This window comes from Triticum aestivum, chromosome 1B, assembly GCF_018294505.1.
Source record: "Triticum aestivum cultivar Chinese Spring chromosome 1B, IWGSC CS RefSeq v2.1, whole genome shotgun sequence".
Lineage (NCBI taxonomy): Eukaryota > Viridiplantae > Streptophyta > Magnoliopsida > Poales > Poaceae > Triticum > Triticum aestivum.
Window position 1 is genome coordinate 593,263,397 of NC_057795.1, and position 71,541 is coordinate 593,334,937.

General features: G+C 45.7%; 3 protein-coding genes and 1 long non-coding RNA gene across 4 annotated transcripts; 3 read left to right on the top strand and 1 right to left on the bottom strand.

Annotated features, from left to right (window-relative positions):
• Positions 1-24,062: 24,062 nt before the first annotated feature.
• On the bottom strand, positions 24,063-31,683 carry LOC123080152 (dual specificity protein phosphatase PHS1-like). Its single transcript, XM_044503046.1, has 7 exons — positions 31,538-31,683; positions 27,408-28,245; positions 27,100-27,222; positions 26,589-26,682; positions 24,674-24,756; positions 24,495-24,584; positions 24,063-24,409 (listed from the first exon to the last, which is right to left on the bottom strand). The coding sequence occupies exons 1-7, from the start codon at positions 31,681-31,683 to the stop codon at positions 24,278-24,280; spliced, it is 1,506 nt and encodes a 501-aa protein (XP_044358981.1). The 3' UTR covers positions 24,063-24,277.
• Positions 31,684-32,864: 1,181 nt separating this feature from the next.
• Positions 32,865-40,107, top strand: LOC123140856 (mitochondrial-processing peptidase subunit alpha). Its single transcript, XM_044560130.1, has 13 exons — positions 32,865-33,068; positions 35,850-36,071; positions 36,149-36,445; positions 36,526-36,693; positions 36,775-36,942; positions 37,032-37,112; positions 37,504-37,570; positions 37,670-37,767; positions 38,593-38,665; positions 38,759-38,829; positions 38,917-38,966; positions 39,639-39,751; positions 39,834-40,107. Exons 1-13 carry the CDS (start codon positions 33,030-33,032, stop codon positions 39,884-39,886), a joined length of 1,500 nt encoding a protein of 499 aa, XP_044416065.1. The 5' UTR covers positions 32,865-33,029; the 3' UTR covers positions 39,887-40,107.
• A 1,204-nt stretch (positions 40,108-41,311) lies between these two features.
• On the top strand, positions 41,312-46,666 carry LOC123140845 (ATP-dependent 6-phosphofructokinase 6). Its single transcript, XM_044560121.1, has 14 exons — positions 41,312-41,787; positions 42,623-42,669; positions 42,782-42,821; positions 42,904-42,966; positions 43,052-43,189; positions 43,762-43,920; positions 43,991-44,044; positions 44,236-44,304; positions 44,432-44,561; positions 44,843-44,883; positions 45,080-45,304; positions 45,458-45,503; positions 45,610-45,761; positions 46,190-46,666. Exons 1-14 carry the CDS (start codon positions 41,473-41,475, stop codon positions 46,409-46,411), a joined length of 1,701 nt encoding a protein of 566 aa, XP_044416056.1. The 5' UTR covers positions 41,312-41,472; the 3' UTR covers positions 46,412-46,666.
• A 193-nt stretch (positions 46,667-46,859) lies between these two features.
• LOC123140866 (uncharacterized) lies at positions 46,860-51,280 on the top strand. The gene is made up of 3 exons (XR_006470088.1): positions 46,860-47,502; positions 47,806-49,085; positions 49,530-51,280. It is a non-coding gene; the product is annotated as an uncharacterized lncRNA (long non-coding RNA).
• Positions 51,281-71,541: the final 20,261 nt, after the last annotated feature.

The window sequence follows — 71,541 nt, forward strand, 5'->3', positions numbered from 1 at the left end:
TCAGAGGCCATGCTATCAACCTGCTTCACATATTTGATGTGCCTCAAAACTTCAAGGTCATGAGCCTCATAGTGGAAACTATAAAGAGGACAGTTGCTGACCAAAAGGGAAGTTGTGGGTATGCCCCACAGATCCAGGAGCTAATCAACTCCAAGATGGGCACTGGCACATACCTCTTGGACAAGGATCACATGCTCATCTACCCAGATTTTGAGGACAACACAGTGGTTATGGATGAAAATGAACCATCTTCTATGCAAGCACAAGCAAAGAAGGAGAAGGCAAGGGTTGAAAAGGCTACAAAGATTCCAACCATTGATGAGGCATCTCAGTACTTCCTGAAGAGCAAGCAAGATCAGCTTGGCTACTTGATTGCCTCCACTCTGAGGATTGAGAAGGGATTAGCCACCCTGACTCAAAATCGGGAGAGCCTGGAGAGGATCATGGAGTAGAAGTTCTATGACTTGGATGTGAAGGTCACTGGGATATAGTCAGTTGTTGAGCAACTTCAGGATGACCAGAGGAAGGGCAAGACTACCACTGATGCGTTTGCTAGAGTGCCCAGAGCACAGAGATCTGCTGCAGTGCCTGTTCCAGACACAAGAGCAACTTCATCTGCATCAGCTACAGCTTCAGTGCCACCAGCTCCAGCACCTACTCCACCAGCTCCATCTTCATCAACAGATGCATTCGTCCTTGGCGCTATGTCTACACCACCAGCTGAAGACCAAGCCTGAGAGTCGATATAGTACTATGCATTTTCTATGAACTTTTTGGTAACTTGTTGCCAAAGGGGGAGAAAAATGTATAGATCATAGGCTTTGAGGGAGAGCATTGCTTCTTATTCTCTCTTGTTTTGGTGGTTGAACTTTGTTTGCTTGTTTGATATACTTTATGCCTGTGTGATACTTGGATGATCATGTGTTTGATCATATGCTACATTAATGCTTGTTGGATGACATTATCCTTTTATCTCTATATGATCATTCACTTTGCTTGGTGATGAGTGCATGTATTTAATTATTATCATTTTGAGCGCTCCACCAATATGTATGTGACATGGAAGAGTAACTCATGATCCTAACTCATTGTGCATTTGCAGTCCAAAGCAAATCTTAAACTATGCACAAATTTAGGGGGAGCTCTCACATTTCACATACTTCTCAAAGCGACAATGTTTTTCAATCTTATTATCATTTGTCGAAGCTTTGATCTATATGTTGTCATCAATTACCAAAGGGGGGGGAGATTGAAAATGCAACTATCCCTAGGTGGCTTTGGTAATTCCTAACAACATATAGCTCATTGAGCTAATGCTATCTCTAGATAAATATTTCAGGAAAGCTCAATGAATGGCATGGCATGGATGAGAAAAGTGGACCCCTCAAAATGCAAAGGACAAAAGAATTGGCTCAATCTCAAAGCTCAAGACTCTACATTTTATATTTTAGTGATCCAAGATCACATTGAGTCTATAGGAAAAGCCAATACTATCAAGGAGGGATGAGGTGTTGCTTAATGAGGTTTCTTACTCAAAGTGCTTAGTGATATGCTCCAAAGCCCTAAACTAATTTCTCACATCCACATATGACCTAAACCAAAAGTCAAACTCGGCCCCACCAATTCTTTCTATCCGGCGCCACCGAGTTCACATGTCATAGCCACTACCACAAACCCTAGGCAAATCGGTCTCACCGATATGGATCTCAGTCTCACCGAGATGGGATTGTAATCTCTCTGTTTCCCTTAGTAACGTTTCGGTACCACCAAGATGAGAGATCGGTCCCACCGAGATTGCAATGTAAACTCTCTATTTCCCTTTCGTAACATTTCGGTCTCACCGAAATGAGCGAACCGGTCCCACTGAGTTTACCTGACCAACTCTCTGGTTAGCTTATTACCAAAATCGGTCCCACCGAGTTTGTGTAATTGGTCTCACCAAGATTACGTTATGCCCTAACCCTAACCATATCGGTCCTACCGAGTTGCATGTCGGTCCCACCGAAAATCCTAACGGTCACTAGATTTGTTGAATCGGTCCGACCGAGTTTCTCAATTCGGTCCCACCGAGATTGGAAAGTTGTGTGTAACGGTTAAATTTTGTGTGGAGGCTATATATACCCCTCCACCTCCTCTTCATTCCTGGAGAGAGCCATCAGAACGAACCTACACTTCCAACTTACATTTTCTGAGAGAGAACCACCTACACTTGTGTTGAGACCAAGATATTCCATTCCTACCATATGAATCTTGATCTCTAGCCCTCCCCAAGTTGCTTTCCACTCAAATCTTCTTTCCACCAAATCCAAATCCTGTGAGATAGAGTTGAGTGTTGGGGAGACTATCATTTGAAGCACAAGAGAAAGGAGTTCATCATCAACACACCATTTGTTACTTCTTTGAGAGTGGTGTCTCCTAGATTGGCTAGGTGTCACTTGGGAGCCTCCGACAAGATTGTGGAGTTGAACCAAGGAGTTTGTAAGGGCAAGGAGATCACCTACTTCGTGAAGATCTATCGCTAGTGAGGCAAGTCCTTCGTGGGCGACGGCCATGGTGGGATAGACAAGGTTGCTTCTTCGTGGACCCTTCTTGGGTGGAGCCCTCCGTGGACTCGCGCAGCCGTTACCCTTCGTGGGTTGAAGTCTCCATCAACGTGGATGTACGATAGCACCACCTATCGGAACCACGACAAAAACATCCGTGTCTCCAATTGCGTTTGAATTCTCCAAACCCTTCCCTTTACATTCTTGCAAGTTGCATGCTTTACTTTCCGCTACTCGTATACTCTTTGCATGCTTGCTTGAATTGTGTTAAGATTGCTTGACTTGTGCTAAGTTAGCTAAAATATGCCAAAGACTAAAATTGGGAAAAGGATAAGTTTTTATTTGGTCAAGTAGTCTAATCACCCCCCCCCCTCTAGACATACTTCCGATCCTACATTAGGGTTAGGGCATAATGTAATCTCGGTGAGACCGATTACACAAACTCGGTGGTACCGATTTTGGTAATAAGCTAACCAGAGAGTTGGTCGGCTAAACTCGGTGGGACCGATTCGCTCATTCGGTGAGACTGAAATGCTATGAAAGGAAAACAGGGAGTTTACATTGCAATCTCGGTGGGACCGATCGCTCGTCTCGGTGGTACCGAAACGTTATGAAGGGAAACAGAGAGATTACAATCCCATCTCGGTGAGACCGAGATCCCTATCGGTGAGACCGATTTGCCTAGGGTTTGTGGCAGTGGCCATGACATCTGAACTCGGTGGCACTGGATGGAAAGAATCGATGGGGCCGAGTTTGAATTTTTGGTTTAGGTCATATGTGGAGGTGAGAAAGTAGTTGAGGGCTTTGGAGCATATCTCTAAGCATTTTGAGCAAGAACCTCATTAAGCAACACCTCATCCCTCCTTGATAGTATTGGCTTTTCCTATAGACTCAATGTGATCTTGGATCACTAAAATAGAAAATGTAGAGTCTTGAGCTTTGAGCTTGAGCCAATCCTTTTGTCCTTAGCATTTTTAGGGGTCTACTTTTCTCATCCATGGCATGCCAGACATTGAGCTTTCCTAAAATATTTATCTTGAAATAACATTAGCTCAATGAGCTATATGTTGTTAGGGATTACCAAAACCACCTAGGGATAGTTGCACTTTCACTTACATATTCAGGATAATTTAAAATGCCAAATGCGGCAAGGCCGAGAACGCTCACGACCTACATATGCATTCAATTATAATAAAATATAAGCTAAAAGGTTGAGCTGGCAGCCTTCTGACGATGGTCTTCTCGGACTCCATGATCAGCATAGCACCCTTACTCCGAGTGTCCCGACCCGCCTCCGCCTACAGAGCTGCTGGCGCTGGGAGGCTCTTGGGGCTGCTGGGCCTCTTCCAGAAGAGATTGACAGCGTGCAATCGCACGCATGACAACTCCGCGGAACTGCTCCATTTCCATGTCTTTGGCCTGGTAGAAAATTCCGTCGATCACCTGCATCCTCAAGATATCACGTTGGCGATGTTCTACTTCGTCGAGCACGTCAACTTCGCCAAGGATGCGCTTGAGCCTGGCCACCACATCATCGGGATCGAGGTTGACACGGTCGCCGTGGGCAATGATGAAGCAGTAGGTGCCTTTATCTTGACTGAATCGCAGAGGTCCTCTGCCCATTCCTTGCGGGGCATCAGGCTCTCGATGAGCACTGGTGATGCCGGCTCTTCGGGTGGGTCATTGATCATGCCGCCGAGCAGCTCTGGATCTTTTGCATGGTGGATGGCAAACTTCTCATCACACCTCCTCTGCAATATGTCGATTGTGCTCCCAAGGACTGTGACACTGATATCGCTACTGATGGGCCATGGTGCCTGCACCGGCCGATGAAGCTCTTGCTCCCCGACCTGCTCTGGCTTGTTCTCCTCGCCGAAGATGTAACGCAGGTAGGCGTCAACATCGAAGCTTTGGTCGTTGCCTGGCATGCTTGGAATAACTAATGGTAGATGGGTGAGGACTAGATCTTCGCAGAGTGTCGCGGCTGCCGCCTGGGTTATATGCAGCAAGCCGTTAGCTGGTGGTGGGAAACCGGTGAGGGAATAGGCGTGGAATTTACAATTCATCCATGTGGAGTGCGGGAAGCATTCGCTGGAGCGTGGGAAGCATTCGCTGGAGCGCGGGAAGACTAAGTGGAGCACACACACAACCCGAATACCGTATCCGGTGCCACGTGTTATTTATCACACAAGTGTTAGCATAAGCAAACGTATGTGTAACTTACTAATCATCGCACACGAGTACTCACAGACGCATCGTGTGCGATACGCCTAGCCACCGCAAGCAACTAGTTTGCATTTTTTAAAGTTTTTTGTACACACAGAATCGCACACGAACTAACTGTATTAACCGTCTGTGTTGTAATTTCTCATCGCAAACAGTTCATCTGAGTCGGCTGTTTGCCACGTATCACACACATCTTGTTAAATTGAACCATTTCTGTTGCGTTCTCTAATCGAAAACAGTTCATCTGAGTGAACCATATGCCCTATATCACACACACACCTTGATCTGGCTAACTGTTTATGTTGCACTCCCTAATAGCAAACAGTTCATCGGAGCGAACTATATGCCGTATATCGCACACACATTGATATGGTTGCCCGTTTCTGTTGTTGTGCCTCGTCGCAAACAGTTCGAACGGGTTAACCGTGTGGCCTGAATCGCACACGCAACTAAAATCTGAACCGTGTTTGATGCATCCTCCATCGCAAACGTTTTGCACCTTTTTGACGGTTTTTTTACACCACCGTTTGCGATTATGGCATCGCACACAGTTTCGTCAAAGGGTCTCTGATCGTAGTGTCGCATTAGCAGCATCCTGCAGTAGTGTGGGCTCATCATCGCTTCCTCATAGTTCGTAGGTTTGTCATGGTCTAGTAACATGATTTCTAGTACAAGATTACCGTACCACCCTGATGCGGAACGTGCTCTGGTTGACCTACGAGGTTTGGTAGTAACTTGATCTAAAGCTTCATGATCATCATCATTAGCTTTCTCACTAATTGGTGTAGGCATCACTGGAACTGATTTTTGTGATAAACTACTTTCCAATTTGAGAGAAGGTACAACTACCTCATCAAGTTCTACTTTCCTCCCACTCACTTCTTTTGAGAGAAACTCCTTCTCTAGAAAGGATCCGTTCTTAGCAACAAATATCTTGCCTTTGGATCTGTGATAAAAGGTGTACCCAACAGTTTCTTTTGGGTATCCTATGAAGACGCATTTCTCCGATTTGGGTTCGAGCTTATCAGGTTGAAGCATCGCAACCCCAAACTTTAAGAAATGACAGCTTAGGTTTCTTGCCAAACCACAGTTCATACGGTGTCGTCTCAATGGATTTAGATGGTGCCCTATTTAAAGTGAATGTAGCTGTCTCTAATGCATAACCCCAAAATGATAGTAGTAAATCGGTAAGAGACATCATAGATCACACCATATCTAATAAAGTACGGTTACGATGTTCGGACACACCATTACGCTGTGGTGTTCCAGGTGGCGTGAGTTGTGAAACTATTACACATTGTTTTAAACGAAGGCCAAACTCGTAACTCAAATATTTTCCTCTACGATCAGATCATAGAAACTTTATTTTCTTGTTACGACGATTCTCCACTTCACTCTGAAATTCTTTGAACTTTTCAAATGTTTCAGACTTGTGTTTCATTAAGTAGACATACACATATCTGCTAAAATCATCCGTGAAGGTCATAAAATAATGATACCCGCCGCGAGCCTCAACACTCATCAGACAGCATACATCGGTATGTATTATTTCCAATAAGTCATTGGCTCGCTCCATTGTTCCGAAGAACGGAATTTTAGTCATCTTGCCCATGAGGCATAGTTCGCAAGTATCAAATGATTCATAATCAAGTGATTCCAAAAATCCATCCATATGGAGTTTCTTCATGCACTTTACACTAATATGACCTAAACGGCGGTGCCACAAATATGTTGCACTATCATTATCAATTTTGCATCTTTTGGCATCAATATTATGAATATGTGTATCACACGATTGAGATTCAATAAACCATTCATATTGGGTGTATGACCATTGAAGGTTTTATTCATGTAAACAGAATAACAATTATTCTCTGACTTAAATGAATAACCGTATTGCAATAAACATGATCTCATCATATTCATGCTCAAGGCAAACACCAAATAATATTTATTTAGGTTCAACACTAATCCCGAAGGTAGAGGGAGTGTGCGATGGTGATCATATCAACCTTGGAATCACTTCTAACACACATCATCACTTCGCCGATAACTAGTCTTTGTTCATTTTGTAACTCCTGTTTTTAGTTACTAATCTTAGCAACTGAACCGGTGATACGTCTCCAACATATCTATAATTTATGAAGTACTCATGCTATTATATTATCCATCGTATATGTTTTATATGCATTTATATGCTATTTTATATGATTTTTGGGACTAACCTATTGACCTAGAGCCCAGTGCCAGTTTCTGCTTTTTCCTTGTTTTGAGTTTTACAGAAAAGGAATAACAAACGGAGTCCAATTGACGTGCCAATTTTTGATGATTTTTTATGGACCAAAAGAAGCCCCTGGAGTACAAGAGTTGGGCCAAAAGAGTCCCGGGCTGTCCACGAGGGTGGGGGGCGCGCCCACCCCCTGGGCGTGGGCCCCTATCTCGTGGACGATTCGGAGACCCCCCTGATGTGGGACCGACGCCAAAAATTCCTATAAATACAGAAACCTCCAGAAAATAACCTAGATCGGAAGTTCCACTGCCGCAAGCCTCTGTAGCCACGAGAAATCAATCTAGACCCTCTCTGGCACCCTGCTGGAGGGGGCCATCATCACCGGAGGCCATGGAGGAGGATCCCGGAGGGGCCATCATCGCCATGAAGGCCAAGGACCAAAGGAAGAACCCCTCCCCATCCAGGGGGGAGACCATGGAGGAGGAAGCACAAGGGGGAGAACCTCTCCTCCTCTCTCTCGATGGCGCCGGAGTGCCATCGGGAGGGGAATCATCACCGCGGTGATCGTCTTCATCAACATCACCATCATCATCGCCACCCTCATCTCTTTTACGTGGTCCACTCTCCCGCACCCCGCTATAATCCCTACTTGAACATGGTGCTTTATGCCACATATTATGATCCAATGATGTGTTGCCATCCTATGATGTTTTGAGTAGATATCCTTTGTCTTTGGGTTGATTGATGATATAGATTGGTATGAGTTGTATGTTTTATTTTGGTGTTGTCCTATTGTGCCCTCCGTGTCGCGCAAGCATGAGGGATTCCCGTTGTAGGGTGTTGCAATACGTTTATGATTCGCTTATAGTGGGTTGCTTGAGTGACAGAAGCATAAACCCGAGTAAGGGGGTTGTTGCGTATGTGATAAAGGGGACTTGATGCTTTAATGCTATGGTTGGGTTTTACCTTAATGATCTTTAGTAGTTGCGGATGCTTGCTAGAGTTACAATCATAAGTGCATATGATCCAAGAAGAGAAAGTATGTTAGCTTATGCCTCTCCCTCATATGAAATTGCAATAGTGATTACCGGTCTTGTTAACGATTGCCTAGGATAATTCTGCACACCGACCCATCATTATTCCACACTCGCTATTTATAATATTTAGTAATATATTCTAATTTTATGATAACAGCACCTACTTTTATGTTTTAGCTCTCCGATATCATGCAAAGTTATCCTCTTCATACCCACAACGTAGTTTTATTTCTCGTTTCTAGTTGGAAGCAAATGTTTGGTGTACGTAGAGTCGTATCAGTGGTAGATAGGACTTGAGAGAATATTGATCTTACCTTTAGCTCCTTGTGGGTTCAACACTCCATACTTATCACTTCCACCATTGGAAATTGCTACAATGATTCCCTGCACTTGGGGATTATCAACCGTTATCAAATACCCAGGGGTTACTATGAACACTAGTAAAATACGCATCAATAACATGTATCACATATACCTTTGTTCACTTTGCCATACTTCTTATCCGCCAAGTTTTTGGGGTAGTTCCGCTTCAAGTGACCATTTCCTTTGTAGTACAAGCACTTAGTTTCAGGCTTGGGTTCAGCTTTGGGCTTCTTCATAGGAGTGGCAACTTGCTTGCCATTCTTCTTGAAGTTCCCTTTCTTTCCCTTTGCCCTTTTTCTTGAAACTAGTGGTCTTGTTAACCATCAAAACTTGATGCTCTTTCTTGATTTCTACCTTCGTCGATTTCAAAATCGCGAAGAGCTTAGGATTCATTTCCGTTATCCCTTGCATATTATAGTTCATCACGAAGTTCCAGTATCTTGGTGATAGTGAGTAGAGAACTATGTCAATCACTATCTTATCTAGAAGATTAACTCCCACTTGATTCAAGCGATTGCAGTACTCAGACATTCTGAGCACATGCTCACTGGTTGAGCAATTCTCCTCCATCTTGTAAGCAAAGTACTTGTCAGAGGTCTCAACCTCTCGAAACGGGCATGAGACTGAAATACTAATTTCATCTCTTGGAACATCTCATATGCTCTGTGGCGTTGAAAACGTTTTTGAAGTCCCGGTTCTAAGCCGTAAAGCATGGTGCACTAAAATATCAAGTAGTCATCATACCGAGCTTTGTCAAATATTCATAACGTCTGCATCTGCTCCTGCAATAGGTTTGTCACCTAGCGGTGCATCAAGGACATAATTCTTCTGTGCAGCAATGAGGATAATCCTCATATCACAGACCAAGTCTGCATCATTGCTACTATCATCTTTCAACTAATTTAACTCTAGGAACATATCAAAAAATAAATGGGGAGCTACATCACAAGCTATTGATCACAACATAGATATGCAAATACTACCAGGACTAAGTTCATGATAAATTAAGTTCAATTAATCATATTACTTAAGAACTCCCACTTAGATAAACATCCCTCGAGTCATATAAATGATCACGTGATCCAAATCAACTAAACCATGTCCGATCATCACGTGAGATGGGGTAGTTTTCAATGGTGAACATCTCTATGTTGATCATATCTACTATATGATTCACGTTCGACCTTTCGGTCTCGGTGTTCCGAGGCCATATCTGCATATGATAGGCTCATCAAGTTTAACCCGAGTATTCTACGCGTGCAAAACTGTCTTGCACCCGTTGTATGTGAACGTAGAGCTTATCACACCTGATCATCACGTGGTGTCTCAGCACGATGAACTATAGCAACGGTGCATACTCAGGGAGAGCACTTATACCTTGAAATTTAGTGAGGGATCATCTTATAATGCTACCGCCATACTAAGCAAAATAAGATGCATAAAAGATAAACATCATATGCAATCAAAATATGTGACATGATATGGCCATCATCGCCTTTGATCTCCATCTCCAAAGCACCGTCATGATCTCCATCATCACCGGCTTGACACCTTGATCTCCATCGTAGCATCGTTGTCGTCTCGCCAACTATTGCTTCTACGACTATCGCTACCGCTTAATGATAAAGTAAAGCAATTGCATGGCGATGGCATTTTATACAATAAAGCGACAACCATAAGGCTCCTGCCAGTTGCCGATAACTTTTACAAAACATGATCATCTCATACAATAACTTATATCACATCATGTCTTGACCATATCACATCACAACAAGCCCTGCAAAAACAAGTTAGATGTCCTCTACTTTGTTGTTGCAAGTTTTACGTGGCTGCTACGGGCTTCTAGCAAGAATCGTTCTTACCTATGCATCAAAACCACAACGATTTCTCGTCAAGTGTGTTGTTTTAACCTTCAACAAGGGTCGGTCGTAGTCAAACTCGATTCAACTAAAGTTGGAGAAACAGACACACGCCAGCCACCTATGTGCAAAGCACGCCGGTAGATCCAGTCTCATGAACGTGATCATGTAATGTCGGTCCGGGCCGCTTCATCCAACAATACCGTCGAATCAAAGTAAGACGTTGGTGGTAAGTAGTATGACTATTATCGCCCACAACTCTTTGTGTTCTACTCGTGCATATCATCTACGCATAGACCTGGCTCGTATGCCACTGTTGGGGAACGTAGCATGCAATTTCAAAAAAAATCCTACGATCACACAAGATCTATCTAGGAGATGCACAGCAACGAGAGGGGGATAGTGTGTCCACGTACCCTCGTAGACCGAAAGCGGAAGCTTATGTTAACGCGGTTGATGTAGTCGAACGTCTTCACGATCCAATCGATCCAAGTACCGAATGTATGGCACCTCCGTCTTCAGCACACGTTCAGCTCGATGATGTCCCTCGAACTCTTGATCCAGTAGAGGGTCGAGGGAGAGTTCCATCAGCACGACGGTGTGGCGATGGTGTTGATGATGTGATCCTCGCAGGGCTTTGCCTAAGCACTACGACGCTATGATCGGAGGCGTAAACTGTGGAGGGGGGCACCGCACACGGCTGAGAGAAATCTTGGTGTGTCTTTGGGGTGCCCCCCGCCCCCGTATATAAAGGAGGGGGAGAGAGGCCGGTGGCCAGGAGGGGTGCACCATGGGGGGAGTCCTACTTGGACTCCTAGTCCAAGTATGATTCGCCCCCCCCCCCTTTTTCCTTTCTTCCATCAGAGGGGAAAGGAAAGAGAGGGAAAGGGGGGCGCTGCCCCCTCCCCCTAGTCCAATTCGGACTGCCATGGGGGGGAGTGGCCACCCCTTGCGGCCCTCCTCTCTCTCCACTAAGGCCCACTAAGGCCCATATTGTTGGAAATATGCCCTAGAGGCAATAATAAATAAGTTATTATTATATTTCCTTGTCCATGATAATCGTTTATTATCCATGCTATAATTGTATTGATAGGAAACTCAGATACATGTGTGGGTACATAGACAACACCATGTCCCTAGTAAGCCTCTAGTTGACTAGCTCGTTGATCAACAGATGGTTACGGTTTCCTGACCATGGACATTGGATGTCGTTGATAACGGGATCACATCATTAGAAGAATGATGTGATGGACAAGACCCAATCCTAAGCCTAGCACAAAGATCGTAGTTCGTATGCTAAAGCTTTTCTAATGTCAAGTATCATTTCCTTAGACCATGAGATTGTGCAACTCCCGAATACCGTAGGAATGCTTTGGGTGTACCAAACGTCACAACGTAACTGGGTGGCTATAAAGGTGCACTACATGTATCTCCGAAAGTGTCTGTTGGGTTGGCACGAATCGAGACTGGGATTTGTCACTCCGTGTAAACGGAGAGGTATCTCTGGGCCCACTCGGTAGGACATCATCATAATGTGCACAATGTGACCAAGGGGTTGATCACGGGATGATGTGTTACGAAACAAGTAAAGAGACTTGCCGGTAACGAGATTGAACAAGGTATCGGCATACCGACGATCGAATCTCGGGCAAGTACAATACCGCTAGACAAAGGGAATTGTATACGGGATCAATTGAGTCCTTGACATCGTGGTTCATCCGATGAGATCATCGTGGAACATGTGGGAGCCAACATGGGTATCCAGATCCCGCTGTTGGTTATTGACCGGAGAACGTCTCGGTCATGTCTGCATGGTTCCCGAACCCGTAGGGTCTACACACTTAAGGTTCGATGACGCTAGGGTTATAAAGGAAGTTTGTATGTGGTTACCGAATGTTGTTCGGAGTCCCGGATGAGATCCCGGATGTCACGAGGAGTTCCGGAATGGTCCGGAGGTAAAGATTTATATATGGAAAGTTGTTGTTCGGGTTCCGGAAAAAGTTCGGGTTTTTCCGGTATTGTACCGGGAAGCTTCCAGAAGGTTCCGGAGGATTCCAGAGGGGTCCGGAGGTCCGGAAATTGTTCCACCACGTCCAATACAGCAGCATGGGCTGTAGGGGGTGCCCTAGCCTTAATGGGCCAGGGGCACCAGCCCCCCAAGGCCCATGCGCATGGGAGGGGGAAAACCCTAAGGGGGAGGGCCTCCACTTGACTTGGGAGGCACTCCTCCCCCCCTTGGCCGCCGCCCCCTCCTCAGATTGGATCTGAGGGGGCCGGCCCCCCTCTCCCTTGCCCCTATATATATGTGGGGGGTGGGAGGGCAGCCACACCACAAGTTCTGGCGCAGCCCTCCCCCTCTCCCAAGTACTCCTCCTCTCTCGCGGTGCTTGGCGAAGCCCTGCAGGATTGCCACGCTCCTCCACCACCACCACGCCGTTGTGCTGCTGCTGGATGGAGTCTTCCTCAACCTCTCCCTCTCTCCTTGCTGGATCAAGGCATGGGAGACGTCACCGGGCTGTACGTGTGTTGAACGCGGAGGTGCTGTCCGTTCGGCACTAGGATCTCCGGTGATTTGGATCACGACGAGTACGACTCCTTCAACCCCGTTCTCTTGAACGCTTCCGCTTAGCGATCTACAAGGGTATGTAGATGCACCCTCCTTCCCCTCGTTGCTGGTTTCTCCATAGATATATCTTGGTGACACGTAGGAAAATTTTGAATTTCTGCTACGTTCCCCAAAAGTGGCATCATGAGCTAGGTCTATTGCGTAGATTCTTTGCACGAGTAGAACACAAAGTAGTTGTGGGCATTGATTTTGTTCAATATCCTTACCGTTACTAGTCCAATCTTGTTTCGACGGTATTGTGGGATGAAGCGGCCCGGACCGACCTTACACGTACACTTACGTGAGACAGGTTCCACCGACTGACATGCACTTGGTGCATAAGGTGGCTAGCGGGTGCCAGTCTCTCCCACTTTAGTCGGAACGGATTCGATGAAAAGGGTCCTTATGAAGGGTAAATAGAAATTGACATATCACGTTGTGGTTTTTGCGTAGGTAAGAAACGTTCTTGCTAGAAACCTATAGCAGCCACGTAAAACATGCAAACAACAATTAGAGGACGTCTAACTTGTTTTTGCAGGGTATGCTATGTGATGTGATATGGCCAAGAAGAATGTGATGTATGAGATTGATCGTGTTCTTGTAATAGGATTCACGACTTGCATGTCGATGAGTATGACAACCGGCAAGAGCCATAGGAGTTGTCTTTATTTATTGTATTACCTGCGTGTCATTGAACAACGCCATGTAATTACTTTACTTTATTGCTAACCGGTAGCCATAGTAGTAGAAGTAATAAGTTGGAGAGACAACTTCATGGAGACACGATGATGGAGATCATGGTGTCATGCCGGTGACGATGATGATCATGCAGCCCCGAAGATGGAGATCAAAAGGAGCAATATGGTATTGGCCATATCATGTCACTATTTGATTGCATGTGATGTTTATCATGTTTATGCATCTTATTTGCTTAGAACGATGGTAGTAAATAAGATGATCCCTCATTAAAATTTCAAGAAAGTGTTCCCCCTAACTGTGCACCGTTGCGAAAGTTCGTCGTTTCTAAGCACCACGTGATGATCGGGTGTGATGGATTCTTACGTTCACATACAACGGGGTGTAAGCCAGATTTACACACGCAAAACACTTAGGTTAACTTGACGAGCCTAGCATGTACAGACATGGCCTCGGAACACAAGAGACCGAAAGGTCGAGCATGAGTCGTATAGTAGATACGATCAACATGAAGATGTTCATCGATGATGACTAGTCCGTCTCACGTGATGATCGGACACGGCCTAGTTGACTCGGATCATGTAATCACTTAGATGACTAGAGGGATGTCTATCTGAGTGGGAGTTCATAAGATGAACTTAATTATCCTGAACATAGTCAAAAGATCTTTGCAAATTATGTCGTAAGCTCGCGCTTTAGTTCCACTGTTTAGATATGTTCCTAGAGAAAATATAGTTGAAAGTTGATAGTAGCGATTATGCGGACAGTAGAAAGCTTATGTCCTTAATGCACCGCTCAGTGTGCTGAACCCCAAACGTTGTTTGTAGATGTTGCGAACATCAGACATACACGTTTTGATAACTACGTGATAGTTCAGTTAAATGGTTTAGAGTAGAGGCACCAAAGATGTTTTCAAAACGTCGCGGAACATATGAGATGTTTCGAGGGCTGAAATTGGGATTTCAGGCTCGTGCCCACGTCAAGAGGTATGAGACCTCCGACGATTTTCTTAGCCTGCAAACTAAGGGAGAAAAGCTCAATCGTTGAGCTTGTGATCAGATTGTCTGAGTGCAACAATCACTTGAATCGAGTGGGAGTTGATCTTCCAGATGAGATAGTGATGTTTCTCCAAAGTCATTGCCACCAAGCTGCTAGAGCTTCGTGATGAACTATAACATATCAGGGATAGATATGATGATCCTTGAGGTATTCACGATGTTTGACACCGCGAAAGTAGAAATCAAGAAGGAGCATCAATTGTTGATGGTTGGTGAAACCACTAGTTTCAAGAAGGGCAAGGGCAAGAAGGGATACTTCATGAAACGGCAAATCAGCTGCTGCTCCAGTGAAGAAACCCAAGGTTGAACCCAAACCCGAGACTAAGTGCTTCTGTGATAAGGGGAATAGTCACTAGAGCGGAATTACCCTAGATACTTGGTAGATGAGAAGGCTGGCAAGGTCGATAGAAGTATATTGGATATACGTTATGTTAATGTGTACTTTACTAGTACTCCTAGTAGCACCAGGGTATTAGATACCGGTTCGGTTGCTAAGTGTTAGTAACTCGAAATAAAAGAGCTACGGAATAAACGGAGACTAGCTAAAGGTGAGCTGACGATATGTGTTGGAAGTGTTTCCAAGTTTGATGTGATCAAACATCGCACGCTCCCTCTACCATCAAGATTAGTATTAAACCAGAATAATTGTCATTTGGTGTTTGCGTTGAGCATAGACATGATTGGATTATGTCTATCGCAATACGGTTATTCATTGAAGGAGAATAATGGTTACTCTATTTATTTGAATAATACCTTCAATGATCTTGCACCTAAAGGAATGGTTTATTGAATCTCGATCGTAGTGATACACATTTTCATGCAAAAAAAAATAAGATAGTAATGATAGTACCACTTACTTGTGGCACTGCCATGTAAGTCATATTGGTATAAAACGCATGAAGAAGCTCCATGTTGATGGATCTTTGGACTCACTCATTTTTGAAAAGTTTGAGACATGCGAACCATGTCTATTGGTGTATACGCATGAAGAAACTCCATGCAGATGGATCATTTGGACTCACATGATTTTGAATCACTTGAGATATGCAAATCATACCACATGGGCAAGATGACTGAAAAGCCTCGTTTTCAGTAAGATGGAACAAGATAGCAACTTGTTGGAAGTAACATATTTTGATGTGTGCAGTCCAATGAGTGCTGAGGCATGCAGTGAATATCGTTATGTTCTTACTTCACAGATGATTCGAGTAGATGTTGAGTATATTTACTTGATGAAACACAAGTCTGAATTATTGAATGGTTCAAGTAATTTCAGAGTGAAGTTGAAGATCATTTTGACAAGAGGATAAAATGTCTATGATATGATCATAGAGATCTGAGTCACGAGCTTTGGCACGCAATTAAGACACTGTGGAAATTGTTTCACAATTAATACCGCCTGGAACACCATAGTGTGATGGTGTGTCCGAACATCATAGTTGCACCCTATTGGATATGGTGCGTACCATGATGTCTCTTATCGAATTACCACTATCGTTCATGGGTTAGGCATTAGAGACAACCGCATTCACTTTAAAATAGGGCACCATGTAATTCCGTTGAGACGACACCGTTTGAACTATGGTTTGTTGAAACCTAAGTTGTCATTTCTTAAAAGTTTGGGGTTACGACGCTTATGTGAAAAAGTTTTAGGTTGATAAGCTTGAACCCAAAGCGGATAAAATGCATCTTCATAGGACACCCAAAAAGTTGGGTATACCTCCTAATTCAGATCCAAAAGCAATAGGGATTGTTTCTTGAATCGGATCCTTTCTCGAGGAAAAGTTTCTCTCATAAGAATTGAGTGGGAGGATGGTGGAGACTTGATGAGGTTATTGAACCGTCACTTCAACCAGTGTGTAGCAGGGCACAGGAAGTTGTTCCTGTGGCACCTACATCAATTGAAGTGGAAGCTTATGATAGTGATCATGAAGCTTCAGATCAAGTCACTACCAAACCCCGTAGGACGACAAGGACGCGTACTGCTTCGGAGTGGTACGGTGATCCTGTCTTGAAGGACATGTTGCTAGACAACAATGAACCTACGAGCTATGGAGAAGCGATGGTGGGCCCATATTCCGACAAATGGTTAGAAGCCATGAAATCCGAGATAGGATCCATGTATCATAACAAAGCATGGACTTTGGTGGACCTGCCCGATGATCGGCAAGCCATTGAGATAAATGGATCTTTAAGAAGAAGACGGACGTGGACGGTAATGTCACCGTCTATGAAGCTTGACTTGTGGCAAAGAGTTTTTCAAAAGTTCAAGGAGTTGACTACGATGAGATTTTCTCATCCGTAGCGATGCTTAAGTCCGTCGGAATCATGTTAGCATTAGCTGCATTTATGAAATCTGGCAGATGGATGTCAAAATGAGTTTCCTTACCAGTTTTCGTAAGGAAAGGTTGTATGTGATACAATCAGAAAGGTTTTGTCAATCCTAAGGATGCTAAAGCTATGCTAGCTCCAGCGATCCTTCTAAGGACTGGAGTAAGCATCTCGGAGTTGGAATGTACGCTTTGATGAGATGATCAAAGATTTTGGATTTATACAAAGTTTATGAGAAACTTGTATTTCCAAAGAAGTGAGTGGGAGCACTATAGAATTTCTGATAAGTATATGTTGTAAACATATTGTTAATCAGAAATGATGTAGAATTTCTAGAAAGCATATAGGGTTATTTGAAAAGTCCTTTTCAATAAGAAACCTAGATCAAGCTAATTGAACATTGAGCATCAAAATCTATGAGGATGGATCAAAATGCTTAATAATACTTTCAAATGAGCATGTACCTTGACATGATCTTGAAGGTGTTCAAGATGGATCAGTCAAAGAAGGAGTTCTTGCCTGAGATGTAAGGTATGAAGTTAAGACTTAAAGCTCGACCACGGCAGAAAAAAGAGAAAGGACGAAGGTCGTCCCCTATGCTTCAGACATAGGCTCTATAGTATGCTATGCTGTGTACCGCACCGGAAGTGTGCCTTGCCATGAGTCAGTCAAGGGGTACAAGAATGATCCAGGAATGGATCATTGGACAGCGGTCAAAATTGTCCTTGGAGTAAATAAGGACATGTTTCTCGATTATGGAGGTGATAAAGAGTTCGGCGTAAAGGGTTACGTCGATGCAAGCTTTAACACCTATCCGAGTGACTCTGAGTAGAAAACCGGATACGTATAGTGGAGCAACCATTTGGAATAGCTACAAGTGGAGCGTGGAAGCAACATTTACAATATGACATAGAGAATTGCGAAGTACATACAGGATCTGAATGTTACAGACCCGTTAACTAAAACCTCTCTCACAAGCAAAACAAGATCAAACCCCAGAACTCATTGAGTCTTAATCACATGATGATGTGAACTAGTTTAATGACACTAGTAAACTCTTTGGATGTTGTTCACATGGCGATGTGACCTATCAGTGTTAATCACATAGCGATATGAACTAGATTATTGACTCTAGTGCAAGTGGGAGACTGTTGGAAATATGCCCTAGAGGCAATAATAAATAAGTTATTATTATATTTCCTTGTTCATGATAATCGTTTATTATCCATGCTATAATTGTATTGATAGGAAACTCAGATACATGTGTGGGTACATAGACAACACCATGTCCCTAGTAAGCCTCTAGTTGACTAGCTCGTTGATCAACAGATGGTTACGGTTTCCTGACCATGGACATTGGATGTCGTTGATAACGGGATCACATCATTAGAATAATGATGTGATGGACAAGACCCAATCCTAAGCCTAGCACAAAGATCATAGTTCGTATGCTAAAGCTTTTCTAATGTCAAGTATCATTTCCTTAGACCATGAGATTGTGCAACTCCCGGATACCGTAGGAATGCTTTGGGTGTACCAAACGTCACAACGTAACTGGGTGGCTATAAAGGTGCACTACAGGTATCTCCGAAAGTGTCTGTTGGGTTGGCACGAATCGAGACTGGGATTTGTCACTCCGTGTAAACGGAGAGGTATCTCTGGGCCCACTCGGTAGGACATCATCATAATGTGCACGATGTGACCAAGGGGTTGATCACGGGATGATGTGTTACGGAACGAGTAAAGAGACTTGCCGGTAACGAGATTGAACAAGGTATCGGCATACCGACGATCGAATCTCAGGCAAGTACAATACCGCTAGACAAAGGGAATTGTATACGGGATCAATTGAGTCCTTGACATCGTGGTTCATCCGATGAGATCATCATGGAACATGTGGGAGCCAACATGGGTATCCAGATCCCGCTGTTGGTTATTGACCGGAGAACGTCTCGGTCATGTCTGCATGGTTCCCGAACCCATAGAGTCTACACACTTAAGGTTCGATGACGCTAGGGTTATAAAGGAAGTTTGTATGTGGTTACCAAATGTTGTTTGGAGTCTCGGATGAGATCCCGGACGTCACGAGGAGTTCCGGAATGGTCCGGAGGTAAAGATTTATATATGGAAAGTTGTTGTTCGGGTTCCGGGAAAAGTTCGGGTTTTTCCGGTATTGTACCGAGAAGCTTCCAGAAGGTTCCGGAGGATTCCAGAGGGGTCTGGAAGTCCGGAAATTGTTCCACCACGTCCAATACAGCAGCATGGGCTGTAGGGGGCGCCCTAGCCTTAATGGGCCAGGGGCACCAGCCCCCCAAGGCCCATGCGCATGGGAGGGGGAAAACCCTAAGGGGGAGGGCCTCCACTTGACTTGGGAGGCACTCCTCCCCCCTTGGCCGCCGCCCCCTCCTTAGATTGGATCTGAGGGGGCCGGCCCCCCTCTCCCTTGCCCCTATATATATGTGGGGGGTGGGAGGGCAGCCGCACCACAAGTTCTGGTGCAGCCCTCCCCCTCTCCCAAGTACTCCTCCTCTCTCGCGGTGCTTGGCGAAGCCCTGCAGGATTGCCACGCTCCTCCACCACCACCACGCCGTTGTGCTGATGCTGGATGGAGTCTTCCTCAACCTCTCCCTCTCTCCTTGCTGGATCAAGGCATGGGAGACGTCACCGGGCTGTACGTGTGTTGAACGCGGAGGTGCCGTCCGTTCGGCACTAGGATCTCCGGTGATTTGGATCACGACGAGTACGACTCCTTCAACCCCGTTCTCTTGAACGCTTCCGCTTAGCGATCTACAAGGGTATGTAGATGCACTCTCCTTCCCCTCGTTGCTGGTTTCTCCATAGATAGATCTTGGTGACACGTAGGAAAATTTTGAATTTCTGCTACGTTCCCCAACACATATTTCCCCCGGGGGGTTCCGGTAACCCCTCGGTACTCCGGTAAAATACCCGAATCACTTAGAACCATTCCGATGTCCGAATATAACCTTCCAATATATGAATCTTTACCTCTCGACCATTTCGAGAGTCCTCGTCATGTCCGTGATATCATCCGGGACTCCGAACAAACTTCGGTTACCAAACACATAACTCATAATACAAATCATCATCGAATGTTAAGCGTGCGGACCCTACGGGTTCGAGAACTATGTAGACATGACTGAGACACATCTTCGACCAATAACCAATAGTGGAACCTGGATGCTCATATTGGCTCCTACATATTCTATGAAGATCTTTACCGGTCAAACCGCATAACAACATACGTCGTTCCCTTTGTCATCGGTATGTTACTTGCCCAAGATTCGATCGTCGGTACCATCATACCTAGTTCAATCTCGTTACCGGCAAGTCTCTTTACTCGTTCCGTAATGCATCATCCTATAACTAACTCATTAGTCACATTGCTTGCAAGGCTTATAGTGATGTGCATTACCGAGAGGGCCCAGAGATACCTCTCTGATACTCGGAGTGACAAATCCTAATCTTGATCTATGCCAACCCAACAAACACCTTCGAAGATACCTGTAGAGCATCTTTATAATCACCCAGTTATGTTGTGATGTTTGATAGCACACAAGGTGTTCCTCCGGTATTCGGGAGTTGCACAATCTCATAGTCAAAGGAATATGTATAAGTCATGAAGAAAGCAATAGCAATAAAACTTAACGATCATTATGCTAAGCTAACGGATGGGTCGTGTCCATCACATCATTCTCATAATGATGTGATATCGTTCATCAAATGACAACACATGTCTATGGTTAGGAAACTTAACCATCTTTGATTAACGAGCTAGTCTAGTAGAGGCTTACTAGGGAAACAGTGTTTTGTCTATGTATCCACACATGTATCAAGTTTCCGGTTCATGCAATTCTAGCATGAATAATAAACATTTCTCATGATATAAGGAAATAAAATAATAATTTTATTATTGCCTCTAGGGCATATTTCCTTCAAAGGGGCGTCAACATCACCACCACTTCGTCAACATCATCACCATTGTCATCATAATCATCCACATCCTTCTCCGTCTCATTGCAACATCAGGAACCTAGTGGATCGTCTTGTGTCTTACTTGTGTGATTCATCCATGTTCACCATTACCATCCTCATGATGCTTGTTGTCTCCATGTGTGAGTAGACCCCTTAGTTCTATGGATGAACCTTAGTATGTATAGGATCTGAAACGGTATAGGATATGAGATACCCTGTTGAATGCTTAGTTTAATAAACTTCATGAATGTTGTGAAGGGCCCCCACTCAGCATTATCTCCGAAAAGCCATGAAGTGTATTACTATCGTTGTAAAGGTTAGGATGTGAAGGTAATTCAAGGTGATAGTAGAAGCCTTCATTCCTTGCCTTTGCAATTGATAGGGGAATTACGAAGAACCCTTATAGAGGCCGCGTCCATGGGGCAACCCTTAATTACCGTAGTTGTAACCTACTGAGGGAGACTACAGTAGGGGCGTGCGTTGCATGAAGTCTACCTACAGTAGAATGTGCTTTATACCGGCTCCACCCAGTATAATCATCAGGAGAGGCTCAAGTATCCAGACAATACTTTACCGGCACATAGGTTGCGTTAGAAACATACCAATGGAAATTCCAGACTCCCTGAGAACGTCTTACTCCTCTGTCAGTTTCACTTGTTACTCGTGCTACTGTTTTATTTACTTTCTATGTTATTTACTTTTAGTTCACTCTTCACCAAAACAACTATTATTTCCACCCTCACTTCGTCTGGAGTCTACAATTACTTGCATGCACAACTCATTATTTCACAAGAGGCAACGCCTAATTCCTGTGCTCCCTGTGGGATCGATAATTTTACTTCGAAAAAGCTATAACTAAACCCAGTGCAATTGCAGGCCATCAAGCTTTTTTTTGGCGCCGTTGCCGGGGTGCTGAGCGCTTTTGGGATTTGCTTTGAGTTTTGAATTATCTTGTGTTCCAATAGTCTTTTCAGGTTGCAGGCAACCATGGCCGTACAAGAACAAATTTATCAGGTGGGTGTGGACATGGTTGTGGAACCAGCTCGAGGAGAAAACTTTATATCCATTGGCCCCGACCTAACTGGTAAATTTTTCAAGATAAACTCTCGTTTCCTTGATATGTTGAAAAAGAAAACATTCTGAGGCGCGTGTTGGTACTCAAGAACATATGACATTTGGGTGCAGTCATTTGGAGACAACAACACATAATTTATTTAACCAATTCAGTTCGGCTCATTGTGGTTTTGGATATTATGTTTTGATGATTGCTACTCCCTATGTCCCTATTTACGTGGTGCACACGTATTTTGAGGTTTTACTTTGACCAACAAAACATATGGTATATGCCACACACAAAATATAATTCAATTTATATTAAAACATACTTTCCAACAGTGTTATTTTTATGATATATACTTAATATATTGTAGGATAAAATTATGATTATTCACGTAAAACAAGGAAGCAGTGTAATAAGGGACCGAGGGAGTAGGAATCATTGCACACATAGGCCGGGGGGTCAACCCCTTTTTGTCGGAAAAAAAAAGGAAGATGGTAGTGACAAGGATAGGAACGGGCAAATTGGCGCATGCAAAATAGAAGGGCAGTGATCTGCGCCGGCGCACCGGCCCAAGCGTTGGGCCGGTCAAGGCCCAGCCGTCCGATCCGCGAGCTCGAGCCGTCAGATCTGTTCCTCGAGCCCCCTTCCCCCGCGTTGACTTTTTCCTCTTCTTCTTCACCGCGTCCTCACCCCAGCCGCTCCCCTGTCGCCGGCGACTAGCCCCCTCACCTGGACCTCCTCCTCCCCCCCTAGTCCCACGCTGCTGGATGCGCTCTCCGTCCCTGCCGCCGCCGGCCGCCGTCCCCGTCCCCGTCGCAGCATCTGTACTCGCCCCCCGGTCCAGCAGAAAGCCCATCGCCCCCTCGTAGCAAAAAATGGCGCCGTCTTGAAGCACACCGGCACCCCTTGTCGTCGCAGCACCTAGCAGCCGCCGTCGTCGCTGGACTGTCGTGTCGCCGACGCAGCTCTCAACGTCGCTGCTCGCTGCCATTGGCGAGTCAGGTTGAAGCTTTTTATCTCATCGGTTGAAGCTTTTCTCTATGCCCGTTGAAGCTTTTCTCGCGGATTGAAGCTTTCCACCGTGCCAATTGAAGCTTTTTTCACCTGAGCTTGAAGCTTTTTTCACAAAGGGTTGCAGCTTTTTACTCTGCGGTTGCAACAAAAACACAGAGAGACGCCATGGTCGTCGTCGAGGAGGATTTTCTCGATCTCTGTTTGAAGCTTTTTTCATCTGTGGGTTGAAGCTTTTTGTCAAAACGGTTGTAACTTTTCCTGTATTTCGTTGTCTGGTTGAAACTTTTTTATCTACTGGATGTAGCAAAAACCTCCAACGGTAGTAGCAAAAGCCTGCTACGGTTGCAGCAAAAAAATCATTGTCGTCCTCGCGAGGTCGTAGCTCTGTCTGATGGATGTAGCAAAAAGCTTTGCCGGTAGTAGCAAAATCCAACAACGGTTGCAGCTTTTCCTTGTTGTGCAATGCCATTGAAGCTTTCTATGTCTATGGTTGAAGCTTTTTTCAACGGCTGTTGAAGCTTTTCTAGGTGACGGTTGCAACACTTGTATACGCGGGAGGATCCGGGCATGGCTGCAGCCATGGCGGCCGGCGAGGGAGCGCCTGGCCGCCGGCGATGGAGGTCGTGGTCGCCCAGTCGCAACCCGGGGGGGGGGGGGAGGGGGGGGGGGGGGGGGGGAGGGGATGCGCCCGCGTGAAGGCTTGAGGTAGGGGATGGATCTGTCCATGGCGGCAGGCAGCCATGGCAGTCGGCGAGGGGAGCCTGGCCGCCGGCGAAGTAGCTCGTGATGGCCCAGTCGCAGCTCGGGGAGAGGGGAAGGGATGGGGAAGGGGTGGGGAGGAGGGGGCAGAAGAAGAGGGCTTCCGCGCGCCCCATGAAGGAGACGCGAGGAAGAGGGAGACCAGGAAACGTTTGGGGCCGGGGCACCGGCAGAAACATTGGGCCGGTCTCCCTCTTCCTCGCGTCTCCTTCATGGGGCGCGCGGAAGCCCTCTTCTTCTGCATATTCGCATTTATCCATATATATCAAAATTATACATGACGTCCCCGCAAAAAAAAAACATACATGACGTCCCCGCAAAAAAACATAGATGACACAGTGCACAATGATCATTAACCCAAAAAACTGGTCCGCGTACAAGGCAAACTTCAACATTATTCACGTGCCGTATGTGATTCTTCCTATTTTTCCTTTAGATGCGTACTGTAATGTGATTGGTATTACACAAACTGATCTCCTTCGGTAATAATGCACATGACAGTGCTACAGTTCCGGATGATCCGAAGGATCGGGTTGAATCTTCCTAGTGTTGGGCCTGGGACGGGCTGCTGCCCCCACCGAACTCTGGAATGGAAGGTCTCCATCAAGGTTGAGCTTGCTAAACAGTGCAACAGCCTGTGGCAAGGACGCGGTTAGAAAGAACGGCTCTATCATTCAGGTAATACATACAGTACTAAGTAGACAAGGTCAGATTATGTACCTCCTCTTGAGTACTTGTCAAACAAACCCGAGGACGTATCGATTTGGTATGAGCCCAAGCATCTTCAGGAGTCATGTTTTTGTATTTGATCTGCATATCATATACATTCAGGTAGTAAGTTTCAATACATAGAAGGAAAACACGAAAAGCAATACACTACTGATGCACTTTTGCCATACCAAATAGCACACAACCACAGTAGTGCTTCTTCCCCTTCCAGCCTTGCAGTGGACATAGGTAGTATTACCTTGCAACGCATGCCCTGAGAAAATGAAGAAATTGTTAAAGGACATGATAACTCAATAGTGTTGACTTTACTCTTGTTTTTGTGTCATGTCTGAAATACATGGTGAAATGTAAGTGTGTTAGATTTATGCAAATTGTTGCCTCAATTGAGCCTCTGAACACTGTGCCTATTGAAGACCTGGTGTTGAGATACAAGTCATATGAGGAACGAATTTGTTCCAGGTTTGGTGATCCCAAGGAAGGGGAACACTTGATGCTGTCCCGTTCATGATCGGGAATGCTTTTCTGGCAAGAAGAAAGGCAAAGGGAGGATCAAGCGATGGGGGTTAGCAGCACAAGTCTGAACCAAAGCATGACAGTGGTTGCCACAAGGGTGAATAGACAAGAGATGAAGGCTAAGTGTCACAACTGTGGCAGGAAAGGACACTTCAAGAAAGATTGAAAGAGATCCAAAAAAGAGAGGGTGTATGTTGCAGAAAAAGAAGATGAGGTGCCTTGTTGATGGTGCAGAACTGTGAATTAACACAAGTTGCAGAAGATGTGCAAGCAGAAATTTGTCTCAATGAAAAGTAAGACCTTGTGACATAGTCCCTCCGTCCCAAAATAAGTGTCTCAAAGTTGAGACACTTATTTTGGGACGGAGGGAGTAGATAATTTGATGATCAAGTGCGGTACTTGGATACTGGTCCCAGCAACCATATGGCTGGTTGTGCGAAGAAGTTTACTGAAAGTAATTATTCAGTAAGAGAGAAAGTGAAATTTAAAGATGGATCCACTGTTGCAATCACTGGCCGTGGAACTGTGTTATTCCATGCTTGAATGGTGAGCATTGTGCAATATCAAATGTATATTTGATTCCCTCCCTGAAGAGTAATATTATTACCCTTGGTCAATTGTCTGAAAATGGATGCAAGGTAGTAACTGAGGATGAATTCATTCGCATTTATAATACGGAGAGACAAGTACTCCCTCTGTTCCTAAATGTAAGTCTTTTTAGAGATCCCAATAAGGGACTACATACGGAGCAAAATGAGTGAATCTACACTAAAATATGTCTATATACATCCGTATGTAGTCCATAGTGAAATCTCTAAAAAGACTTATATTTAGGAATGGAGGGAGTACATGCAAAGGTTGTCGATTTCCTAACAGGCTCTATAAAGGCATTGACTAATAGGGAGAGACAAGTACATGCTTTGGACTTGACCTTGACTAAGCCAGTGTGCTTGATGGCTAAAACTGACGATGTTGCATGGTTATGGCGCGCCAGATATGGCCATTTGAATTTCAAGTCTTTGAAGAAATTAGCAAGTGAAAAGATAGTTCATGGAAAGGCTGAAGGTTTGGACTGTTCACTTCACAGGAAAATGAAAAAGGAAAAATGCAGGTTTGGAAACCCGTAGTCTTTTCTACCTATGGCGCAAACTCCACCTGAACCTCATTTTTGGGTGCATGCCTGAGGCAAGGCAACATTAAACTGTGCAGCTCCATGCTTAAGATAAGAGACAAACAGACAAAGTATATGCGAATGAAAAACACCATAGTATCTACTGTGACATACACTCTGCTCCACTAACAAATACATCCAAAGCCCCTATTCTTTCTGTTCCTTGGTTTTCCAGTCCTATATCCCCATACTGTACAAGTGCAACTAACCCCATCCCAATATATTTTCTAGTCCCATGTTTTCTGCACCTGCAAACCAAATGGGGCCTAAACCAAATACTTAAATAAGAAGGATCTGGGACATGTAGTCTCGGGTCGCTAAACTATCTTTCCCCATCCATCAGTGGCGTACTAATCAGTTCTTCTAATTATCCTTAGAGATTCAAAATGGAAGGTACTTACTGTTGATAAAATCTACAGCCTTGCAGATATCCTTCTGGGAAGGTGCATAAGCATAATCCCTTGTTGGAATTTCAAGATGCTCAATGCCATTAGCCTGAAAATGTTATTCAGAACAAAATCGGTAAGAAAATGAATAATGACAGCATCTGCATGAGTATTTGGCAAGCTTAAAGGCAAGGCTACCACTAATTAGAACTAGTGCAATATATAAAGTATAGCTGTTCAAAAATCTACACTAACAGAAATTAAGTACTGAACTTATAGTCACCAGATATACATTTGATGTAACAAAAATCTCAAACGGTTCATTCAATTTGGCAGGCTTAAAGGCAAGGCTGCCATTATTTAGAACTAGTGCAGTATTAACTATAGTTGTTCAAAAATCTAAAACGGTTCATTCAATTTGGCAAGCTTAAAGGCAAGGCTACCATTATTTAGAACTAGTGCAGTATTAAGTATAGTTGTTCAAAAATCTACACCAACAGAAATTAAGTATTGAACTTATAGTCACCTGATATACTTTTGATTTAACAAAAATCTCAAACCGCTCATTCAGAGTGACAACTCCCCGTACCCCAAGCGCCTTCAACTGTGGTACATGCCTGCACAAGGGTAGGGCACCTAGCAAAACATACTGGATACACGGAAGAAATGAATTAGACTATACTAATTGCCTCTGGTAAGAAGTTAAATTATAACATTTCTAATATGCTAGGATAGGGAAACTGATCAGAAAATTGGGTGAACTGCATCTGAATTCGAGACAGGCTTGGAGGCTGATAAACTGCACCACAATTCGAGAAAGAAGAACTCGGTTACCTCGTCGACGCGATCCCACCAGTGAAACGATGGCTGGATCTTGTTCCTCGCGACGTTGTAGGCTAGGGTAGGGTAGAGCGCGATCCTTGCGCCGACGCCGACGAGCCTGCGCTGGGTGAAGCCGAGCCACCCGCCGCCGCCACGGCCCGAACCCGAGGACCCGCCGCGGCCTCGGCCCCCTCCCCGCAGCTCCTCCTCCCGCCGCGCCTCGTCCCAGTCCTCGTCCTCCAGCTCATCCTCCGCCCCAGCCTCGCCGCTGCGGCCGTGGCCACTCGCCTCCCCGCCGTGGCCCAACGCCGCTCCGCGCAGCGCCTCGTCGAGCCGCGCCTCGCCACCGCGGTCCTCCCTCTCCCACAGCACCCACAACTCCTCCCCCTCCTCCCCCATCCCCTCCACGCGGCTGCCGCCGAGGCCACTCGCCTCCCCGCCGTGGCCCAATGCCGCTCCACGCGGCGCCTCGTCCAGCCGCGCCTCGCCGCCGCGGCCCTCCCTCGCCCACGCCACCCACAACTCCTCCTCCTCCGCCACCCGCTCGTCGCCGCGGCCGCGGCCGCCGTGGCCCAACGCCCCTCCGCGCGGCGCCTCGTGGAGCCCCGCCTCGCCGCCGCGGTCCTCCCCTCCTCCCCCTCCTCCTCCTCGGAGAAGATCTCGCGAATCTTCATCTGGCTTTGGTTGATTCTGAGGGAGGGGGGCAGGCTCTCGGGAGAAAGAAGCCAAGAAACCAACGCGCCTCGCGCTCTGCAAATTTTCGGTTGCGAACGAGGGGAGGCGACGGGAAGACAGCTCCGTCTCGCCCAGAGCTGAAGTCAATTTATGGTCAACCAGTAGTCTAGTGCTCCTCGGTTAAAAAAAAAAGTAGTCTGGTGGTCCATGTGATTTAAGTGGGTTTTGGAAGGCCAAAGTCCCCTCCAAAATCAAAATCTTCCTTTGGCAAGTGGCGAGAAATAGGATTTCAAGTGGGGATCGAGTTTGAAAATGTAACGGCCCAGGTGAAGGCAAGTGCGTGTGGTATGGCGAGGACGAGTCATGTGACCATATTATTTTCGAAATGCATCATCGCTTGGTTTGTGTGGAGTGTGTTAAGGGCGGCAACCGGGTGTAGTTGGAACCCAAGCAACTTTTCGGACGTTTATCGCCTTACTAGAGGCACGGATGGGCAGAACCATAACTTGGCATGGGTTGGCTTTGCGGCATAAGCTTGGACGTTACGGACCACCAGTAGCAAAGCCCTTATGGAGGGGAGAAAATGACGACACTGGTAATCTTTATGTAGCTCTAGAAGCTTCTGAAAGAACAAGGGAGCGAGGAAGGGTGGAGATCCTCGCCAGCAGCCCGCGTGCAAGGTGCCTTGAACTTCGTCGCGTCGGCAGGAAGCCAGGAACGCGGCTGGGGCTAGGATATCACCTACCGTTTCGGGATCGTATGGCGTTGAGGACGTTTGGCGTGTTGTGTCGCGACTGTGGGTCTTTCTTTGACCTTGTATCCAACTCCGTCTTTATTTTTTGCTTGCCACTTGTTTCATCTTGAACTTGTAAGGGCCTCATTTTAAGGCCATGCATGTGCCTCCGTTTCAAAAATAAAAAGTAGTCTCGTACTTTACATTCGTTCAATCACTAAATTCCATTTAAGCCCCTCCAGGGCTCATCAAATCGGGCCGGAACATTTTGACATTCGAAATCTTATAAATCGGTCCAAAATTCAGATATAATCCGCGCATTTGACAACCCCCCGTTGTTCCTGTGCCAAACCTCTGATTCTCTGTCATGAACGCCACCGCCCTCATTCTAGAGCATCTCCAACATTTTTCTGTATCCGTAAAAAAACTCTGGTTCATGGGAAAATCCACTTTTACGAAGAGTTCTTTTATGGGAGCTGTTGGAGCTGCTCTTATATTGCAACTTGTTTGATCATGTCATTGTCTTGCTTTTCCAGGGCGACCGCTTTGTATCACAACACCGAGAGCAATTCATTCAAGATGATGCATTGTTGGTACAAGTCGAATGCGCAAAGTAAGTGAAGCAATATTTCACCATTTCTTCAAGACCGCCAACACTAAAGCGAGTGATGAAGGTGGTGATCCAATCGATGGAGCAAAAGGGGGACTTGTACCAACCACACGTGTGGCTAGGTAGAGTGGAAGGAAATGGGAGAAGGAGAAGTTAGAAGGGAAAGCAACCAAGATGGCAGAGAAAATCGAGCACATCATGACAAGAAATGAGGCATGTGCCAAGCATAATGAGACCAATGAGGAAAATATGATGGAGATGTTTAGCTTGTTCATGAAAACCTAAAAGAAGAAAATTGAGCTGAGAAGAGGAAGCTTTAGATGAGCGATCGCGCGAGGAGCAAAATGTGTCGTATGTGAAGGACAACGACTTGGATCTCGATGTGGCCAAGTTTGTCACGACTTACGTAATATCATGTATGCACGATTTGCACAAATGGAGAGGGGAAAAGAGGCCAAAAATAAAGGCACTGGGTTCGGAGAAACAGTTCTTTTTGTCTTTTTGGTTTGACGGATGTAAAAAAGTTGTTGGACATTCGATGCTTTTTGCCGGTAGTTGCATTTTTTGCAACTATTTAAATGTATAATCAAATTGCTATTGTTCTATATAATTTGATAAAAAAAAGAAAAGGTCGGACAGATAGGGAAAATTTAAGGGACATGGCTGGATAGCTTTCGCCCAATCAGATGTCTGCAGACACATCCTTAGCGTGTCAGTGGACATTTGGTGAGGTACATTTGATGATCCGTCCTACCTGAATTCAAGATATCTTCCGATATTCTGATAAATTGGGCGAATCATCGCTTATCAATGTCAATAAGATAAATCGTCCGATAAATCAGTCGATATGGCGATAAATCGGCCGACAAGCCGATAAACTGGTCGATTTGCCCCTTATCATGGGATCAACCGATAAGTTTCCGATAAACGATATCCCCAACATTGATGTGAAATGATATGGTTTTTCCTAAAAAGATAAATCCATTACAACCAAACATTGGCTTTGGTTGGCACTCAAAATTTGTGCACCTCTTTCTTTCACTGCGCGGTTCTCTATCACCTCTTACAATGAAACATTTTCGCATCCATCTCGAGCTTCTTCGCTTGCGTTTTCACCTCCATATCGAGCTTTTTACTTTGTATCTCGAAGTAGGCCTTCATTTGCTCCTCTTGTCGACGATTCTCTTCTCTTGTTTCCTTTTGGGTCATCATGCCTTGCAAAATTTCTTGCAAGGCAAATGTCGCCGCATCATGCTTCTCCTTCTTGGAGTTGGCCTTTGTCCACGGACGCTTCTCTCCCTCACCATGGTCCTCGATGGCCTACGGCCCTCCATTCTTCTTGAGGGTGGCATATTGCTCCTTGAACTTCTTTGTCATCTTTTATGATCATCCAACAATGGGTAAGGGTGAACGGCTTGTTCCCATGTTGGGTCTCGAAAGCTTCCAAAGCTTGGAATGCCTGCAAATGAATACATGAATGTATATTCATATGTGCAATGGACATGCAATCATCAAACAATGGAAATGGAAATGACCATCGATGCTCTCAAGGGTTGCACATTTTTTGTTGCACTCTTGTTGGATGAGCCCCCACCTCTTCGAGATGGACAACCAACCACACTTGGTCTCAAACTTGTACGACGGGAACTTATTGCGTTCATCGAATTGGGCATGAACTCTCAACCAGAAGGTTGGTCCTTTTTGCTCGACGCCAATCTTGGGATCTTGTCCAATATCTTTCCAACATTCAAAAATGAATTTGTCCTCATCCCTTGTGCACGCCTTCGTCTGAATGATTTGGCGCTTCTTCCTTTGCGCATTGGCTTGGTTTGTGAGCTCGTCGACAAAGAAAGGCTTCCCCTCGATTTCCACTTCCTCTTCTTCTTCTTGGGCGTACTCGCCCAGGAATTCGTGGCCTTGCGAGAACGTGCCGTCCATGCCATATTGGCCTTGTGTGAAGGTGCCATCCATGCCATCATGGCCTTGCACAAAAGGTGTCGGTTGTGCCGTCTTGGCCTGCCGTGAAGGTGCCACAGTCGTCTTGGCTTTGGGTCTCGTAGGGATCGAAGGCCGCACCACCCACGCCGCCCTCAAAAATGATGTTCTCCATGATGAAACGATTGCCTGTCATCATTCATTGGCCCCGACATTGATTCAGACAAGTTGCGGGCGTTAGAACAGTCGCTGACGGGGATCTCACGCAGCCGTTTCCTTTGTCCCCGGGTGGACGACCCGTCAGTCACAGGTGTGGCGTTGAGGTCGATGGCCATGCTTGCGGACATGACCGACGCGACCACACTCAACTCTGGCAAGCAGTCTGCGGGAGAGGTTGAGAAGCGGGAGGCTTGCGGTTGGGGATGGAAGCGGGGCGTCTGTGGTATGGTGGATGTGCGTGGCGATTCTGCCAGTGGAGGACGGTCTGCCGATGAGCCCACGCTGGTCGCGGCCGTGGCGACAGCGACGAGCCCATACTAACCGGGGTCGTTGTCGACCCCTAGTATGAGGAGGGTCTGCTGCGTGGCTGCAGTGATGAGTGCATTGTTGTCTGCGATGGTGGCCTCCTGTTGGGCGGCGGCGGCGAGGGCGGCGGCGTTTCCGGCTTCCAGCTTGTCGGACATGCACTTTCCTGCGGCCAGACCTCTTGGCCGACTGAATGGCCCGCTGCGCGTCCGTAAACTCCTTGGGATGCGGCGGCTTTTTGTGGACGACACGAGTCTTGTCGGCGGTGGGGGTGAGGCCGGCGGCGGCGACAGGGTTCACACGTCGGCCATGGCGAGCAGGCTGGAGGATTTTGTGAAAGGAAGGGAAATGGGGGTGGATGTGCCACCGACTCGCAGGCCAGGGAAGGACAAAGGTGGGCATCACGCACATTCGCGCTGTCGTAAACCTGACTTAAATTTGGGTCTGAAATGGGTCACGCACGGACAAAAAACAAACTCTTATCCGTTTGTGACGGCGTGTTGGTTTTTTTTTTTGAGGGGTAAAGCATTTATTCAATAAAAGAAACAAAGGTCCACAAGTTCCCAATTCACGAAAACAGTCTCGCCTGTTCCAAAACATAAAACAACCTTAAACAAAACCCGGAATCTCATCTGCAACAATCTGCAGGATCGAATCTGGTGGCTCGGAAGGCCACACTTTATTCGTAGCAATGCTAATCCCCTCCTTTGCTAATTCATGCGTGTTGGGGTTCGATCCAAACGCATGCGCGGACCGTGCGCGCTGGAGTTGCTCTTAACGGGCGTTTAGTACGGGGGTGAGTCGGTTTGGTCGCCAAACGCGCGGCGCTCTCGTGTGATCGACCCGCCGCACATTTGGTGACGCCGCGAGAGCGGGACCAACCGCAGCCGTTGGAATCTGCAACGGAGTTTCGCGCCGGATTTTTCACTCGGCGGGACGCAAGCCGTGGGCCGAATGAAAACCCTCCCGGCCCGTCTGCGGCCCGGGAGCAGCCCACAAGGCAGCGCCCGAAGCGGATCCAGGCCGCCCGCTAGCCTTTACACGCGCCGCGGAGTGTCTCGCCCTCGCATCAAACCCCTCACCGGCGGCGGCTCCTCTCCCCCCTCCACCGTCTCGCCGCCCCCCGCGTCCCCGGGATCTCGGCTCGCAGGCGACCATGTATCGCGCCGCTGGGAGCCATTTTCGCTCTCTCAAGGTTCGACTTCTCCTCCCCTCCCCTCCCCCGCCGTCCTCCCGCAGCCCCGTTGCGTGTCTCGATCCGCTCCATGTGGGCGGACTTAGGTTACATCGGGACTGCTCAAGCGGGCCGATTTGCCGATTCAGTACAGCTATTGCAGATTTCGTATAGTAGATGGGCACAGTAATTTTGCGTATGGACGGAGATCCCCGTGCCGTGTAGTCTGTACTGTGTATTGTTGTGTGCAAAATGTGGAGATGGGTCGGGTTTTGTTATGCTGGAAGCACAACAGCGTAGGCACAGGTGCTGGGAACTGAAATGTCCACCCTCCTCCTACGATTGTGAATGCTGAAAGGATGAGCTGATACATTTTGATGATTTCGTTAGGCTTGCTGTAGACTTTTCTCTCTCAATTATCGTGCAGCGGTTGTGTGTTGTATGTCAAAGTATAGGATTCAATGTGGTCTATAGATTGCTTGGTGACATGTAAGAGTAAGATGGGCGGTCAACTAATGGTATGCTGTCAGTGTCACATGAGTCGATGAATGTGCTGGATTTCTCTTTCTTCCTCACCATTGATTACATACCCTGCAACAGTGGCTTCATTGTGATCAACGGCAATGGAAGTGCATCATCGATGATCCCTATTGATGTGTAGGACTTAGCCTCATTAGTGGCATTGTTCGTCAAAAGTAAACCGTTGGTGATTTAAGGGTTGTTTTGTTCCCAGCCACAACTTGGCATGCCTAACCTTAGGCACGGTACAATTTTTTAGGTGCGTGTTCGGTTTTTGCCACGGTGGTGGCTTGCCACACTTTACTACCTATGTGCCATAAACACAATCTTTTGTCTACTTTTGCCACACTTATGGCTCCAAGTTTGTTAGCTATACTTCCGTGGTAAGCCAGACGTCACCTAAGATTAGGGAGCCACACATTGCCTAAGCTTATGTGTGTCTAAGTTAGCCTTGAACCAAACATGCCCTTATTTGCATCTTGTAACCACTCAGTCTGGTATCGGTTTTGTTGAAGTATATATGTGGATTGCCTAGCCCTTTCCATCAGTTCGGACTTTTGGTTGTGTTGGCTAGTGCTTGAAGCTTAACATGGTATCAAGCCTAAGGTCTTGAGTTCAAGTCTTGGCTTTCGCAATTTATCTAAAAATTGTTACTGCCCCCTTTGTGTCCATGTATAGGCCTCTTGAGCCATACCTCTGAGTCTATCCACGTGTTGATTTCCCGCGTCACACGTGAGGGGGGGTGGGGTGTTGAAGCGTATATGTGGATTGCCTAGCCCTTTCCAAAAGTTTTGACTTTTGGTTGCGTTGGCTAGTGCATGAAGCTTAACATGGTATCAGATCTAGGTGTTTTAATGGTCGTTCTGTCTCCTGTAAATCGGACCAACAAAACTCATTGTGGTAAAAGAACAGTTCCTGAAGAATTCACTAGAGATTAAAAATAACTAGAAAATATGATCAGGAAGGAAAACCAGACGACCATTGAGAAATCTAAAAGCACTTTCACTATGTTTGGATGTAGACATTGAAGGGCTTGGCATTGTATTGGCTCCAATGCCAAATATCCAAGGACATTGGTATTGAGTATCAATGCCAATTTTGTTGTTTGGCTGTACAAAACATTGGTGGTTGGAATCAAACGGGCTACCAATTCCAATTTTGTGTTTGGATGTAAAAAGCGTTGAATTGTGTTTGGTGGCCTGTGGCGCCTAGAGAAGTCCTGTAGTGGCGGCGGAGTCAGGCGAGATCATGCAGCAGCTCCCAGTGGACCGGCGGCGGCGCTAAAATGAGCGGCGGCTGCACCGCGAAGAGGCCCCGAGCCCTCTTCTTCCTCGTTCCCCCTAGCTCCCCTCTTCATCTGTTGTCTTCTTCCCCGTGATTTCCATCCCTCAGGTCTCCTACATCCCGTCGTCCTATCTCCCTCCAGCAGCACAACCACCATGCCTCTAGGAGGCCCAGTCACGGGGAACTCACAGCTGTGGTCGACCGGCACACTACGCCATGGCCATGGCTGACCACAGCTGGAGCAATACGTCTGGAGAGAGGGGCAATCAGGGAAGGAAGGGGCTGGATGATTTACGGGGGTGAGGTGGAGGGTTCTGGTCAAGTCGATGCCGGGGATGGCTGGAGGGTTGCCGGAGAGCGCGCCGCAGCCGGAGGATCGCCGCCCTGTGCGTCTCCTCGGTCTCCCACATCCTCCGGGTCTTTTCTTTCTTTATTTTCTCGTGAGAGAGCGAAGGGGTGAGGAATGCATCGAATACAGAGGGCTGGGGCAAAGTATTCGGAACGGGCCGGTCTAGTGTTGGGGAGCAGGTTACGATGTCGTGGGCGAATACCTTACCCGAATGCCCAGGCCACCCAAACAGCTGCATTCGGGCCAGGCCAATGCCAAAGCCGAATTCTAGCACCCAATATCTACATCCAAACGGGGCGTTTGGGAAATCAGTGGGGACTTCATCCACTTAACACCTATGAGAAATACCAGAGAAGTGGGAGAGGAACTGGCAACGGTGCATCCCTCTGGTTTCTTAGTGTAGAGGATCAAATATCTGGAACTGCAGCTGTTATCAGTGTCCTTTTCTCTGAACCTTACTTAACTATAATAGTTATTTTCTTCCCAATATTATAAATGTACTCGGGATGAAATTCAGCCTTGGCCGTTGCCATATTCATTGTAGTACTTGTCATCTAAGTTTGCCCATTCTTTGAGTTGTTTTACTCTATATTAATTATTATTGACATATTCTACCTGCTGAGGACACCTCTTTTTTTCCTGATTTTCAGAATCATGGTGCTAGTAGATTTGCTAGCACAAGTGTAGTGAAGCAGTCTTCAGGTGGTCTGTTTAGCTGGCTTCTTGGCGGAGGCTCAAGCCAACTACCCCCTCTTGATGTTCCGCTCCCAGGCATTACCATTCCTCCACCCCTACCAGATTTTGTTGAGCAATCCAAGACAAAAATCACTACTCTTCCAAGTGGCATCAAGATTGCATCAGAGACATCACCGGTATTGCTTGATCCTCATTGATGTCACAGTATTTTCGTTCTGTCCATGCCAGTATTTTTCCTAAGGACTTATTTCAGGGCGCGGCTGCATCAGTGGGTTTGTACATTGACTGTGGTTCTATTTATGAAACACCTGCTTCATCTGGAGCATCGCATCTATTGGAGAGAATGGCCTTCAGGAGCACAACAAATCGGAGTCACTTGCGGCTAGTTCGTGAGGTAGAAGCCATCGGCGGAAATGTCTCTGCATCTGCTTCTCGTGAACAAATGAGCTATACCTATGACGCACTGAAGAGTTATGCACCAGAGATGGTTGAAGTTCTCGTTGACAGTGTGAGGAATCCAGCATTCTTAGAGTGGGAGGTCAAAGAGCAGGTACTTGGTCATTTTGATTAAAACTTACAAATATTTTTCCTGCCTTTTACTTACCATGATCTGTATTTCTTCTTGTACAGCTCCAGAAGATAAAGTCTGAAATATCTGAAGTGTCTAGTAATCCACAAGGTCTACTTTTGGAGGCACTTCATTCGGCTGGGTATTCTGGGGCACTGGCGAAACCTTTGATGGCTACAGAATCTGCTATAAACAGATTGGATATTAGTACCCTGGAGGAATTCATCCATGTAAGATTCAGCGATTTGTTTTCCATGCTTTTGAGTGAGAAATTACCCCCTTTGACAATTTTACTTGTTAAAGAAATGTAGGAAAATTACACTGCTCCCAGGATGGTTCTTGCAGCATCAGGACTTGAACATGATGAGTTGGTTTCGATTGCGGAACCAATGCTCTCAGACCTTCCTGGTGTGAAACGTCATGAAGAGCCAAAATCGGTGTATGTGGGAGGGGACTATCGTTGCCAAGCAGATTCTCCAGTGAGTTGTTGGCTGATTTGCAGCATTATTCTTGAGGATGTATGCACTGTTACTTTTCTTATGCTTAAAGTTGAATTTCCTGTGATCAGAATACACACATTGCACTTGCTTTTGAGGTGCCAGGTGGCTGGCGCCAAGAGAAAACTGCAATGATTGTGACTGTGCTTCAGGTGCGTAACTAATGTTAAAGTGATGTAATTATTTAGGGCTAACTTATGTTGTTTTTTTGGCTTGTTGGGTTTGCTTTACTCCCTCCTTCCATCTATATAAGGCCTAATGCGTTTTTCGAGACTAACTTTGACCAAATATTAGAGCAATAATATATGACATGCAACTTACACAAAGCACATCGTCAAATTTGTATGTGAAAGGAGCTTTCAATGATGTAATTTTCACATTATGCATGTCATGTATTATTAATCTTGTCAATAGTCAAAGGCGGTCTTAAAAAATGCATTAGGCCCTATATAGATGGAAGGAGGGAGTATATATTATCTAATGCGCAAACCTATTTTTCATATAATTGCTGCTGAAAGCTAAGATAAATCAACCTGTTTGTAGATGCTCATGGGAGGAGGGGGGTCTTTCTCTGTTGGTGGCCCTGGGAAGGGAATGCATTCTCGATTGTGTATGCTGCCGTTTAAATCAATGTTTTCGTACTTATCTCATTACCATACACATGCATACTTCTGTAAGTGACCTAACATGAGCTATACTCTACCTACAGATCTCCGTGTCTTGAACAAGTATGACCAGATTGAGTCATTCTCTGCTTTCAACAGTATCTACAATGATTCAGGTCTTTTCGGAATTCATGCAGCCACTGTAAGCCTCTCATAGAGCATGACTTCTAATGTGGTTATCCTTCTATATTAATGCAATAAACAAAATCAAGAAGTTCTTGTTGATAATTGATAGTACCAGTTCAGATTTTTGTGTGTGTTTCAATATAGTTTTCATATGCAACTCAGATACTCTCTTTCCCTTTTCTGAAGAGTTGTTTTATTTGTGCATGTATATTACCTGATGGCACAAGATGAGTGTTTTATAATTACGAAATTTGTCCAATCAGCACATTTTTATTTGCAGGCTAGGTAAACTATGCTTAATACAACAAAGTATTATTAAACATGAGTACCGAGAATTTAGGAAAGATAGGCATACATTTATCGATTTAAGAACAAAATTATGTCCTATATGGTGTAACAAGTCACTATGGGAAACAGTGATGTAGTATTTTGTTAGATTATAATTACTACCCATGCTTCGTGGTCTAAGATTTTCTAGGCGACCTGGTGCTTAATGCTGTCTAGTTCAGTCAGTTACCCGGTCCCAGTCCATTATTTTAAATCCTCTCCGTCCTGAACTTGAAATACGAGTCAAAGGCTGAACATAGTCCAGTGGCGGTGCTAGCAGTTGAACCTAATGATGTCAAAAGCTCAAATAATTACATGTATATAGTATTTGTGTACACATATACAGTAATTTATAGCTTGGTTTTACTTGCTAATTTTTTCCTGTGATGTCGCTTGATATCACAGTCTAGGCATAGCTTCTGTCACTTACATAGTCTACTCAAGCTTCTACAGTTATTGTACTCTTCTTATATGCTCCCCTTGGCTTTGACATCTCATGTTATCATTCTAACAGAGCCCAGATTTTGCATCAACGGCGGTGGATTTGGCAGCAGGGGAACTCCTTGAAGTTGCAACCCCTGGAAAAGGTTCCTTTTTGTTTTTCATCTCAAGACCATCTGTTTCCAGATTAGATTGACTAAGTTACATTCTTTTTGTCCCCCGTCTTTTACCTCATATAGTTACTCAAGAACAGCTTGATCGTGCTAAAGAGGCTACCAAGGCTGCAGTTCTGATGAACTTGGAATCAAGAGTACGCTGTTGGTTCTCCTGATCAAATCCCAATTTTATGACTTGCTTTTTCTAAAATTCTCTCCACACTACTTTTCCTTTCATACAGATTGTGGCATCTGAAGATATTGGAAGACAGGTTCTGACTTATGGGCAAAGGTACGTGTATAAGAGTATCGTAGTACATTTTCCACAAATCCCTGTATTACGAAATAAATATCATATTTTCCATATCATATGTATGCAATGTGTGTCTTGTTGAACAGTGTAAACAAAAACTAAATTGTTTTCACCGACTACTTTAAATGGTCCATCTAGACCCCCTTAAGAGATTTTTTTTTCCTCTTATCTTTTTCTTTGCTTTCAACCAAGCTGTGACTAGAGTTATGTCCTTGTCACCTCCGTGCCAGCTATATTCTGCCAGGCTTGTAGTTTCCAATGACGATGTGATGAACTATGAAAGATCATATTGATTTTTTTAGTATCACTGTGGTTCTAGTAGATACTCCCTCCGTCCCATAATGTAAGACGTTTTTTGGCACTAGTGTAGTGCCAAAAAAACGTCTTACATTATGGGACGGAGGGAGTAGTTTTTTATTATGTCAAGTAGGAGTACTTTGCTTGCCAAACAAGTCTGTATAGCCATAGTTTTCTTGTAGGTGCCAATTGACCATTCAGTGCTGCCTAAAACAGTTAAAGCACACAACATTAGAAAGAATCCAGCGACCTTATGACGTGATGATGCCTGCAGCGGTGTCGGTTTTGTTACAGCATTTCTGCAGAACCATTGTTCGTCTTTTGACCATTCATTGTGCATCGTCAAAATTACAGGAAGCCCGTTGAGTACTTCGTGAGAGCTGTTGAGGCGACCACCCTGGACGACATCTCTACAGTTGCACAGAAGATAATCTCTTCACCGCTTACATTGGCATCATGGGGTGATGGTATGTTCCATATTAGAAGTTGAATAACGGCTGCAATGTCCTCCGCAAGCTGCTCCGACTTACCTGAATGCTCTTTTTGCAGTTATCCACGTCCCGAGCTACGAGTCCGTCAGCCGGAAGTTCCTCTCCAAGTGATGGTTCATCGGTCGGCACCTGGACGGATCTCTGTGGTTCGTCCCTAAGTTTCAAGCCTTAGCCCTGCACCAGCCCTCGGTTGGAATAAAATCAGCTACGCCATATTTTTGTTGACTAGTTGTTACAGAGATCAATAACCATGTATCACTCTGCTTGGCATGACCCTTCTGGTGTTTCGTAGTAACATACCATAATACAGTATACTACCGATTTCAACTCCACTTGGGATTTCTTGCCGGAGGAACAGCTTTGGTTAGTTTTAGAAGACAAGATGGGGACGAGCTCTGAAGAAGATTTTGTTAGTATCTACTAGCCTGCCGCGATGACGTATGTGTGCGGCCGGGGCATGCGCGTCGGGATAATATCACATGATACGACACTCGTATGCTCCCATGATACCAATTTGAAAAAATCAAATTTAAACGTGTCAAGAAATTTCTGAAAAAAAATCATAGATGTTCTCAACATATATGTCTACAAGCCCTAAAAAATCAGATCCAAATTCGATGTACACATTGAGAAACAAAAAGGATAAATCTGTTGTGAATAGTGTATTTTTTTACACTATTCATGTTTTGTCTTTATTGACACTATTCATGCTGAATTTGTCTTTTTTGTTTCTCATTGCAGAATTTTAATTTGGATCTGATTTTTTGAGGGCTTGTAGACACATATGGTAAGAACATCCATGATTCTTTTCAAATTTTTTTTGACACGATTAAATTTGAATTTTTCAAATTGATATCATGGGAGCATATAAGTGTTGGTATGTCCGTTGGTATCATGTGATATTCTCCCCACTAGCGTTTGCAGTGATTTGTTCGGTTGGGATTCCTTTCCTGCGGCGCAAGGCAAGGTATGCGACGGCGACGCCCTGAATTGAATTGACTCGCGCTACCTGTCATGTAGACGGCGTGACTCTACGTGCGGACTGGTTTCTGTACGTGTACGTGCTTGTGTGTTGTTTGTCCGGGGGCGACGCCGTCACTCAGGCGAGCCTCGGTCTAACCGGCGACGACGCCACCGGGGCCACGGAATGGTCTCAAACCGGCCAAGAATTTGGTTCCAGTGACCAGCTAGCCTATGCAATGGCGGCGTCCCCTTGCCCTTGGTCTCAAACCGGCCAATAACCGCACGTGGTAGAGTAACTAATTTTCAGTCGTGCCGCACACAGATTCGAGGAGTAGATCTGGTTTCACCTGATTGACAAGTCCGTCTCCAAGTGCTGCCGATCCGGACGCAACCACGAGTCATCATCGGCGTCGCCTCGTGGTAAAATAAAACCGTGTTCACCATACCGCAGCACCGCAGGCCTAAACCGCCGGACCAAACCGCTCGCCGCATCGCATCTCCGCTTTCCGGGGTCCCCCACTCTCCACACGCGCCCCGAGATTGTTCCCCGCCCCGCTGCCGACTGCCGACTGCAGACGCCTCCCTCCCCTATACCCGGCATCTCTTCCCTCCCCCTCTCGAGCAAGAAAGAAGCATTCGGCCAGTCATTATTAAAACTCGTCGGCTCGCGACAGCGCGGCAGCAAAGCCAAAACCCCCCCGATTCCTGCCCCGGTTCCGATTCTCCTCCCAGCCATGGCGTCCCACATCATCCTGCCGCCGGACGACGACGACGAGCAGCAGCGGAGGGAGGACGAGGAGAACGACGGCGGCGGGAGCGGGGGCGACGGGCAGCAGCAGCAGGCCGGGGGCAACGACGCCAAGGCGGCGCTGCCCTTCTCCGCCATGTGCGTGCGGATCTCCCGCGACTCCTACCCCAACCTCCGCGCCCTCCGCAACGCCTCCCACGCCAGCCTCACCGACGCCGCATACGTCAAGATCTCCGAGGGCGACTTCGGATACGTCCTCGACGACGTCCCCCACCTCGCAGACTACCTCCCCGACGTCCCCGTGAGTCCCTGCCCCCTCTCCCCTCCCTCTCTACCCCTCCGCTCGACCGCGGCTCCTGGTTTGCTTTAGGTTCGTGATGGGTTCTGTGTGGTGCAGCTTTAGCCAAGCGACTGCCAGTGGGGCTGACCGCGTGAGCAGCGAAATCGTCCAGGCCGGGGGATTACCCGTTTTTTGGGGGCAAGCCTGGCCCCGATGTTTGCGTGGGTTGCTCGATTTGGGATCTCTGCTATGCAGATCCGTTTTTAGGCACTGTGCTGTCGAAATCAAACTCAGACTTGAGAGCCTGCAGTGTGGCTGATTGGTCGGTCACGATTCACAGATAGAGGGCAGCTCTGATGAATACTCCCTCCGTTCCTAAATATTTGTCTTTCTGGAGGTTTCAACAAGTGACTACATACGGAGCAAAATGAGTGAATCTACACTCTAAATATGTCTATATACATCCGTATGTGATAGTCCATTTGAAATCACTAGAAAGACAAATATTTAGGAACGGAGGGAGTACTAGCAAAGCTGTGGCTACTCTGTGGATTCATAATTCCATAAGCTACTGTCGTTGGCTCTGCTTTTGGGATTGGGAGATTTGATTTGGGTAGTATGGTTGCAATCTGTCAGTATGACGACATCGATACCGGAGAAGTAGCAATCTGTCAGTATGCATTGTCTGGTTGCTTCTCCCTGCCATGTCCGGTTAAATTTGCGACCCAATTTATGAGAATTTGTAGAAGGCGGTCTTTCATATGTGCCCAACCGCGGTGAATTTAATTTGTTTGAAAGGTGAAACCATGATCCATGATAATTGAGCTTATGGTTTGCTGTTTTATTCCTTTTGCAGACTTACCCGAACCCATTACAAGACCACCCAGCATATTCAACTGTCAAGTAAGCCTTGTCCTACATACATATCGTTCCTTTCATCTTCCGCTCTTTGGTAAGTCTCTGAGTATGCATGCTGTATATGTGACACTGGAACTTCTCTTCTTATCGGTATCAGGCAGTATTTTGTCAATGAAGATGACACCGTACCACAAAAGGTATGCAGAGTGTCACTCAATGTTTTCAATCTGATGTTGTGGTCGATGGTGGATTTACAAGTAGCTGTATTTGCTATTACAGGTTGTTGTTCAAAAGAATAGCCGCCGGGGGGTTCACTTCCGTCGTGCTGGACCCCGTCAGAGGGTATGATCACTTGCACCTCGTTTGGTTATTGACTGCATCACTTGCGTCTTGTCTGACAGAAATATTTGTACTTCAATCTTGTTAGGTTAATTTTGAGTCAGACGAAGTGAAAGCATGCATTGTAAGTTGTGGAGGCCTTTGCCCTGGGCTCAACACTGTTATCAGGGAGCTGGTGTGTGGCTTGGCGCACATGTACAATGTCAACAACATCTTTGGAATACAGGTTTGTGCCATACTGCCCTAGTCTAAATGGGCATGTACATACTTGTATCTTTGTCTGTGCCTTCAGTCAAAAGAGACAAACCAATATAATGACCAAAATATACAAACAATCTATGGAGTCTGTGCCCTGTTCTAAACTTACAATGTCAACAAAACCATAGGACTTGTCCCTCCCATAGATGCTTGTAGATGTTACTCTCGCATTTTTGTAAATGTCTATCTAAATTTATCTTTTGTTAAAAGGACTCACCAGGTACCTTAAGATCTCTATATTATGGTCAGACCTTATCAAATATTTCAGATTGCAATGCATCTACTTCTTGACTGGAATCTGTTATATTATACTGAAATAACTATAAGATGAATGACCTGCTGTAATTTTTATTTAATTTTTGTGAAATATTCTTGTCAGATTTTTTTTCCAGTTTAATGTAGGCGTGAAAATTATATAATCATGTTAGAGCAGTTATTGGCATGTTATGAGTATTGCCATGGTTAAACTTTGCATATGTTTACTTTTGGTTATGACTCGGCACCTGCGGTCTCTTAAATCTCTTTCTTACCCAATTATAGAATGGATACAAGGGCTTCTATTCTAGCAATTATGTTGCTATTACACCAAAGACAGTCAATGACATCCACAAAAGGGGTGGTACAGTCCTTGGAACATCACGAGGGGGTCATGATACAAAAAAAATTGTTGACAACATTCAGGATCGGGGAATTAATCAGGTAAATATTACTGTTCAAATTGCACCACTGTGGCTGGACATGAACTCATACTCTCGGATATTTTGTTTAGGTGTATATCATTGGAGGAGATGGAACTCAGAAGGGAGCATATGAGATCTACAAGGTAATTAATTTATAATGTACAAATATTAAGTCATATAGGCCACCTTTTCATTGCAAGTGTGTTTACCCAGACCCTCAGAACAACATCCTTTACATGACTACATGAATACATTAATGACAGAGATAGTAATACCTAAAAAGTCCATTTCTCTAAGATACTCTATAATGCTCATTCCTTATTAATACAATCAGGAAATCCGGAAGCGTGGCCTAAAAGTTGCCGTGGCAGGGGTTCCCAAGACAATAGACAATGACATAGCGGTAATTGTTTACAATATGTTTATTACTTTATTTTCTTGTGCAGAACCGTTTTCTCAAAATCAGTTAACATGCCCACAAATAGGGGGATATGACTCATTACTGATTGCTTGCGTCTTTTGATTATTAGATTATTGACAAGTCCTTTGGTTTTGATTCGGCCGTCGAAGAGGCTCAACGTGCCATTAATTCAGCTCATGTGGAAGCTTGCAGTGCTGAGAATGGAATAGGCTTGGTAAAACTGATGGGTCGTTATAGTGGTTAGTTTTCTGACATATTCTCCATAGTCACTTGCCATCTTGTGCGTGCTATTTTCTTATACGTTTGCTGAAAGCAAATGTCAGATTTATACAAATAGAAGGAAAACTATTTGATAAGTTTTTTGATATATAGTTTTAATTAAACAATTCAACATCTTATTAATTGTATTTGCAATCTGCATACAGAAAAAAAGGGTGCTAGATTTTTCTTTATTTCAGCCACAACAACTTTGCTAACTCTTACATTCTCTTATCATTAAATTCCTTTTCCTCTAATTCAGGGTTCATTGCGATGTATGCTACTCTTGCAAGCCGGGATGTGGTAAGTTGATGCCTTCTATAACTGTGCAGGATGTTGCATTCTATATTTTGTTTTAGTTCATTCCTTCTTATTCCTGCATAATTGATTTGATTCCTACCCATTTCTCAACATTAGTATTAGAATTCTTGCTTTCTGTCATTATTTAACCTCCATGTAAGAGTTACTTATTTTTTCTTTGGATGTCTGATTTCCACAGGATTGCTGCTTGATTCCAGAGTCTCCGTTTTATATGGATGGGGAAGGGGGGTTGCTTCAATATGTAGAGAGGAGGCTGAAAGAGAACAAACACATGGTTATTGTTGTTGCTGAGGGAGCAGGCCAGGATATTATTGCCAAAAGCATACCCGCTTCAGATCAGCAAGATGCATCTGGAAATAAGCTGCTTCTTGATATTGGTCTCTGGCTGACTCACAAGATTAAGGTATATACCGGCATTTTCTTGCCACTGGACTTGATTCCATTCTCCATGACTTAATTATTATTGCTATTTACTAGAAATTGTGTTGCCTTACCTGTTGCATGGATATTTTAGGGTGTACTCGGTTTACTTACTCATCTCATTAATACACTGTAGGATCACTTCAAGAGCAAAAAGATGGAGATGACGATCAAATACATTGGTAACATATTGACTAATTGTGTCTACTTCACAGAGGACAATGTTCTAAAACAACTTGTTGATCTGTGTAGCACTAGGTTAACAATAGTCTTATCTACATTCTGCAGATCCTACCTACATGATCCGAGCTATTCCGAGTAATGCAGCAGACAATGTCTACTGCACACTGCTGGCTCACAGTGCCATCCATGGCGCAATGGCGGGTTACAGCTTCACTGTTGGGATGGTCAATGGCAGACATGCCTATATACCTTTCTATGTGAGTACCTTGAAGTGATCTTGTGCATTAGAGTAGGAAAAATCGTGCTTACTTAATATGCATATATAGCTTCTACTCCCTCCCTAAATATATGTCTTTTTAGAAATTTCACTATGGATTGCATACGGAGCAGAATGAGTGAATCCACACTCTAAAATATGTCTATATACATCCGCACGTAGTCCACATTGAAATCTCTAAAAGACTTATATTTAGAAACAGAGGGATTAATGGGTAGTTCAGTTGCACCCTATGTTCCTATTTTTCTCAGTTCCTGCAAGGGCTGACATTTGCCACCTGAAGGGCATGGTAAAGATATTTTAGCAAACATAATTTAGACCATTTAGAAGCGCTCTACCACATCATCTGTTCTCATGTTAAACACGATTTTAGCATAACACGGAAAAAAAATGTCATTTTGATTGCAGAGGGTGACGTCCACACGGAACAAGGTGAAGATCACTGACCGGATGTGGGCGAGGCTGCTGTCGTCGACCAACCAGCCAAGCTTCCTGAGCCAGAAGGACATCGATGAGGCCAGGGAAGCCGATAGGCTGGCCAACAAGCCGCCGCTGCCGTCTGTCGCCAACCACAATGTGGCAAAAGCCTTTGACCAATCTGCATCGACTTCGTCCAACGGCGAGATATAGTAATGCGTTGGTCTGTAACTGTGTACAGTAGCTACTTCTATCCTGCTGAGAAACATGTGCCACGCCGCCATGCCACGAAGTTTTGCTTCCTTATATATCTCTTTGTGTAGGAGTAGTGCACGTATGGATATTGTTCAGGTGTTCTGTGAAATAAGCGGTACTATTGTGCTACTATTGCTGACAATGTTCTTTAGGACCTGTAATGAACCGTTTGTCCACTTTTAGGATATATCTTTATCTTTATCTTTATCTTTACCTCTTTTCTTTATCTTTACCTACTAATAAACCAGCGATCGTTTCTGGTCGTACGTCGTCGGCCATTTTGCACAAAAGTCCCCTTGTTTTCTAAGAATTCAACCCGCCGTCCCTATGTAAGTGGATCTGAAAAAACGATTCATTTTTATAGAAAAAAGCCCTACGTTTCCAAGAATTCAGCCGCGACCCTGTCTTCTATCTTATCCCTTTTCCAGCACAGCGGGGCGGTGGTGGGCTCGCGGGAGACGGCGCTCGGGCGCCGCATCAGGCGGCGGAAGCGAGGTGGGGAGGCGGCGTTGCGCTCTAGGGATGCAACAGAGAGGCGTCGAGGCGGCGGTGCCCTCGAGCGCCGCATTAGGCGGCGACATCGAGGCGGGGAGGCGGCGCTGCGCTCCGAGGATGCAGCAGCGAGGCGTCGAGGAGCCGCTGTGCTCGGGTGCCGCATCAGGCGGCGGCAGCGAGGCAGGAGGCGCACGGGGAGATGAAGGAGGAGAAAATGGAGAGTCGGCCGGGGCACGAACCACAGCGGCGCAAGCTTGCAGGGGGCGATGGCCATAGCAGGGAGGCGGCGCTACGCTCGGGCACCGCATGCCTCCTCTGTATCTCCTTTCTTTCTTCCCCAACTCCTTCTCTCTTGCACGTCGCCGTCTTGCTGGCCACGCAGTAAAGAGATCGAGGAAGAGGCGGGAGTCGGGTCAATCGATCTGTCGCACGACGGATGCTGCACTCCCTTTTCCATCTAGCAACGGGCCGCAGAGGGAGGTGGAAGAGGAGCCACAACCTCCGAGCAGGATGCTGCCGCCTAACACGCATCTGACCATGAGCTGGAGGATAAGGTATTCACCTCTAAAATCACACTTCTGTTTCCCCGTTTTCAACTCAGATATGGGTTGCCAATATAGCACTCTCACTTGGATTTGCACATGAGAGCAGTACAAATACTTGCACCGAACTGTATGATTTGTTGAGCCAAGTGTTGAGTCTGATATGGCATCTTTATGCTTTCAGAGAAGCACATCTCTGAAATTCACAGTTTTAAACCCAAAGAGATACATCTAGACAATGCTCTTCTTGTCTGACTTTAACTTAGTTGTATAAGTATCCTATGCTACTATTTGTTGACCAGAATTGGCTACCAGGTTGGAGATTTGGTATCGGATGCTGCTCCAAGAACGAGGGGCCAAGGTGCTGAACTAACAGCAGGGGGAGGATGATTCTTCAGGTAACAACATAGCCCGTCGACTAGAGAATTAAGTTAACTGTTTGCTTTACTTGAAGCTCCAAATTGTAGTTATTTTATTCGTTCACTGATTTGGTATAATCTTAATCTAGGAGGATTATCACTGTATGATATGAGATACTGAAGTTTAGCAATGATAAAAGTCTGATGTTGAATGGTTCTTTTCGGAAGTACAGTTGTAAGATCTATGATTCTAGCTTCGACCTTTAACTGGACAGTACTAATTGGACATATAATTGATGATTTATGCACAGCAAGATATTCTGTTGCTTTTAGTTCTTCAATCAGATTCATCTAGCCCTTTGTTGACTTTCTAATTGTTCCACCCTCTACCTCTAAAACTCAGAAATCAGAGAAAGGTCATTGGCAATTTGGCATATCCCTGTCACTGGCGAAGGTTTGCTAGAGAGGAAGAGGACCAAAATCATTTTTTCTATTGTTGGGGGCATACATAATACATATAGATAAATTTGGACCATTTATAACAGAGATTTCTTGCCAAAAATATTAACTCTGTCCAGCAGTGGGCATTGTCAAGGTAATAAAAGGAATTTGCTGAACCTAATTGAATGAAAGAGGGATGGCTAATCCGATTGAGAACCTTCTGTAACTGAATAGACTTACGAACGATAACAATAGTAAATAGTTCCAATTAACAGGCGTTGTTTGATTAAAATACTAATTTAAGAATTTGGCGAATCTATAATTCTCTACATAATCAGTTAGTGTATTTTTGATCACCGGGTTATCCTAGACCACTTGGGGACAGTATCATCAATTTCTTGCATACTGCAATGCAAGTTTTAAAAGCCAGTTTCTTATGTTTCCTATTATCTTTATGTTCACCTAACTGCCAAGAATCATAAAGGATGCACCTAAGGAGGTAGATTTTGTTTTATGCATTTTTTTAAGTGTACAGATGCTGCAACTGATTAACAAAACATTGTTCAACCTTCTATGAGTCTGCCTAGGGAGCTGCACAGATTTGGAACAACTTCCAGAACATGCACCAAGCATTTTGGTCAGGTACCACTAAGCTGCCAGAGCAAGATAGCTGGGATGTCAAGTCCCTAGGGCAATGGTAAATCTCAAATTGCCTGATGTTCGATGGGAAGCATCAGACAATACCAATGTCCAGTAGTAAGATCTGATTGTGCAGGTGGTCAAGCCAAGATAAGTGTGCGTGCATCACCGTTTAGTCAAGATTTAGAAAAAGATGATGTCTGCTATGATAGTTTCCAGAATAGTTTGGCCCTTGAGACACTTCCACTGTATGCATGTGTGTTCCTTTTTTTCCAAAGATATGCATGTCTATTGATTATTATTGGAATTGGTTCAACAAACAGTGCATATGTGACAAAATTACTAAAATATACTGACCGAGCCTGATAATATGACTAATCCATACAGTGGATATGCGCCAATGCTCAAATTTTAAAAATGAAGGATTCAACTTTTTTGGATTATTATTATTTGTGAACTCGCGAGTATGCCTAGCAATCGTAAAAAAATATATAGTTCGACTTAGTGGTAGGTTCTGCAGTAGTCTTGCCTTGAAGGTTCCGTTCATAGTAAAAATTGATATGTCTTTATGAAGTAATCTGAGCATTTTGTTGGTTGCAGGTCAACTTTGTTCTCCAATATAGGTGGTGTATGTTTGTGCAAAATGATTATGAAAGGACTTCTGGTAACTTTATCTTTTGTCAAGGTTGTTTACTTGGTGGAGCAAACTTCCATTTCCTCTGAACAGGTGAACATGACATGTGTGATGGCTGTTAGCCCTAATGGGCTTTAGACATGTATCTGAGGTTTCGTTGGCTGTGAACAAGTAGGGTCAACGAGTCGAGCAGATCCTGGACCATCACATGAACACATGAAACAGGTCGATACCGGCAGCTTTTGGTAACCATTCTAAGATCTAGCACCTTGATGCAAGCCAGAATAGCCTCACTGGATCAACATTCCCGGGAATAACAGAATTGGTGAACCAGTTGACACTTGATCTTAACTAATCAGTTAATTAAACCCTGAATCTGAATGAAGGGCTCCTTGATTAATTTTTTCACAAGTAGTCCAATGATTCAGGGGTTTAGACTTTAGTGTTTTTGGATTATTACGGGGCAGCAACCCTGCTTTTGAGCACACCCAAACAAATTGAATCAGGATCTCTGCTTTTGGTTGTTCAAGTTTGTGGTAAATCATTATGAACAATTGTGTTTCCGGTGGCAGCTAAATACATTGGTAGATCTGCACCATACTCTGCTCCTATTGATTGATGATCACAAGTCACAACCCAATTTTAGATCTATTTGATTTGTTTCGTTTAGTGTTGGATGGTGCAAATTAAAGAAAGTGTACTGTCATTCATCAATTTACTGAATCTGGCCTGAATGCGCCGTTGCCTGGATTTCTAAATCTTATCCAATTATCTGGTCATCATTTCCTTAGCTGTTTGACTGGAGCACATTCTCTTGATTGAGGAGATGAATCTAACTGAACCTTCTTAGCTTAGAAACAAAAGTCATTCTTTCGATGAACCGAGAACTATTGCGGTTAATTTGTCAGCAATTGTGTTCCTTCTGTACTTTAATTCTTGGTCTGTGTTGAGTTGGGGGATTTTTACAGTCTGACAACAAGAATCTTAGACAGTCTGAAATTAGTTGTTTTTTGGATTATCAAGTGAGAGAGACATGGTCCTTGAGTTGCTGTACCAATGTATGTTTAGGGTTTAGTGAGATTTTCTTCCTGTAAGGTGCGGTTCTTGGGGATAGATAAAATACCAGTCACATTCAATTTGTTGTGAAGTCTACCATTTTAGTTCAAATGCCACCTTACCAAAAATAGAGAACACTTTTGCCACTGGAGTAGGATAACAAACATGAAACCAGTTAATCAGTGTATCATAGATGACTGATTATTTCTAAATCACCAGGGCGCTCTCCCTGCAACGGAACTACTTGGGCGTCTTTGACGGCAGCATGCTTGATACTGAGGCTGAAGACTAGCATGGTTGATGAGCTAAAGTGGCGGGTGGAGCTGGACCACAAGTCCACGACGCTCGTGTAGAAGGATCACGTCGGCGGTGGCGGCTGCCCAGGCCATGGCCATGATCACCAATCTGCAGGAGGAGAAGGTGGCGATGCGGACGGAGGAGTATCGATTGGTCATGGAGGAGTAGAGTGTGTATGATTGTGATGAGGCTGAGCGTCTGGCTGCTGAGAAGTGCTTTGTTTTGGGCAAGCCAAAATACTTGAAAAAAAAAGAGAAAATACTCTTTCCAACTAAGCAACCAACTATTTGTAAAAGTTCCTAAAAATGCTCTAAAAAAAACTATATGCAAAAAAAAACCTAACACAGTAAATATAGTTTTAAAATGTTCACACTATTTTTGTTTGAAAAAAATATGTTCGCACTTTTTAAAAAAGATTCAAAATTCCCAAAAAAGTTCCATTTTTACTAAAAATATTTCCATTTAGAAATGTACAACAAAAACAAAATATGTTCAAAAAAATATTATTTTTTGAGAAATGTTCGAATTTCGTAAAACATAAATATTCTAAAAAAAGTGTTCCAATTTTAATGAAAAAGTTAAGTTTTATTAAAAGTAAGAAAGTTTCCATGTTTAACCTTATCATCGGTGTTTATTGAAATTGGATATAAAGATGGTCCACAATGGCACATGAAGCAGGTTGAGCTCATTTTTTCGCCCGGTGCAACGCACGGGCATTTGTACTAGTATATATATGTTCTTCTTTTGTTCTTCTTTTTCTGTTGTTTTCCACGCCCGCCATGCAAATTTGTTCTTCTTTTTCTGTTGTTTTACTTTCAAATTGGCGGGGAGAGATACGAGGATTGTATGAAAAGATTTGTGTTGTCAATTTTGCTCTTTGAGTTGTTTCTACCCCGGATTCCCATGTTATTTTGTCGTTGGCGGAGGTGGTGTATTGCGGCTGACTGTATCCTGCGATTTCTTGTAATCTGGTCAAACTGTGTAATTAAGTTGCGTGTTTTTCAGTGTTGTTTGAATTGCTGCCGTATGTGTAGTTGAACTGCTGCGTCTCAAAGTTGTCTTACTGTGCGTTGACATCGGAACTGGCTTCGTACCGATACCTTTGCACTTTGATTATAAAGCCCAATCCCTTTGTCACTGGGGGAGGAGGGACAGAATAACCGCACTGCCGCGTTAGCGCGAGGCCGAGCCGGGGGGGGGGGGGAGGGGGGGAGGGACCCCCCTCCCCCATCCTGGCGAGGCCGAGCCAGGAACAAGCCATAGCAGGCGACGATGTGGCGTGCCGCGACGTCGCATGCAGAGGCGAGTCCATAACATGAATTGCCCCCGCACCGCACCGCACCGAGGGGCATAGTTGTACTGACACATCTCCTTGTATGGAATTGCCCCCATTATCTATCTTAGGGGCGTGTGAGTGCGTGTGGGGGGAAAACAGAATAACCGCACTGCGCTTGTCAAACGAGCACACTGCCACGTTAGCGCAAAGTCAAGCCGGGCGGGGGGGGGGGGGTCGGGACCCCCCTCCCCCATCCTGGCGAGGCCGAGCGAGGAACGAGCCGTAGCACGCGACGACGCGGCGTGCCACGACGTCGCATGCGGAGGCGAGTCCGTAACATGACTTGCCCCAGCACCGCACCACACCGCACCGAGGGGCATAGTTGTACTGACACATCTTTCTTGTATGGACTTGCCCCTATTATCTATCTTAGGGGTGTGTGGGTGTGTGTGTGTGGGGGGGGGGCAAAATAACCGCACTGCGCCTGTCAAACAAGTGCACTGCCGCGTTAGCGCGAGACCGAGCCGGGGGGGGGGGGGTCGGAACCCCCCCATCCTGGCGCGGCCAAGCCAGGAACAAGCCGTAGCAGGCGACGACGCGGCATGCCGCGGCGTCGCATGCGGAGGCGAGTCCGTAACATGACTTGCCCCCGCACCGCACCGCACCACACCGAGGGGCATAGTTGTACTGACACATCTTCTTTGTATGGACTTGCCCCATTATCCATCTTAGGGGTGTGTGGGTGTGTGTGTGTGTGTGGTGGGGGGGGGGGAGGGTGGGAAACAGAATAACCGCACTGCCGCGTTAGCGTGAGGCCGAGCCAGGGAGGAGGGGGGGTGTCGGGACCCCCTTCCCCCATCCCGACGAGGCCGAGCCAGGAACGAGCCGTAGCAGGCGACGTCGCGGCGTGCCGCGGCGTCGCATGTGGAGGCGAGTCCGTAACATGACTTGCCCCCGCACCGCACCGCACCGAGGGGCATAGTTGTACTGACACATCTTCCTTGTATGGACTTGCCCCCATTATCTATCTTAGGGGTGTGTGGGTGCGTGTGTGTGTGTGTGGGGGGGGGGACATAATAACTACACTGTGCCTATCAAACGAGTGCACTGCCACGTTAGCGCGAGGCCGAGCCGGGGGGGAGGGGAGGGGGGTCGGGATCCCCTCCCCCATCCCGGCGAGCTCGAGCCAGGAACGAGCCGTAGCAGGCGACGACGCGGCATGCCGCGGCGTCGCATGCGGAGGCGAGTCCGTAACATGTCTTGCCCCCGCACCGCACCGAGGGGCATAGTTATACTGACACATCTTCCTTGTATGGACTTGCCCCCATTATTTATCTTAGGGGTGTGTGGGTGCGTGTGTGTGTGTGGGGGGGGGAGAACGGAATAACCACACCGCGCCTGTCAAACGAGCGCACTGCCGCGTTAGCACGAGGCCGAGCCAAGGGGGGGGGGGTCGGGACGCCCCCTCCCCCATCCCGTCGAGGCCGAGCCAGGAGGGAGCAATGTTGACGAAGATCTCCGTCTCTCATTGTACGGCCGTCTCCCCTCAGATTCATTGTGAGGTTGCTCCTGTCTATATGGCTCATATCTTGTACTTTTGAACCTGCTAGAGTGGCCAAAATTTCTTTCTCTTTGGCCTGGTCTTCCCGTCGCAACCGCTTTTGCTGCACGGATGATTGATGTTGACGGAGCGACTGGTGAAAGCCTTGTTGCAACCCATCCATGACTTCCTATCCTTAGCTTTCTACATGCGCTAGGGAAGGAAAACATTTGTTGTTGGTGATATTGTTGGCCTTGTTGCAACTCAGCAGCGGCAAAGCTTGTATTCCCAGATATTGGTGTTTGCTCCATAGAAGAACCTGTCCGTGCTTCTGATGATTCCGGTGTATCTTGAAATCTGCCGTTATTGTTGAAGTATCCAGGTGGTATTTCTGGTGTTACCCAACCAGGTGGTGCCCCATATCTGCTTGGCTCATCAAACGCTCGCTGCGTGTGCCGCCTTGCATGCTTCTGCAACGACGTTCAACATTTTTGGGATTAATATTTTCTGCATTTTTCTCGTATACATGCTATGGGTAACATGTCATGCACTTAAGGCAATGTACAAGTTGAACTTGCATTGTTGGCCGTTATTTAAACTTTGTTCTCTATTTTGTACCTGGTTTCGTTTTCAGTCGAGCTAATGAATGTACATGTTCAACACTGATGTACTGATGTACTGTTTTTTAGCACTGCTTGTAAACTGAACATTGAACTTCAGAGATGTATGAATATGCATATATATAAAACTGATGCATGTCTTCTCTTTTGTTCATCTATAACTTATGCAACTACACTAGAAGTACTCCTAGTTTATGTATCATTGAACTTACTGTGTAACAAGTGTATATTTCAACAACATTCTTTCACTAGTTCAAACTGATGCAACTACACGACATGTACTATTAGAAATAACATCATACAACTTGCAGTGGTAGCTGAACCTTGTATAAAGCCTAGTAGCTCCTTAGGCTGATGCATAACTTTATGTTTTTTGGCTTGAACTGAAGCTAGCATATTAGATGTACTGACAGTAACCTCGACATCCAAATTGTGCATCAAGTGGCAGGGGTGTAATGAACTGATCAAGCATTTGCAATGTACTATTGGGTTCTTCTTCATAGCAAGACTGATGAACTGATGGACTGACACAAACATGGGAAGTAGACATTACCTCCAGTGGACTGACTTCTTCTTCTACCTCTCGTGGGCGGCGTACTGGCATGTTCTTGGGAGGCGGCGCCATTGATGCAGCTCCTGCTTGTGGTGGACGTTTGGCGAAGAGGTCCGGGGAGGCAGCACCTTGCGGGGATCACTGCCCCGGAGAAGGAGCCCCGACGACGAAGGGAGGCAGGAGGCGGGAATGACATCCCCGTCGTTGGATCCGGCGACGAAGGGAGGCATGAGGCGGGGATCACGACCCTGTCGATGGATCCTGCGGCGGAGGGAGGCAGGAGGCGGGGATCACGACCCCGTCGATGGATCCGGCGATGGAAGGATGCAGGAGGCGGGGATCACGTCCCTGTCGATGGATCCGGCAACGGAGGGAAGCGGGAGGTGGGGATCACGACCCCGTCGATGGATCCGGCGACAGAAGGATGCAGGAGGCAGCGGCGGATCCGTCGCCGGCCAGTTACGGTGCCGTGGGCTCCCTCGCTCCGGCTGCCGTCGTTGCTCGCTCGCAAAACGTTTAGACTTGCCAGTGGGGTGGAATCGAAAACATTTAGACTTGCTCTTAATACAATAACTACTTAACTAGAACAACTGGTAGAATCCTAAACGTACAAGATTTGATACTTGGCAATTGTTCTGAGATGGTTTTACAAATTATTTACTTGCAACATGATAAGATATCTTTTGCTCGACTCAGTTGCCTTATTTTTCACCTAATAACATAAATTGGGACTTTATAGTAGTGTCTTGAATTCATGAACATTTTATGATTTCTTGAATATATTTTTTAAAATTCAAAATTATTTAGGAATGTGGATCTTTTTTGTAATCCTGAATTATTTTTAAAGAGAATAAAAATGAAAAGAAAACAAAAAATGAAATACATAAAAAATAGGTGGCATCCGCCCCATGCATGGGCCGGGCCAAAAGGGCACGAGCCTCCAGTTTTCTGGCGTGCACTGCGCCAAATAGGAGAGAGCAACTAGTTAACGAGCGCTCATTCGGGAGCCTCCCAACGATCAACGCCACTTGGCGCGCTCTCAGCCATTCGTCACGTGCCGCATTTTAGACGCTTCGTCCGGATTTTGTTTTTCTTATTTTTACGCATGTGTTTTGGCTTTTTAAACGGTTTTTTTTCTGTTTTTCTTGACGTTCTGGTTTTCCACCGGTCTTCCTTAGTTTTTCGATCAATTTTTTTGCACGAAAAACGTGTTTTCTTTTTTTCTTTTTCTTTTCGAGAGAGTCACGGTTTTGCTTCCGCGAGAGGCAAGGTTTTGCTTTCGCGAGAGTCAGGGCCGTGCCTCTTGGAAACAAAAAAAAATATGTTTTGTGTTTTTTTCCTTTTGCGAGAGTCACGGTTTTGCTTCCGCGAGAGGCACATGTGTGCTTTCGTGAGAGTCATGGCTGTGCCTCTCGGAAACGAAAAAACGCGTTTTCTGTTTTTTTCTTTCGCGAGTCATGGTTTTGCTTCCACGAGAGGCATGATTGTGCTTTAGCGAGTCACGTCTGTGCCTCTCGGAAACGAAAAAAACGTGTTTTCTTTTTTTTCTTCCGCGAGAGTCACGGTTTTGCTTCCGGGAGAGGCACGGTTGTACTTTCGTGAGAGTCACGGCCGTGCCTCTCGGAAATGAAAAAAACGCGTTTTCTGTTTTTTTTGCGGGAGTCACGGTTTTGCTTCCGCGAGAGGCACGGTTGTGCTTTCACGAGAGTCATGGCTGTGCCTTCCTGGAAACAGGAAAAAACACGTTTTCTCTTCTTTTTTTCCTTCCGCGAGAGTAACGGTTTTGCTTCCGTGAGAGGCACGGTTGTGATTTCGTGAGAAGCACCGACGTGCCCCTTTCGGAAAGGGAAAAAACCCGTGCTCCCGGTTCAGTTTTTTTGCCGGTTTTTTATGTGAAAAAAATTCATCAAAACCTATCAACATGGGATCTAGCTTTGAAGATCTCGACGCGAGAAATCCAATGGTGAAAGCGGTTCGAGATTTGGATGCACGGTTTGAGAGATAAAACATTTTGAATAAACAGAACTACGAAAAAAGGGAAAACTCCCAGTTTGCAACAAGCAACGCCCCACTTGTCGCAACCTAGGAAGTTGGAGTGATCTTTGCAACGAGTACTCCTTAACTAGTGATTTTGCAAATAGGAGCACCCATGCGGTAGCGGCGATTCCTATATTGCGCATAGGTCACTGGAAAACGACCAAGTGCGCACCTCTCTCGTGAGCCTAGCCCTAGTCCGACCCAGTGTGGTTTTTTACCGACCGTTTTTTCCTTTTTTCCCTTTTTTTACCTTTTTGTTTTCTACTTTCTTAATTATCACTTTCTTTTTCTTTCTCCATGTTCATTTTTTCTTTAATTTTTAATTATGTTAACATATTTCAAATTCGTGAACATGTTTTGACACCATGAGCATTCTTCGAATTCGTGATAAAATCGTGAACATTTTTAAAATTCATGTTTTTTACAAATTCACAGACAATTTTTTTTAAATCATGAACATTGTTTGTACAAAATTGTGAATATCTTTTTGAAACCCCATGAATTTTTTCAGAGTCGGCATTTTTGTTTGCTCAATGAACATTTTTTCTAAAATTTGGTAATGATTTTGAAATTTAGGAACATTTTTTGAATTGATTTTTTTGGAATTTTTGTTTTTTATTTGAAATTCTAGAACATTATGAATTTTGTGTTTTTTTTAAATTAATGAATATTTTTTGAATTCATCAATATTTTTTGAATTTATGAACACTTTTATGAAATTGTGAAGATTATTTAAAAAGCGTCGCCACCGGTTTGCCTTGTCTCCTGTGGCCTTGGGGCCTTGGCGGTATGGTGGATCCCGACCCTTGCTAGTGTTTCGCCAGGTTTATCAACAACCTCGACCACAATTTCACTACGATGGACACCAACAACGTTCTAAAAGCACTCAAGATTTCAGGCTTTGCCTGCCGTAATCTTATCGACATCTATGACCACTACACGGTCTGGGGTAGCACGAAGAACAATCAAGATTCCTTGGTTGATCTCGCGTGGGTCATCACTGAACCCTACTACATGAAGATGAAGGATGAGAGTAAGAAGGACAAGATTGCCTGGTAGAGTGCCTAGGAGTAGAGACTGGATGAAGAACACGTCAAACATGTGGCCGAGGATGCATACACAAACTACGAGATATACTGGTGGATCGTTGTCACAAGGAAGTGCCTTCGTCCTGTCCCAGACGAGGGATCGAGCCATGGAGTAGTGGCAGTAGCGTCACAACAAGAAAATGATTAGATGATCATTTCTCCTAGTTTATAATGCATGTAATTGTTTATTAAGGTGTGTGCGAATGTTTTTTATAGTCACTTATGTAATTGGGTATTTATTTTCGTTATATATGTTGTTCCCGTGTAGAAACCGTCAGTGATAATTTCATCAATGGCTGACAATTGTATACCAGGAAGTGTTTACCCACAACACACATGACTTATTAGCAGCAGTCATCTATGTCATTATTGGTCTTTGCACACATTTCTGATTACGGACCCGTTTGTCATGTATCACACACATCTTGTTAAGTTGAACATTTTATGTTGTTTTGGCTCATCGCAAACTGTTCATCCGAGTGAACTGTATGCCATATATCACACACACATTGATCTGACTAACAGTTTCTGTTGTGTCGCCTAATCAAAAACAACTTCATCTGAGTGAAGTGTATGCCATATATCGCACACACCTTTATCCGTCGGACCGTTTCTATTGTTATGCTCATCGCAAATAGTTTGTATGGATCAAATGTATACCATAGCAAATAATTCATATCATTTTTGAAAGGTTTCTTACACCACCATTTGCGATTAATGCATAACACACAGTTTCGTCGAAGGGTCCCTGATTGTAGTGTCGCGTTAGAAGCATCCTGCAATAGTGGGCGGTTCTTTTGTTGGGTTGGTTGGATAACTGGTTTCTTCCTCAGTGCCATGGACGACTGTCTTGGCAATGTGTAGGTTGCACTTGGGCTGTCTATTCAATTTCAACCAATGATGCATGACAGTGAAGTTCTCCAACTTCAAGAACACACTACACACACAGGAAGGCTACAAAATAAAACATTGCCAACAATACATATCCGACCAAATGATCTAGAAAAGTATGCTTATCCGGCCAAATGATCTACAAAAGTATGCATATCCAGCAAAATGATCTATAAAACAATGCATATCCGGCTTAATGATCTACACAACAATGTGTATCCGGCCAAATGAATTACACAACAATGCATATCCGGCCAAATGATCTACACAACAATGCATATCCAACCATATGATCTACAAAACAATGCATATTTGGTCAAATGATCTACAAAACAATGCATATCTGGTCAAATGATTGACATCACAATGCATATCCAGCCAAACGATCTACACAACAATGCATATTCAGCCAAATAATCTACACATATTAACAACTTACGTGCTCGGTGATTTACGCACCCTTGGCCACAGTGCGGTGAGTTGCCTCAAGGGGCCGAAATACTTTGACACGACCTCTTGGATGATGTACCATCGATGGTTGAGAGACTTTGTGCCACGGCTGCGGATGAGCGCGTCAGAGTGGGGCTTGAAATGTTTGCGTTTGTGGAACCATGTGTGAATGTTGGCCCAAAATATTGTGCCTTTTTGCTCCATGCCATGGATCGGATCGACGTTAGTGGTCAAACCATGCATCACACAACAACTCTTCCTCTCGCATGTTGAAGCTTTCTCCTCTGCCCACCTTCTTTGGACCAACAACAAATTCATCCGGACCATCATCGTCTCCGTCCTCCTCCTGCTCCTGATGTTCGATGGCCCAATCCTACTGCTGTGTGTCCGTGCCCAGTGCATGTACATGCCACACTGGGTGTAGCCAGGCTGTGAGCTCGACTGGGTGGGCTCTGAGTCATCCACGTGCCTATCCTCGTAGAAACCCCCTGCTCCGTCTCCCTCGTGGATGATCACGAGCATCTTCCTGCCGCGTTGTCATACTCCGGCTCGCCCGCTTCAGGCATTCCAGCAAACAGCATGCGGGCACCCAGTTGCCCCACGCTAGGCGTCCATGTCTGGACAAGCTGCGACAGTGAACACTCTAAGAAAATCAGCGGCGCCGCGTGGACGTCGACCATGTAAGGCACTTGCCTGGTAACGGATGCCGGGATCTGCCTATCGAGGTGCTTGGCAACGTAGTAGTATGGAGCCTTGTAAGGCTCCGGCCATGGCGGCACCTACACAGCCAACAATGGCAATGGGGCCCCGCAGCCTAGGCTCCGACTTCCACCGTGTCCTCCACCTGCACGTCCACTACAACGACCACCACCCAGCCTCCGCGGGCCATCTGCTTCTTGAGCGAGGCGGCGATTTTGCCTGGTCTCCGAGTTGATCTTCCAGCGAGCATGATCGCCAAATCCTCCACCACCATCGTCTCTCGCAAGTTCTGCTGCGAGTCCATGCGTCGGCTGTGGGATGGAAGAAGCGAGTGGGGGATTTTGCCGCGAAAACAATGTGGTCAGCTACAAAAGCACGGGCTTCACCTTAGTTTTGGGTGGGGATGGGGTGTCGGAGTCCTACGTGGCTGCTGTTGGAACTCCTGCAAAGCCCCCTTGATTTAGTTCCAGTTTGCGAGAAAGTTATGGTCCGGATTGCTTTGCGGATTGTGACACCCCCAATTCTATCATACACTAATCATACACACAAATGTGTATGATCAAGATTAGGGACTCACTTGGAAGATATCACAACACAACTCTGGACACAAATTAAAATAATACAAGCTTTATATTACAATCCAGGGGCCTCGAGGGCTCGAATACATAAGCTCGAATACAAACGAGTCAGCGGAAGAAGCATTATAAGTACAAACATGAGTTAAACAAGTTTTCCTTAAGAAGGCTAGCACAAAAGTATCAACGATAAAAAAGGAAAGGCCTCCTGCCTGGGAGCCTCCTAAGTACTCCTGGTCATCGGCGTCCGTCACGTAGTAGTAGGCACCCTTGGGGTAGTAGTAGTCGTCAGTGGTGGCATCTAGATCCTGGGCTCCACCATCTGGTTGCAACATCCGAGAAGAATGGAAAGAGGTGGAAAAAGGGGAGCAAAGCAACCGTGAGTACTCATCCAAAGTAATCACAAGCAAGGATCTACACTACATATGCATCGGTATCAATGAAATGGGTAGTATCTGTGGACTGAACTGCAGAATGCTAGAAGAGAAGGGGAAAGCCTAGCCTATCAAATACTAGCATCTTCAAGCAGCTGCAAGCATCTTGCAGCAATTAGAAGAGTATAGAATATCAGTTTATACTTAACAAACATGTCGTAGAAATAACGCCCAGAGATCCTTCCCCGACTCCCTGCTGGAAAGCAATCTTGGAGCCACATATCCAATACATGCCTCAACATTTAGTATACAGTTCTAGTTGTATCGATCGGGATACAACTCCGAGCGTCCGTTACCATGGACCCGGCTATTCGAATAGATAAAACTTCCATGTAGGGGTGCACCAACGTACCCAACACGCTCGATCAATTCCGGCCACACACACCATCAGGTCATGACCGGCCTCGGCCGATCAACATGTCATAGTCCTACCTAGGCTCAATAGAGAGGCTAGCACACCGGTCTACATCCTAAATGTGAAGGGGTCATGGACCAATCGTCCTTTGCAATCTTGCGCATTGCGAACGCAGCCGGTGAGCAGACCTAGCCCCCTTATACAAGTACATGCTTAACTAGTCCAACCCAGCATGCTCCACTCAGTCGCTGACATCAGTGAGCTTTCGAAAGAATCGTATGATGTAGAGTGCCCATACTTATTCCACGTGGTGGTCAGTACGAAAAAGGCCAGAGGCCTACTCGGATCAAATATCCAAACCGTTAGTGAATTAGGAGTGCGCGGTAACAAGCAGAGACTCACGATCGATGTGACCCCGTCGCCCCATCTCGTGGACTTGTGGCAAGGGCTAAGAATGCCTGGCTACGCCACATAGTTATCTCACGGGCACCTTCCAGGTCAACCCGACTGCACATCACACACAAATATGCTCGCGCGGGTACCCCTCAGGGCCGGCCCAACTTTAGTATCATGGTTATGTGGTAAAGCCATAGTAACCGTGTGTCCAAAACACCAAGGGGAACCCTGAGGAATCACCGTCGATGGAATTCCACCTAATGTAATCATCAAGGTGAACCTAGGAGGAATCATCCTTGAGGTCCACTCTTGAGGAGTTGCACGACAACATCGTTATCGGGAGTGGTGAAGGAGGAATCACCCTCAATGACCACAACCGATGAACTAACCTACAAGGTTAACATTAGAAGTGCTGACGAGGTATCACCCTTGGCACTCAATAGTAACCCAGTAGTGTCGTACACCAAAGGGGGGTGATGTGCGGTGTCGGGGCCTGGACGTCGACCACGTTGATTGATTCATCGAACATAAAGTGGGGCAACTGGGACAAGGTGGGGGGTGGGGTGGGGAGGGGTCACTGATGTATCTCTAACCAACCTATACTAAGCAGTTTAGAATAAGAAGGTAAGGTATGAAAGCAGGTAACAAAAACATGCTATGCATGAGAATAGGATAACACAAAAGTGGTAGCAGTTCTAATGCAAGCAAGAGAGGGAAAGAAATGGGCAATATCAGAATGAACAAGGGGAGTTTTCTTGCCTGGAAGCTCTACTGAAAAGGAAGGGTCGTCGTCGACGTATCAATCACAGGGGCAACATCGGTCTCGGGGTCTACCAGAGAGGAGAGGGGGAAGAAACAGTAAATACAGAGCAAACAGAGGTATCACTAAGCATGACATGACGAAATGTAGAATTAGGGTCGATCTAACATAGTACTACACATTGTCGATAGAGGGGAAAACATCCAAGGATGAATTCCCGGCGTTAGGCGGATTCCGGACAGGTGAAAGAGAGGGGAAGGTTCCATGTTCAGCATGCTAGGGGCTGATACATCTCCAACATATCTATAATTTTTAATTGTTCCATGTTGTTATATTATCATTATTGGATGTTTTAAAATCATTTTATAGTCATTTTATATCATTTTGGTACTAACCTATTGACATAGTGCCCAGTGTTAGTTGCTGTTTTCTACATGAATTCGAGTCTCCATCTTCTCTTATAAAGCACCAACAAAGTGCCCAGTGCCACTTGTGCCCACCTAAGGTGCCCCCTGAACCGCCTATTTGCTCTATAAATACCCCAATATTCTAGAAACCCTAGGGAGTCGACAAAAATCAATTCCAGCCGCCGCAGAGTCCAGAACCACCAGATCCAATCTAGACACCATCACGGAGGGGTTCACCACTTCCATTGGTGCCTCTCTGATAATGCGTGAGTAGTTCTTTGTAGACCTACGGGTCCGTATTTAGTAGCTAGATGGCTTCCTCTCTCTCTTGATTATCAATACAATGGTCTCTTGGAGATCCATATGATGTAAGCCTTTTTGCGGTGTGTTTGTTGGGATCCAATGAACTTTGAGTTTATGATCAGATCTATGTTTTTATCCATGAAAGTTATTTGAATCTTCTTTGATATCTTATATGCATGATGGATTATAGCGTCGTATTTCTTCTCCTATATTTGGGTTTTGTTTGGCCAACTTAATCTATTTATCTTGCAATGGGAAGAGGTGCTTTGTGATGGGTTCAATCTTACGGTGCTTGATCCCAGTGACAAAAGGGGAAATGACATGTATGTATCGTTGCTATTAAGGATAACAAGATGGGTCTATTCTACATAAATAGATCTTGTCTACATCATGTCTTTGTTCTTGTTGCATTACTCCATTTTCCCATGAACTTAATACACTAGATGCATGCTGGATAGCGGTCGATGTGTGGAGTAATAGTAGTAGATGCAGGAAGGAGTCGGTCTACTAATCTTGGATGTGATGGCTATATAATGATCATTGCCTGGATATCGTCATGATTATTTGAAGTTCTATCAATTGCCCAACAGTAATTGTTTTCCCACCGTTTGCTATTTTTCTCGAGAGCAGCCACTAGTGAAAGCTACGACCCCCCGGGTCTCTTCTTATCATATTTGCCTTTGTGATCTATTTTCCTTTGCTTTTATTTTCAGTTCTATTAAACCAAAAATACAAAATACCTTGTTTCACTTTATTTTATTTCGGATCTATTTATCCAATCTATTACAACTTTATCTCGTCTCCGTGCCAATTTCTAGCGCCGTTGCCCAAAAGGGATTGACAACCCCTTTAACACGTCGGGTTGCGAGTATTTGTTATTTGTGTGCAGGAGCTGTTTACGTTGTGTTGCGTGGTTCTCCTACTGGTTCGATAACCTTGGTCTTGTCACTGAGGGAACTACCTACCGTTGCTGTGCTGCATCATCCCTTCCTCTTTGGGGAAATACCGACATAGTTCAAGCAAACATCAGCAGTCAACACACTTGCTGACCTGGGTCAAACCTGACATGTGGGGCTAGTGGGACCCACATGTCAGCCTTTGTTAGTTCTAACAGTAAATTAAACTAATCTAGAGGTTAATTAGTTAGTAGGCCCCACATGTCAGTGTCTCATTAAATAAAATAATTATATTTTAATTTAAAGTAGTCTTAAAGACGTCATTAGCGGGTGGGTCTCGCGTGTCAGTGGCACTGGGCTGCCCAGTCAGCAGTTGACTGGGTCAACCCAGTCAACTGGGACCCGCGAGGCCCAATGTCAGTGGCTCAGGTGATGGGGCCCACGCTTCCACGTCGGCGGCGGTGCCAGAGAGGGCTCCGACGACCAAATTCGCGGCGGCGCATCGCCGGAGCACGTCGGAAATTCGCCACAGAAGATTGTTTTGCACGCGGTTGCTTGCTTTCGATTGGGTCCATGCTCGCATGTCGAACTACGGTGGTGGTTCGGCCGGAGACGACGACGGCTAGCAGCAGAGCGAACGCCGGAGTTCGGGCACTAGCGGAACCAAAAACACGCGGCACGACGGAGCAGGCTAGGTAACTCTATGGGGCTCTACACACGTGCGAAACATAACCACGAGCTTGAACGAGCTCAATGGTGAGCGTGGCTACGCTAGCGATCTCTTCGGCAGCGCCGAGCTCGAGCGCCTCGGGTACGACCTCTATGGCGATGAAAACACGCGGGGAGAAGAGGGGAAGAGCGGAGTGGAGCTCACCGCGCGGCTATGAAAAGCCCATGATAGCTTAGGAGCAGTAGAGGATCGTGGGGTCGTCGGCGAGCACCGGAGACGGAGAAGAACGGGACAATGGCAAATGGCAGCTACAGGGCCTCCCCGCTCTAGCTGAGAGCACCGGACAACGAGGCGGTCACCGACGGAACTTCTAGACACCACAGAGGGAGGAGCAGGCGCCAGTGGCCGTGGCAAACAACGAGGCGCGACGGTGAGCGTGTTCGATGGCGATGGATCTAGAGGGAGAGAGGAGGGGAAGCGCAGAGGGAGAGATGGGGCGAGTGGGGAGAGTGGGAGTGGCGGTAGGTGAGGGGGAGGACTCGAGGCGTTCGGGGGCGGCCTTATCCCCCTTCCTCGCCGTCGACGGCGAGGTGGTCAGGCAGAGCCCGCTCAGCGTGCGGTCGGAGGACCAGTATAGGAGAAAGCGACCGGGTGGGGGAAGCTGGGCCGCCTGACTGGGATGGGCCGAGGCCCAGGGGGTCCAGGGGCTATGGCCCTTTTCCTCTTTTTTTGTTTTTCTTTTCCAGTAGATTTTGCATTTTCTTTTAGCCACAGTTGACTTTCCAAAATATGCGACTGGCGAAAACAAATTCAAAGAAATATTGTGCACTGCTAGAAAAAGATTGTGAGGCTTTTGAAATAGTTTGCAATTTTTAGAAATTAAAAAGGCATTTAATTTATCACTTAGGTCACTGTTTTAAGTAGTTTAGGACACTTAAACATTTTGCAAAAATGTTGGTTCACAACCAATATTAACAAAGGATTATTTCCCACATGATGAACATTTTAGTTATCATATTTGAGCAATTTAGAATTTCACTCATAATTTGGAATTGAATTCAACTGGAATTTGAAATGAGAGAGAACCAAGGATGATCAAACACTTGTTTAGCAAAATGATTAGCTTGATCTCAGGGATACTGTAGCATCATTAACAGGGGTGTTACAACTCTCCACCTCTAAAAGAAATTCTCGTCCCGAGAATTAAGAGGTAGAAGGGAAAAGATCGGGGTATTTAGCACGGAGGTTATCCTCGCATTCCCAAGTGGCTTCATTTTTAGTATGATTCGACCGTTGCACCTTGAGGAACTTGGTAACCTTCTGGCGGGTTTGGCGTTCAGCTTCTTCAAGAATGCGGATCGGATGCTCTTTATAAGTGAGATCATCTTGCACTTCAATCAGTTCCGGATCCACTTCACATTCCGGATCCTTGAAGCAACGACGAAGTTGCGACACATGGAAGACGTCATGGATGTGAGAGAACTGAGGTGGCAACTCCAATTGATAAGCCACCAGTCCATGATAGGAGAGAATGCGGAAAGGACCAATGTAGCGCGGAGCTAGCTTACCCTTGACTCTGAACCTATGAGTGCCGCTCAAAGGAGTGACACACAGATAAGCTTGTTTACTAGGTTGATAAGTTGAACCCCAGTGTTCCGGTGATAGTTGCTCTTCTGGCGGGACTGGGCCGCCTTGAGGTTATCCCGGACAGTGCGAACCTGCTCTTCAGCTTGTTGAATAATGTCCGGACCAATGAGCATCTGTTCCCTAGTTTCTAACCAATTCAGAGGGGTTCAGCACTTACGTCCATAAATCACTTCGAAGGGTGCCATTTTCAAGCTGGCTTGATAACTGTTGTTATAAGAGAAATCCACATAAGGGAGAGATTCTTCCCACTTCTTGCCAAAAGAAATAACACAAGCCCGAAGCATGTCTTCCAGAATTTGGTTGACTCGCTCGACTTGGCCTTGGGATTGGGGATGATAAGCAGTGCTCCAGGTAATATGAGTTCTCATTGCCTCTTGGAAACTATCCCAGAACTTTGAAGTCACTATACTGTCGCGGTCTAAACTGATCTCCTTCGGAATGCCATGGAGTGACACAATTCTAGAGATATACATGTTTGGTAATTGACTAGCAGTGATAGTCTCCTTGACTGGCAGAAAGTGTGCAACTTTTGAGAATTGGTCGATGATGACAAAGATAGCATCATTACCTTTCTGAGACTTGGGAAGGCTAGTGACGAAATCCATCTGAATCTTATCCCATTTCCATTCAGGAATCAGAAGCGGTTGTAGAAGTCTAGCCAGTTTCTGATGTTCTGCTTTGACGCAACGGCAAACGTCACATTCTTCGATATACCGAGCAATGTCTTGCTTCATTTTAGACCACCAGTACTTCTGACGGATGTCTAGATACATCTTGGTACTTCTCGGATGAATAGAGAGAGGGGTGTCATGCGCTTCTTTCATCACCTTCTTTGTCATAAGCTCAAACCGGGGTACTACATTATGATCTCTGAAGTATAAGTGTCCATCTTCACCAAGTGAAAAATCTCTGGATTTCTCTAAGGCAAGATCCTTTTTCATCAGATCAACATCAACATCTTTTGCTTGAGCAACCTTAATTGCTTTCAGAAGAGTTGGTTCCAAGACAATGTTATTCAGAGAACCCTGTGGAACTAATTGAAGGTTCAGCTGGCAAAGTTCTTCATAACGGCGGGGTTGAGCTTTATGAACCATGTGGTTATTGCAATAAGACTTGCGGCTCAGGGCATCAGCCATTACATTAGACTTGCCAGGTGTATAAGATATACCACAGTTGTAGTCGGCAATAGCTTCCATCAATCGCTGTTGACGGAGGTTCAGATCTGACAGAGTAAACAGATACTTTAGACTCTGATGATCGGTGAAGATGTCGCGACGATTACCGAGAAGGTATTGTCGCCATAGCTTCAGTGTATAGATAACCACAACAAGCTCGAGGTCATGAACTGGGTAGTTCTCTTTGTGAGGACATACTTGATGAGAGGCATAAGCAATCACTCTGCGCTCTTGCATTAGGACACAGCCTAATCCTTGTCGTGAAGCGTCGCAATAGATGACAAAGTCCTCGCAAGAATCAGGGGGAGCAAGCATGGGGGTAGAAGTCAGCTTGTCCTTGAGTGTCTGGAAACTTTCCTGACATTTGTCTGTCCAATCGAACTTAACGCCCTTGTGAAGAAGATTAGTCAGGGGCTTGGCAATCTTGGAGAAGTTCTCGATGAAACGGCGGCAATAGCTGGCAAGTCCAAGAAAGCTTCTGACTTGCTTGAAAGTCTTCGGAGGGGTCCAGTCAAGAATAGCCTGAACTCGCTCTAAGTTGATGGCAATACCATCCTTGGAGATCACATGACCAAGGTAGGTTACTTCGGGTAGCCAGAATTCACACTTAGAATACTTGGCATATACATGATGCTCTCGAAGCTTTTCTAGAACAAGACGAAGATGTTCAACATGTTCTGTTGTTCTTGGAATAAACAAGGATATCGTCCAGATAAAACACGATGAGCTTGTCGAGGTATTCCATGAATATATAGTTCATCAGACGAGAGAATGTAGCAGGAGCATTGGTCAATCCGAAAGACATAATGGTGTACTCGTAAGAACGATACCGAGTGACAAATGCGGTCTTGGGAATATCCTCTTCACGGACACGGATCTGGTGATAACCCAACCTTAGTTCGAGTTTAGAGAATACCGAGGAACCAACCAGTTGATCATACAGATCATTGATCCAGGGGAGGGGATACTTGTTCTAAATAGTTGCTTGGTTGATAGGATGATAGTCTTGGACCAAACGATTCGTTCCATCCTTTTTCTTCACAAAGAGAGAAGGTGCTCCCCAAGCAGAGGAACTTGGACGAATGAAACCACTGCGAAGAGATTTGTTGATTTCCTCCTTAAGCTCAAGGAGTTCATGAGATGTCATCTTGTAGGGTCGTTTGGCGATAGGAACGGTGCCTATTTTCAAATCGATGACAAACTCGACAGCCTGAGCAGGGGGTATTCCTTGAAGTTCTTTTGGAAAAACATCTTGGAAGTTGCGTACGACTAGAATCTTTTCAATTCCCTCAAGAGGTGTTGCATTCAACGGATTCAAGGAATAAAGCTGTGCCTCGGCATTTCGAACAAGATGAGGCATGGTAGCTTACTATCTCATTAGAAGGATGTAGGAGGTGGACGGTTTTAGTGGCACATATGATAGATGCAGTATGTGCTTTCAACCAATCCATTCCCAGAATGAGGTCAATATTGGAAGACTATAGGAATGGGAGAGGCATGGAACTCTAACCCTTCAATTTCAACGAAAACATTGTGACTAACCATGGAGGTTTGGCATTGGCCCACAGGGTTTTTACCACAAGTGGAATGTGCATCTCTTCATATTTAATGCCATGCAAGAATGCAAAATCTTCTGATACAAATGAATGCGATGCTCCTGAATCAAATGAAACAACAGCTGGTACTGAATTATCAAGGAGAGTACCCATCACAGTAGCTGACTGGTCTTGAGCTTCATTCAAATCAATGTTGTTGGCATGACCACGACCATAAGGTCTGGCATTATTGTTGCGCGACTGATTGTTACCACGACTAGCGGCAGGATGATCCAGTTGATTCTGATTCTGAGGACAGTTCCTAGAGCAGTGACCTGGAAGGCCACACTTGAAGTACATACCATCATTGGGATTGGGAGCAGGAGCTTGGGGTGGTACAACTCAAAGAGGCTGCCTCTCCGGTGGAGGAGGCAGACGAGGTGCAACATAGGACTGTCTTGGTGCCGGTGCAGTTGGGCGATACATGCTATGGGGAATCCATATCCGACGCTTCTGCGCTGATGGGCCCGAAGATGAGCCAGTGTCACGGCTGCGCCTGAGGGACCCCTGATGTTCTTGAAGACCAGTCTCCACCTGAATGGCCTTGTTCACCAAGGTGGCGAAGTCGGCAAAGTCATGAACGAGGAGTGCTAGCTTGATATCAGGGTGAAGTCCATCACGAAACTTTTCTTGCATACGAGCATATGTTGCAATGTCTTCTTCAGCATAACGTGACATGTCTAGAAATTCCTGCTGATAAGCACCTACAGTCTTGTTGCCTTGGGTGAGGTTAGGGAACTCGCACTTCTTCCTGTCCATGATTCCCTGAGGAATGAAGTGGGCATGGAAGGCTTCTTGGAAATCAGGCCAAGTGATGACCGTGTTGGGGAACGTAGCAGAAATTCAAAATTTTCCTACATGTCACCAAGATCTATCTATGGAGAAACTAGCAACGAGGGGAAGGAGAGTGCATCTACATACCCTTGTAGATTGCTAAGCAGAAGCGTTCAAGTGAACGGGGTTGATGGAGTCGTACTCGTCGTGATTCAGATCACCGATGATCCTAGTGCCGAACGGACGGCACCTCCGCGTTCAACACACGTACAGCCCGGTGACGTCTCCCACGCCTTGATCCAGCAAGGAGAGAGGGAGAGGTTGAGGAAGACTCCATCCAGCAGCAGCACAACGGCGTGGTGGTGATGGAGGAGCGTGGCAATACTGCAGGGCTTCGCCAAGCACCGCGAGATATGAGGAGAAAGAGAGGGAGGGCTGCACCAACAGGCAGAGATCGAATCACGTGTTATGTGCAGCCCCATGCCTCACTATATATAGGGAAGAGGGAGGAGGGTGCGCCCCCTCTAGGGTTCCCACCCTAGGGGGTGCGGCAGCCCTAGATGGGAAAGGGGCGGCGGCCAAGGGAGGATTCCCTCCCCCCAAGGCACCTAGGAGGTGCCTTCCCCTCCTAGGACTCTTCCTTAGGGTTCCCCCTTTACCCTAGGCGCATGGGCCATGAGGGAAGTGGCGCCCCAGCCCACTTTGGGCTGGATCCCTTCCCACTTCAGCCCATGGGACCCTCCGGGATAGGTGGCCCCACCCGGTGGACCCCCGGGACCCTTCCGGTGGTCCCGGTACAATACCGATGACCCCAAAACTTGTCCCGATGGCCGAAATAGGACTTCCTATATATAAATCTTTACCTCCGGACCATTCCGGAACTCCTCGTGACGTCCGGGATCTCATCCGGGACTCCGAACAACATTCGGTAACCACATACAAGCTTCCTTTATAACCCTAGCGTCATCGAACCTTAAGTGTGTAGACCCTACGGGTTCGGGAGACATGCAGACATGACCGAGACGTTCTCCGGTCAATAACCAACAGCGGGATCTGGATACCCATGTTGGCTCCCACATGTTCCACGATGATCTCATCGGATGAACCACGATGTCAAGGACTCAATCGATCCCGTATACAATTCCCTTTGTCTAACGGTACGATACTTGCCCGAGATTCGATCGTCGGTATCCCAATACCTTGTTCAATCTTGTTATCGGCAAGTCTCTTTACTCGTTCCGTAACACATCATCCCATGATCAACCCCTTGGTCACATTGTGCACATTATGATGATGTCCTACCGAGTGGGCCCAGAGATACCTCTTCGTTTACACGGAGTGACAAATCCCAGTCTCGATTCGTGCCAACCCAATAGACACTTTCGGAGATACCTGTAATGCACCTTTATAGCCACCCAGTTACGTTGTGACGTTTGATACACCCAAAGCATTCCTACGGTATCCGGGAGTTGCACAATCTCATG

Excerpts from the sequence above, each read along its gene's own strand:
- LOC123080152 (XM_044503046.1), bottom strand. The coding sequence starts at position 31,683 with ATGGCCATCGACCTCAACGCCACACCTGTGACTGACGGGTCGTCCACC. Across the intron at positions 26,683-27,099 it reads TTAAATCAAAAGTATATCAG|GCTAATGGCATTGAGCATCT; the intron begins GTGACTATAAGT and ends TAACATTTTCAG. Across the intron at positions 24,585-24,673 it reads CTGTGGTTGTGTGCTATTTG|ATCAAATACAAAAACATGAC; the intron begins GTATGGCAAAAG and ends TATGATATGCAG.
- LOC123140856 (XM_044560130.1), top strand. The coding sequence starts at position 33,030 with ATGTATCGCGCCGCTGGGAGCCATTTTCGCTCTCTCAAG. Across the intron at positions 36,694-36,774 it reads CCCTGGAGGAATTCATCCAT|GAAAATTACACTGCTCCCAG; the intron begins GTAAGATTCAGC and ends AAAGAAATGTAG. Across the intron at positions 37,768-38,592 it reads TCGGAATTCATGCAGCCACT|AGCCCAGATTTTGCATCAAC; the intron begins GTAAGCCTCTCA and ends TCATTCTAACAG.
- LOC123140845 (XM_044560121.1), top strand. The coding sequence starts at position 41,473 with ATGGCGTCCCACATCATCCTGCCGCCGGACGACGACGACGAGCAGCAG. Across the intron at positions 44,562-44,842 it reads ACTGATGGGTCGTTATAGTG|GGTTCATTGCGATGTATGCT; the intron begins GTTAGTTTTCTG and ends CCTCTAATTCAG. Across the intron at positions 44,884-45,079 it reads CTCTTGCAAGCCGGGATGTG|GATTGCTGCTTGATTCCAGA; the intron begins GTAAGTTGATGC and ends TGATTTCCACAG.